The following is a 72,089-nucleotide window of genomic DNA, read 5'->3' on the forward strand; positions in this document are numbered from 1 at the left end:
TTAAAGGGCACCTACCACCACAAATCTACCTATAAAGGTAGATTGGGTGGTAGGTGGATCATTGGGACGTGAGGATAGCCCTTTTAAGGGCTAATCCTCACGTCCCTGCACTTTTTTGAGAACTTTAATTTGATATTTATTCAAATGTACTTATGTGGCTACCGGGGCGTGGAGTAGCCGCTTATGAGATTACACGAGGCGGCTACTCCACGCCCCGGTAGCCACTTTACTCCTCCTACTCACCCATCTTCGGCGCGCAGCTCCGCGTAGCTGCGCGCCCTCGTCCGGCGAGCCTGCCGTCTGCGCATGCGCAGAAGAGCAGGCCCGCGCCTGTTTCGGAGTTGTGACCGCGCAGGCGCGGGCCTGCTCTTCTGCGCATGCGCAGACGGCAGGCTCGCCGGACGAGGGCGCGCAGCTACGCGGAGCTGCGCGCCGAAGATGGGTGAGTAGGAGGAGTAAAGTGGCTACCGGGGCGTGGAGTAGCCGCCTCGTGTAATCTCATAAGCGGCTACTCCACGCCCCGGTAGCCACATAAGTACATTTGAATAAATATCAAATTAAAGTTCTCAAAAAAGTGCAGGGACGTGAGGATTAGCCCTTAAAAGGGCTATCCTCACGTCCCAATGATCCACCTACCACCCAATCTACCTTTATAGGTAGATTTGTGGTGGTAGGTTCCCTTTAACACCACCAAAGTTTTTTTTTTTAATTAAATGGCAAGTAACTGAATCTAGTAAATTTAATAAATTAAGTAGCTCTCTTGTTATGTTAATTTGTTTTGGCTTAACTGAGGAGGAAGAATTCACACACAATGGCCGACATTTATCAAAAACAGTCCAAACTGAACTATGTGCAGGGTGCGCCAGATTCATGAATTATGACTAGAGATGCGCAAATCAATTCTAAGTGGAATTCGTTTAGAATTTCAGGAAAACTTCGGTTTGAAATGAATCTGAAGTATACGGTGATTCATGGGAACAATTTTTTTTTCCCCTTTATTAGCAAAATGGGCGCAAGCACAACATGTTACATGGGGCAGAGAACTCTGGAAAGAAGAAAGGAACACCCTCAGTCACATGTGCAGACATGTAAGGCAATCGAGGGTGACAGGCTTATGTGATGTCACATCCCTATAAAAACAGACAACCATTTGCAATCCCGTCATCTGACACTGCATGTGCTGTCTCTAGCGTCTAGCTGCTTGTTCTCAGTAGATGATGGAGTGATCTTTGTCCAGGGTGTCCGTTTTGGTGGATCTATATTCCCCAAATCTGTGTCAAATCCACATAGTTGCTGGAGCAATTTTTCTCAAAGTCTTGGGTGTCAGTTTTTGGTGTTCTGTATCCCCCAAATTTCAATTATTTTTGTTGCTAAAATTGATTTAAAGAAATCTGTGTAAAATCAACATAGTTGATTAACCAATATGTCAGACAGAGAGTTGGCAGGTGGAGCAGGCACAGGTCGCAGCACAGGAAGGGGACGTCGCAGCAGGGGTGACTCTGTGAGGCCAGAACTGCCGGTGTCATCTAGCTCCAGTGTGTTGGAGTTTGCAGTAGAGAAGCTGTCCTGCCCGGCCAGTAGTGTGGCATCATAGCGGGTGTTCAGTGCGGTGGGGGCCATCGTTACCCCAAAGAGAACCCGCTCCTCCACCCGTAATGTGGAGAGACTGACCTTTGTCAAGATAAATCAGGTGTGGATCGGCCAGGATTTCAACACACCAATGCCTTACGCATCAGATTAGATCAGCCATGACGCCTCCCCCAAACGTTGAGAAATGAGTCTGGATTCTAACTACCTGCCTCAGCCACTATTCTGATGCTGCCACCTGCCTGATGCAACACATCTGCTGCCAGTTGCTCCATCTGCCTCCCACCATCTTTACCAGGGACTGGAATTGTCACCCACCTCACACTCTGTCATTGTGCCACTTTCTGACCTCCTGCTGCTGCTGCATCTGCTGCTGCCGGCACCTTCATACTCATTGTGCCGCACTGTGGCCTATCATGTTACTACCACCACCAGAATTTGTCATTGTGCCACTCTCTGGCCACATGATGCTGCTACTGCTGCCGCCCACCTACACACACTGTGATTGTGTCATTCTCTGACCTCCTTCTGCTGCTGCTGCCACCTCCACACTTTGTCATTGTGCCACACTGTGGCCTACCATGTTGCTACCATAAATTTATTTTGCAGAGTTAATTTTCCCTTTCAAATCTGCTCATGCAAATGACTTTTATATTCTTAAATTTAAATACTTATACTTTGCATTTTACAAGATAAATACATTTTGATTGCTCTGTTAAAGTCATTTGACAAATAAAGAAAGCAGTAAATAAAGATAAATAAATAAATTACGCTCATACCAAGTTAAGAATGTCCAAGACTATATTTGTGGTGGGTGATCACATGCTAAAGAGAGCAACATATGACTTCAGGTGTCACATGCTTGCTACGGGAACATAGCTTAGTTTAATCTGAGTTGTCAGATGCCATAACATTACGTCACTGGCTGGAACAATGCTACTGCTGTAAATCAACATGCCACTTTTATGGCATAGAAGCACTAAAATAATCACAATTTCTTACACCCTGCACTGACTTGCGATTCTTTTTGCACCTCCATGTCGTGTGGTCGAGCGGATGGGGTGTGGAGGGCGAGCGAGCTGGGCAGGAATGGGCATTCTAAAAGCTTGAGAATCTTTGATCGCAGGTTTTTACACAAAACTACGCCAGGTCGAATCTGGCATCATTCTGCTCAGCGGTGCAGCCACCTGAAGAATACATTAAAAAGCCTTTGTCTCTTGATGTATCCGCCAGGACAGGGGGATTGTGGCCTATATCATACGCTGGTGCATAAACTGCGACATAGGATAAATTCCCCCCAATACATGGCTTTTTTTGGACAATCTATTTTTAGTAGAAAGGATTATTGATGCAGATCACACAATGTTATAGTTCTAGGTCCTTCAGAAATAGCCATGATTTGCGGCAGAACAAGCAGGAAGGGTGGGCATACACATTAGATGAATGTCAACAAAACCTGAAGATGACCGTCTCATGTGTATAGTGATATATATACGGGTATATGAATATACACCTTGGTAAAGAAGACCTGGGAATGTTGGGTGTCAAATGCCCAATCCTTTGTTCGCATATGAGTTAAGCTGTTGTCAGAACTTAACCTGTTAAGAACATGTGTATGTATATGAGGGAGGTCATAGAAATAGATGGCATCTGTCCAACATCAATTCAATATTTATGGCCTGCTTAAGTACAGTGTAACCACAGGAAAAATTAAATATTACACATTTAATTCAAGTCAAAGAGTGCACATACATGCTGGATCGTTCTAAGCAGCTTTTTTCCACTTTGAATGACCCCAGCTCCACCTATCTGTTAGTTCATAAGTATATAATATTCTCTAGTATTAAAAGTGAGCTTCTAAATGAGAAAACTCCTTGTCTGGTACTTTATAGTAGCTAAGAGACGACTCAAGCTGATTATCCATTAACACACATAACTTTAGATTAACTTTAAGACTGATGTTGGATTGATTGAATTGAATGCTAATCACAGGTAAAGAGATAGACATTTTACCTTCTGTAAATTACACAGAAGACTAAAAAAACCAACAGGTTTAACTTTATATATAAACAATAGTTACTGAGATTAGGTAAGTCTTTGGAAAGATAACATATGCCATTAAACAATGTTTTATCTCTTTAACATTCTGTCTACCAGATTGAAAAGATTGGATGTAATAATCTAAGATGAAGAGACTACTCTACACACAACACAATATTCCATAAGTAAACAGATATTTTGCCTAATTCCACAAAAACTTCAACAATTGGATTTGACATAATAGTGATCAGGGGGATAAAGAAGTGGTTATCACTTATAATTTATCGGATAAAAGACTGAACTGGTTGAAATTCCACTTACCCAATTGTAATCTCAATTTAACTGAGATTCTCAAGTATACCATGGCTGGTCTTACTAAGGCCGGTTTCACACAAACGTATTGAAGCACAGGCCATAGCCGCATGCTAAAGACAGGAGGGATGAGCACTGCTCACCCCTTCCCTCTCCATGAGGAGAAGTGCAGCACAGCGGTACTTACGGGGAGAGATAGCTCTATCTATCTGCAAGGTTGCATCAAAATGCTTGTATGTATTGCCCATTGCAATGCATGGGGCTGTATGCTACTGGTATCTCAACTGTACGGTACAGATAGCAAAATTGCCATTTTCACCAAATTCATGTGAAAGCAGCATAAAACTGACAGTTTAGCGTGCTTTAACACTTAGCCATAATTTATTCAATGTGTAGCTGAAGCTTCAGTTCCCGCTTTGTCTGAAAAAGTTCAGAAAATGTTGAAACAGGAAGCATTAACCATTCAGTCACATGTTTTACGGACTTTTGTGGAAGAAGTTACTATAGAAAAAACAAGTACCTTTACACTGCCTGGTAATGAAAAGTATGATACTAACATAGAGATATTAATGCAAAACTTTTCAGCAGTCTGTGTAGAAGACCCCCCCCCAAATATACCCACATTTAAGTGCCCACACCCTAATTATTCCACAGCAGAAGGTTCCAGTTTTATTTCTTCTACCAAACGTCACACCTGTGTTTAGAGTTTAACTCTCCATTTTAGGAGAGTATAATGGAAACAAAAAATGCAAGGTGCATGGAAGGTCTTCCGTTCACCTTCCATACCCAATAGAAATGAGTGAAGGAAAGGATGGAAGATTACCTTCTGTGACACTTATTATTTATCGCATAAAGACATGATGCTGCACTATTTTTTCTGCTATAAATAATGAATGGAAATTGATGATTGCAGGTACTAACTTAACTGTACCCATAAAGATGTATAATTTTTTTCATTAAAAACAGTGGTGGTGAACCTATGGCATGGGTGCCAGAGATGTCACCCTAGCACAGAGTTTGTCAGAAAGTACTCAAGGCATCCTCCTGCAGTCCAGGGAAACTCAGGACATGCCGTGCTCAGTTCTATTTTCAAACACACATCTAGGACTTCCTGAGACTACTGGAGAAGTGACAGAGCTGGATTACCTTGGGAGCTTTGGCTCCAGACCCAACAATTTGTCCTGACCCTAGAGAGAAGCGACAACGAAATACCAAGTTCCTCCACTTTCTTTTTACTGTATTGGTGTCATCAGGATGCTGATATGACTGAGAAGGGATCAATAAGTTAGTTGTTAAATTGACATGTTGGCACATTGCAATAAATAAGTAGGTTTTGTCATTAGGACACTCAGTCTCTAAAAGTTTCGCCATCATTGATTTAGAAGTTTTCATCATTTTTCCCATTATAATGAAGAACCTCTTTAATTGATCATTGAAAAAAATATAATATATCATTTTCTTTGTTTTACCCCTTTGAGACTAAGCCATTTTAGGGTATTAGGACCAAGCCCGATTTTTTAAATGTGCCCATTATATCATTATAAAAGGTTATAATGCTTTAACATATCGGGGGTAATTGGAGATTGTTTTCTCGTCACACATTGTACTTCAAAGTACATTTTTTTTTGGTGATTTTTACTTTTTTATGTTGTATTTCAATTTTATATGGGATGGTGCATCAGGGTACTTTTATTATTTTTTAATCACTTTTTTATTTGCACTTTATTTTTTTAAACATTTTTGACGTGATTCCAGCTGTTACTGCGGGAACCTGTCTTTCACATACTGCAGAGTTCCAGTGGTGATCTGAGCCCAGGCGATCATCATGACTTAACTGTACGTCATGGTGATGTAACTACCAGCACCTTCTGATGTATAGTTATGTCAGGGTGCGGGAAGCAGGAAGGGCGGATTTAAACTGCCATGGGCCGTGGGCTGTATGAATATTATAGCCCCGTACAACTCAGAATTCACTCCCTACATATGGTACTAGAATAAAGCTCCTTGGGAAATGGAGGATGTGTCCCTTCTGCCTGCTTTCAGGCCTCTAATGGATCTCGAGTACATTTTATTGGATTTTATGGTTGAAAGTTCTTCTGAGTATAAAATTTGGTAGGTGATTTGGGTGGCCGTGGGCCACGCCTATATTATAATCCTCTACTGGTGGAAATCTCAGCTTTAACTATTTTGACTTATGCGCCAATTTTTTATATAACACTTTGTTAAAAATTGTTATATCCACCAAAAAAGCTATTTGACCCGCCCTTTAAAAGGAACCTGTCACCAGGGACCTAATTTTCACTAAAGACAGATTGTAAAAGCCCATGACACCTACAGTGCAAAAATGCCTCTCTGCAATTTCTAAGAATTTGCAATAGCATATAATTGTGTATTATAACTTACTCTTGCACCCTGACAAAATCCTGGGGTAGTCACAGGGGCTGGGCTTTGGTTTGGATGCATTTCAAAAAACAACATGTGACTTGTCTGAGCTACAGACTGCCTCCACCTTTGTGCTCCTGTACAGCTTGTCCCTCCCGCACTGATGTCAGGCTCACAAGGCTGTGACCTCTGAGAAGGAGCAGGAGGTGGAGCTGCACAGGAGCACAAAGATAGGGGGCTAAGATCTGAGGAGTGAGTAACACAGACAAGGCACATGTTGAAATGCATCCAAATCCAGAGTCCAGCCCCTGTGACTACCCCAGGGTGCAAGAGTAAGTTATAACACACAATTATATTGTAATGCAAATGCTTTAAAAAGGCAGAAAGGCATATTTGCACTGCATCTGTAATTGGCTTCTGCAACCTGTCTTTAGTGAAAATGAGGTTCCTGGTGACAGGTTTCCTTCAACGCCTTGAGGCCAATTTTGTCCTTTAGGTCAGCACAATTTTTTCTTCTGTTTTTGCATTCCAGCTGTCATCATTTTTTATTTTCTGTTTAACATAGTTCAAAAACGCAGGTGCAATTTTGTAGATATACAATAGTATTTTGTTTTCATTATGTATTGTTTTAGCAGAAATATCTGCTTCTTTATGCATTGTTTACAATAAATGTTGCTATATATTTATTGAACAGTTGAAATTATACCAAATATGTGTATATTTCCTATTTTTTGTGTATGTTTTCCATTTTAAGATAACCCAAGTGTAGAAAGCATTTGGGGGCAAATTGAATGTAAAAATAAATTAACCCTTGTAGATAGTGTCCCAGTAACCCTGTCCCCAGCTCTTCTGCTCCCCATAGCCCATTTGTGATGATGTCACATCCACATTCCTGACAGGAGCCGGGAATACTTAGGTGTATTTTTAATTAAACTTCTTTCAAAATTATGCAGGTTCTGAAGTTTTATGCAAAATCAAAAAAAAATTAAGAAATAAAGAAAAGTGTGTTTTTTTGTTTTGATTAAAGGAAACCTACCACTTGGAATCATGCTTCTAAGCCGCAAATACCGTGCACCAGCTCAGGGTGAGCTGGTGCCGGCATTTATCTTCCTTACGTTCTGAAACAGATGTAAAGCGTTTAAACGCTTTATTAATCTTTATATAGGAAGTAGCTTTACCGCACCGTGGTACGCGCTCGGCGCACCATGCGCATGACCATGCGTGCACCTGAATAGGAAGTGGCCACGCGCATGGTGGAGATCAGGGAGTGTGCGGGGGGCAGACAGGGGATCCCCCAGACAGTCCCCTTCTCAATAATGGGAGGAGCGACAGGCTGAGCATCTATTCAATGATATGGCAGAGTTGGAAATTGATAAACAAATCACTTGGCTATCTTCGGCATAACTTGAAAATTCTGTACAACCTGTTTAAGCTATCCAAGATGTATATTTGTTACTCATCATATATTTGTTGCACAAAATTACTAAAATCTGAAGTATGTTTGTTTCTGAATGTACTTACATTTTTACAAATACTGATCTGGCAAGCTCTGTGCAGCGCTACATTATCTGTGTGTCCTATATAAATAAAGGAATTATTATTATTATTATTATTATTATTATTAATTATCATCCTAATCTACTAAACTATTGCAGAAATTCATCAGCCATTTATAAAATAAATACCCCAATGGTTAGTATTACAGGGAATGTATTATGTTTTTATTGATTTTCAGTATTCAAGAAAAAAGGAAACATTTTATAATTCAATAATATGATATTTTTATATTGAATACATTATTATACATGTATACATGCTTTGCTTTCAAGGGACTCCTCTCTTTCTGGATCCTTGAATAGTCATTCTTCACAAGAAGTTGTTTGGTTTTAAGAAAAAAATCTGGTCTGTAGCCATCTGATAAGAGATGGAAGACACTGTCCCCAAACAGAGCACACGAGTCTGCAGCCACCTGAGGGTAGGGCTGAACAATCCTATGCGCTGGAAGCTAAAATGGGGGAGGGAAAGATTAAAGAACTGACGGATGGAACTGGATGTACAGTAAGCCCCATATACTAGAAGCAACAAATTCTGTCACTGTATAGTCTGGAGTGATAATATTAGCATAAATATTAATTGGTTTACTGTAATTAGTTGTTTATTCAGTCTTTGTATGCTCTCAGCATGCCCTTCAGAAGCCTCTGCATGTCATGCTGCCTGGTGGTTTTACAGTTTGATCTCAGTTACTACTTAACTTTTTCAAATAACCGCATAACTCTATTTGCCTTGCTGTTGTGTTACAGCTCCCGGTCTGGGTCTCTATAGCCTGCTGGTGGAGATGCTGGGAGTGCTGGTTTCATGGCTGAAGTTAGGTAAAAGCTTTCTAGAGTAACTCCTAACCTGTCAGGTTGTCCTAGATAAGGTTTGGTTCTCCCAGCGCACATGCTATATGCATACAGCATGTATGTCACTGTTCCATAGTGCCAGGGAAATAGTGCCACTATAGTGCCACTCACACGATTTGCTCTAGCATTGTTGTGGACATTGCATCCTGGGAGCTGTTGTTCCACAGCCATAGGGGATGTAATGCTGTATGAACTCTAAGGAAAGCTAAATTATTATTCCTAAGTGTAAAAACATCCCTCCAATCATGTCCCGTGGAGCCCTATGTCAGTTATTGTTTCACACCAGCAGGGAATGGTTACTTTGGAAAGCTGAGAGGTTATTCCATAGAACTGGGACTCCCATGACACTACCACAGCAGCTTACATCATATCCTATTCCAGAGGCTGTTATAAGGCATGGAGGAGGCTGTTATTCTTCAGCAGCACAAGTTACTCAGCAAAGATGGGTGGTGGCTCCCAAAAAACTAAGATGAACATCTAAAAGCAGGGGCATGCTGGGTGGGAGCTGTAGTTCCACAGTACCAGGGATATGTATGGAAAGAATTGTTACAAACGAATCACATGGTTGGATGTAAATGTATGGTTAAGGATACATTTAGTAAATAATCTGGATATTAGGGAATACATGTATCAGAAATAGTTACTGGCACATTCTCCTACTAATCTGCAGTAAAACCTGGATTGGAAATTATATGACACATCTGATCTTAGCCAAATGCTTTTGTATCCTGTGGAGATTTCTGGAGAGGATCTGCATCTTTGTGACATAAAAGTCACAAGTTTAACACTAGTTTCTATGCTTTCCCTACACGACGAAGGGACTGGAGTCAATTTAAGCCTAAATGTGTAACTTATTGAAAAGTCACACTTCATAAATTTGCCACGTGATAAATGTGGAGTTAGTTGTCCGAAGTGAAAAACGCAGTGTGTAGCCAAAAAGTCACATATTTGGCAAAACTCACAATGTGGAGGGATTTTGAAGGCAGAAAACTGCCTTTAATAATTCATTCACACTTTTATAAGAGGGAACTGAGCTAGGTCAAAGGTATGGATAAGGTATTAAATAGCTGATATAAGGTAAGAGAGGTATTAAATTACTGCTATATAAATAGTTTCTAGTCATCCCTTTGCTGGCACATTATTCTCTTTCATCATGAGGTGACCACACATGGACTCTGACGTAAAAGTGACTTTTGTTACTAGTTGCCCTGAGCACATTCACTGAGCTCCATGTAAGGACAATGCTTGTCCATGAACTACAAGGGTCACATGCCGGCTACAAGAGACATGAAGTGGCCCTGGCAGCGCACAACAAACACAGCAGTAGCAGTAGCAGCAGCACATAATGCAGCCATGACCCGGGCGCCCTGAGCAGAGGGAAGGCGGGAGCTGTCGGAGAGGGAGGGGCCAGCACTGTTGATACACAAAGAAGTGCATGATGTTGTGTGTATATATACGTGATATGACGCAGAGCCGCCCCACCCCTGCCTCCTCCTCAGTAACATTCCATAATAAGTGAGAGTATCCCGGGTGATCCTCAGTCACAGAGCTGCTGCCGCCCGGAGAGGACTGTCTCCATTACTGCTGCTTCATCAGCATCTGCAACCTTTCCTATACTATTATTATATTATTTATAGTGTTATTTATTTCTCTGGACTGTTGCTGTGTAGCACCCTGTGAGGAGCCCAGTGGTAAGTGGCAGAGATATGAGCGGCTGTATGTCTTGTCTGTGTGTGTGGGTGACATCTCTCAAGGCTGGAGATGAGGCAGCTGCTACATTGTATTATATGGAGGGAAGGCAGATTCTATAGCACAGATGATAATAATAATGTGTCAATATTTACTAATCATAAAGGAGTAGCACGAAATTCAGACACATCTAATCACCATTATAGGGGAAGGGCATTGATTAGGAGCCTTAGATTATAACATCTATATTACAATACAGTATCATTTGTGGAGGTGCAAGGAGATCACGGTATATAATATGGGCTATTCCAGTCTTCGAAATGAGGATTTGTAGTGGTTGTGTGTTATAGAGACAATTAGATGGGTTCACATTGGGATCTGCTTTAATCGCATGTGGCTGTTGCATCAGATTCTGCCTTCCTCTAGAGCAGAGGTTATGATGAGGAAGGAGGCGTTGGTGGAAGGAGTGGCAATGTACCTTTCCTGTGCCTATTCACTGCCTCACTGGCTGCGTTCAGATTGTCATTTTTTTTTTCTTCTTACTGGTAACTCAGCCCCTGCAAAGAATTTTCTAGACACCGGCGTTTTCTCTCAGAAAATCCTGTCTGATTTTTTCTGCTTTGGATGCATTACTAGCTAGTAGGTGGCCATTTTATTAGAACCCTAAGCTAAGGCTCAGGATAAAAAGACCCCTTTTATAACATAATCCAGCATCTAAATGTAAGGGTCAATTTTATTATTAGATGATGACTAGAATTTTATCTGAAATCCCTTTGTTTCCCAATTGCGTGATGGATTGATGATTTTCTCCTCACCCTGAGCTACATTATTCCAGTTGTCTGTTCCGTTTGAGCTGTAATTTAGGTTTTGCCATAAGGTATATGTGATCTTGAGATGTTGCTTGCTCAATGTGGTATGATTGTGTAATTATAATTTATACTGCACCCATTAGTGTTTCTTTTCCTGAATATTAAGATAAAATAATACAAAGACCCTTTTTTAATGTAAGTACATAGAATATATAATATTATTACATTTATTTAATTGGAAATCCTGAAAACAAATAATTTGTGGGATAAAATATCTGCTCATGGCCTTGGAATGTATTTGATTGACAAGTGAGGGTGGAGAGGGAGAAGGGGGGGGATGAGGCGGTGCTTGGAATTTGCAGTGTGCTGGATGAGAATAGCTAGTACTTTTCCACTCTCTCCTCTTCTTCCTCCCCCCTCCCTCCTATTCTAGCTAACCCATGATCATGATGCATCACGTGGTTCGGGTGCACACTGCAGTATTGACGTTTACCATCCTTGCAGGCAAAGAGCCAAGCGCAGCAGCAGGATCAGCCACACCATCTACATCAGCGAAACTCGTGGACACGCTATTTGAACAACTGGTTTAATTCCTTTTTATTGAATCAAATAGCCAACATGAGCAAACAAGAAATGGGAAGATTAAACATTTCTCCGGATGAAGACAGTATGAGCTCCAATAGCAATGACGATTTCAATTATCCAGAATATCCAGCAAAAAAGCTCTCCATTAAAAGGTTAGCTTATTTCTTTGTATTTTTCTATGTGTTTATTGTTATACTCCTGAATATAATACCTTTCTTAATGAGAATCTCCACATAATGATTTATATGCCGTAATTTTAACCTTGTGATCGGAACCCAACAAGGGACTTAGTCATCGCAGAGGAGGAACGCCTTTGCAATTCAATTAGGGATTTTAGCATTATAATGATTAAGGCATTGATGATGTGCTATTTTTATTGCAGTCGTTATGATATGGATACAGAAAACCAGAATTTTTTGCTTGAACCTACAATGGCAAAGAAGAAATGTGAGACCGAATATGTAAGTTGAATAACAAATTTAGCACATTTGTACTAAGCTGATGTGACTTATCTTATGCTATGGAACCTGTTTAATGTATGATGTACTTTTAGCTCCCAGGTACAACATCATTTGGCATGTCAGTATTTAACCTCAGTAATGCCATTGTTGGAAGTGGAATCCTAGGTCTTTCATATGCCATGGCTAACACTGGAATTGCTCTTTTTATGTAAGTATCATATTGTATTATGATAGTAGTATTTTAGTAAAAAAAATTAGTTCTAAGATATTTCCTGTGGTTGTGGTATCAAATCACACATAAGATAACTCATACGTTCAACATTTCCGGAGTGGAAAATTACCCATAGGTTCTGCATGTCTACATTGACATACAGTATATGTCATTAAGTGACATTAGACTATGCATTTGAGCTGTGCCCCGTATTCTTGTATAATCAGAAGAGTTCTATGCTCTAACCTGACACTTGTGATAAATGACAGCAATTAAATCATGTCCATTATTTATTGTTCCTGTACAAAGTTACAGCATGACATTGCAGAACTTCACTAAAAGTCAAAGCCATATGAAAGGTGGATGCATCTTATTTTACAACTATATCTTTCCTTTTAATTCACAGGATCCTATTGTCATTTGTGTCCATTTTCTCTCTATATTCCATTCACTTATTACTGAAGACCGCGAATGAAGGAGGTAATTATGGATTATGTTTACCAAAAAAAAAAAAAGAAAAACTATTTACAGATTTATATGTGTTACATTTTGTTGATGAATTCTCTTATACAGGTTCTTTATTATATGAGCAATTGGGATTTAAAGCATTTGGCATTTGTGGAAAGCTTGCAGCTTCTGGATCTATCACCATGCAGAATATTGGCGGTAAGTTCGTCTTTACAATTTACTGCAATGAATTTGTAATACAATTTTTTATCAGAGATCTGTTCTTACGTTATTTTTTTAAATTTTTGCAGCTATGTCAAGCTACCTCTACATAGTGAAATATGAACTGCCTATTGTAATCAAAGAACTAATTGGCCCGACTGCTGATTCTAGGTGTGTATATTAGTTAATATATATTCTCTATGTCTGTCTAGTTTAGTTTTTTGTTGCTTTATGATAACCCAATGCCACCTTATGTGAATGCTGTATTTTGTGCCAGTGCCAACTATACAAAATACGTAATTTTTTTGTGAGGCAGTAATACATGTTTAGCCACTCCCTTTTTACATTGATCGATTTGTTAGTGCAGACTATAGTCTGTTTTTAGGAACAAAAAGACAAATAATACTGATTACACAAAATACAAATTTTTCACACCATACATGATGGGAGTTCTCTCTCTGCTCTCTCCTACCATGTTCACAATGACTGACAGTCTGCCATCAATCACTTCTGAGAGGGGAATGGTGGGGGGAGAGGCCCTTACTAAATACATTGGCCCTTAACCTTGGATCTAATGCTCTTACATAGGGCAGCATAATGCAATGACACATACATATAAAAAATAATAATCTGCAAGTGCACCAGTTTTAAAAGTACCTCCTGCTGGCTTATAAGTAAATATTTCAAGTTTAGAAAGGGTTTCTTTATGTGTAAATTGTGTTGACTCCATTTATAAATACGCTGTTGTCATATTGTGACCTTGGTGAAGGGTTTTACTTGCGTCATTCATGTTCGTCTGCTCTAGGTGAGATTTGTTCTATCTGCAGACATTTATTCCTGTAACAGTTCCACCTCTGTAGAATATGTTCTGAAATAAACTGTAGGCCATGTCGTCTCAGAACATTTCATAACGATTCTTGATGGTAAAAGCATGTTTGTTTGGTGACTTCATGCCCTGCAAATCCTGCCAAAAGCATTCCACAGCTATGCCTGCGGGGGAGTACAGTGCTCTTTTCAGTAGGACATTACGGAATCTTTCTATAGCGTTAACCCAATGTTATATAAATGTAAGAAATACATTGAATCATAATTCATTGAAACTGTCTTTTTTTTTTTCTAGTGCATGGTACCTAAATGGAGATTATCTGGTTGTGATGGTCTCTGTGTTCCTCATTCTTCCTTTGTCACTATTAAGAAACTTAGGTAAGTTACTGTAGTATTTTATTGTCTTAATAAATTATGTTGACATTAATATACTCACACCTTTTCAGATAGAGGAAGTACCTATCAGATCCCGTGACCATATTTATAGTATTTTATATTCACACATACCTTAGGTTCACATTATTGAGATCTATGGCCCTTCCTTAGTCCATTGGGACCCAGTGCTCAATTCAGAGACCACGCATGACTACACATCACAACTATAATCAATGCAAGGGCATCCATATCTATTTTTGATCATCTTGTCTATTTGTTTCAGGATACCTGGGCTACACCAGCGGCTTTTCCTTGATGTGTATGGTCTTTTTCTTAATTGTTGTAAGTTTACTGAACTTCTCTAACGAATTTTTTATAGACACTGTGCACATATTCTGGAAATTATATGTATTAAATTTTTGTTAGAATCAAATTAACGGTTATGTTTTTCATTTTAGGTGATCTACAAAAAGTTCCAAATTACTTGTGGTTCCTGGATTGAAAATTATGTGATGAATGGGACTTTAAACAGCACAGTTTCCCATCTGAGCACACATGACCACATGCATAGTGGAGAGCTCAACCAGACACATGATGACGACCTATGCACTCCAAAATACTTTGTATTTAACTCTCAGGTAACTGCACTTCTGCCCCTCAGCCAGAAACTGCTACTTTCAATCGGTTCATTGTTTAAGCAAATGTTGACAAGTGTTGCCAGTAATATAAAGATGCATTTTTTTTTTATCTCTAGACGGTGTATGCTGTTCCCATCCTGACTTTCTCATTTGTCTGTCATCCAGCTGTCCTTCCCATCTACCAAGAGCTTAAAGGGTATGTTCTTTTCTATTTTAAGCCAGGAAAATAACCTGACTCCTGCCAGTGAATGTGTGCTAAACGCTGTTCTTTTTTTTTTCACAGACGCAGTCGCAGAAGGATGATGAATGTTTCAAATGTATCATTCTTTGCCATGTTTCTCATGTATCTGTTGGCAGCTCTCTTTGGATACTTGACTTTTTATGGTAGGTACTGGCCTAGTATTCTACAATTTTTTTTATCCCCTCAATTGTAAATAAATGCATAAAACAAACTATTTCAACAAACATGAGCTTAGACCCTCTTCACAATACCACTATTATTTCAGTTATGTTCTTCTGCAACTAATATGCAAGATGAACAGAAGGTCTTCCAAACACATTCCATTCACCCTAGGGGTATATGTACGTAATGAACCCTTCCATAATGGGACCTGATCATAGCACAGTAGAGAGTGCGCCTACAAGGCTGGAAAAGAAATAGTGGGTTCATTCAGTACATTCACTAAAATGTATGATAGAATCATAAATAAAAATTTACCAAAAAGCTCATTCATTTTCAATACTGCTTTTTTTATGGTTTTACCATGTAACAGTATTCATATGGCTAATTATAGTTTGTGTATGTGTTCCATCTTTTTAATATGCTTTATTGGTTTTCTTTAGGAAATGTTGAACCTGAGCTGCTCCACACATACTCAAAAATTGCAGGAGGAGTCATTTTCGTAGTTGTGCGTCTAGCAGTTCTTATGGCTGTCACCTTGACTGTCCCCATTGTTATTTTCCCAGTAAGTGTTAAAATAATATTTGTATATAACTTTGCTTTCACATGTTTAAGTGGCTGTTCCAGATGGGTTACAAATGTCAACAGTTAAAAGTGTCTCAAGAGTTTCAAAAATAAAACGTATTACTCCTTAGCAAAGTCTTCATCATTTTTTTTGGCTTTGCAATTCAAGGACATTGTTTGTCCTTTGCATATATAAGATAAATTGTCTATAATGAAGAGTGACATATTTCAATTTATTAGTACATGCTGGTTAGGCAAATTATGTTATTGTTATCACATTTACATTCAGTGTGCATTGTCTTTTCCCATGTCATCATTATTTGTGTTTCTTGTTTCCTTTCAGATCCGCAGCTCTATCACACAGCTGTTGTTTGCAGGAAAGGATTTTGCATGGTGGCGGCACATTCTGATCACACTTTTAATTCTAACATTCACCAACATTCTTGTCATTTTTGTTCCCACCATAAGAGACATCTTTGGATTCATTGGTAAGATAATTTATTAATTTTTTTTTTTTCATAAGTCTGGCTTCACACAACTACAGTTTAATATCCATATTATGACAACAATACTACCTGTGGTTCTAACAGGGTTTAAATGCTGTTATATCATTTACGTATGAAACAAGTCTCTATGAAAAAATTTCATCATATACTATTATTGTTTGTAATACAGGTGCTTCTGCTGCTGCTATGCTGGTTTTTATCCTGCCGTCTGCTTTTTACATTAAGCTTGTAAAGAAGGAACCAATGAATTCAGTTCAAAAAATTGGGGTAAGTGTTTTTTTTACTTCATTATATATACAGCTAATACTAAACCAAAGAGGTATATGCCATGGATATGGAGTTCTTTCACATATGCCAATATGTAGTTGTATGATGTGCTTGACCATAGACATTTTTAAAGGACTTGCAGCAATGAATTCATAGGCTTTAGGTCTGATGAAGCTGATTAGGTCAATAGCAATGGTCTTCTGTTATGTACACTAGTAGCCTGTTCATTGTGCTTCCATGGCCCTCATAGGTCCTGAAAATGTAACTTTGGAATTCTTGTACTATACTTTATTATAAAATAACTGTTGATTTACTTTGTTTTTTAGGCAATCCTGTTTCTTATCAGTGGATTTATAGTGATGATTGGCAGCATGACGCTCATTATCATTGACTGGGTTCACAGTAAATCTTCTGATGGGCACTAAAGGACTTGGTGAGGAATCTAGATTAAAGTGGAACTATTCACTCCCAAGCTTTCTACTGAGAACGAAAACCATTTCCTTGCAGTTTCACTTTCTTCAAGATAATATTATTTGTAGAACTACAGAACTGTTAAGAGACTAGTTCTACACCTCAAAAAGGACAATACCATCTTTAATCCTAAGGGTCAAACACAAGGAAGTAATTTTATTCCATTCTGGAGAATGGTCAAATTATCTAGACTTTACTGAAGCCACATGGATGGCTGTTGTCATTTACTGTTACTGTTACTTGTACTTGTTTGTTAATACTTGAATGTGCCTACAGGAACCATATGATGTGAGTAAATGTTACACTGCTATGGTGTCAACGCGGTTAACGGACGTAACCCCCTTTTTATGTACCAAAAATGCTCAACAAAGTCAAGCACTTCTAAGGGGAAGGTTGCAAAAACTGTATTTATGTTAAGAAATCCTTGTTGGTTCCCTTCTATATATTTCAACATCATCAGTATTTTACTAAATATTTATTTTGTCAGATGGCACAAAATGGTAATACGCAAAGCGTGACTGAAGAAAACTACTACGTTTTGTACTAGGCAGTCACTTGCAAGCTTTTTTTTGAAACTGCAGGTTACTGACAATTCCCTATTAGATTTTGCGATCAAGTATAAAATACTACATTAAGCACTGACAAAAAAGCCTTGTATAAGAACTATTAAGTTAGGCAAAATGGGAATTATAGTAATTGATATCATAATCCAACTCATAAGCTCAGTCTCCTCCAAGGCTGTATTAAAATACTGCGGGTATAGTCCTAGCATGGTACAAAAGTGACATATTTAAATGGCTAAGTTATTGAAGCCCGTGACTGTTTACATCATATATATTATGTCAAGTATTTAAATCTTTATTTATAAAATACTGAATTACTTGAGGAACAGTTTTCTCATTTTTTTAATTACAGACCACAAGGCCTACCTTCATTTACTTACAAATGTTTACCATGTACATTTTACAAAGTCTTTGTTAAGTTTCAGTAGATTACCCTAATTTCTACTGCCAGGTTATCAGAAAACCTATAGTTATTTACAGCCAATTCAATATTAAAGCCTATGTGAGGAATGTGGTAGTATTACCATCAAAAGTGTTCCTATTAAATGTCAATATTGCGAACACATATTTTAAAGCAATGCTAAGATTACAAAATCTACTTTAAATCTTAATGCAACTACTACTTTGCGAATGAAAATGCTGAATATAAAGCCTGTCTTGAAAATAACTATTTAGGCAGTGGGTTTGCAAAGAGGGCATACACTAATGGTAGTGTTTATCTATGCCATGTCACCCTACCTGGCAGGTTACATGGCAGACTTTGACCGCTACATCAGTTATACTGCTTATGAAGACAAAGATTCATCTATTTGCTGGAATCAGTGGGTGGTCTTCCCACTGCAGTCACTACAACACTGGCAAGCCACCACTGTACTCCAAGGGTTTGCTTCAAAGTATGCCATGTATCCTTATCAAAAATGTTACAAAACACTGAGATAGTTAGGTCACCTAGGTCACTATTACGGTATACAGGTCATCAATTTATTTGAATACATACCTCTTACATGCATTTCATGCTTTGTACAATTTTAAATGGATAAAGAAGTTCACTACATCTTTAATATTGTTTATTTACTACAAGTATATGACCTCATTGTGTAAAAAAAAAAAACAATCCCCAAAGCAGGCATTTCACATTTTATTTTAACCTCATTGTCTTCCATAGATCAATATAAACTCATATGTCCTATTTATACAACATGAACTCATCAAAAGGCAACCTATTTTTCAATATGTATGATGTTTGTATAGTGGAAAAAAATGTACATATATAAATATTCTGTAAAATATCTTTGTAGATATTTGTAGACCCTTTTTATTTGTCATGTATGTTTGTATTATAATTATTGTCTCTGCAAGACACTCTCAAGAGTATTCAAGGGAAATCTAACCCTAAAATAGGTAGCAGGCTCTTATAACATCAATAGAGCTACTAACACCAATAAAGCTACAGGCTGCTATATTCTTTTTACAATGGGTTGATTTATTTTTATCAGATATCGGTGTTCCTTGTCTTCCAAAACATATTTCATAGGCAATGCTCCCATTTTATAATCTCACAGACAAGGTAAATATTGTAGAATTGTATCCCTTTAATGCAGGATATTAAAGTTCTTCGTAGTTCAACCAAAGTCAAGTTATATTAGCCATAGACATTAGTTAGATATTGGCTGAGCCCAGTTGTCCATTAGATGTATTATTGGATTTCCTGACTCCCCTGATAAGGGCCAGACGATGGGGTTTCAGTTTTAAAATCAATCTGTTCTATTCCCATTCAGAACACATATACAATCAGCCAAACTAAGTATCTATGTCTATATAGGAAACAAAAGCCCAAAAGAGTATTTATGTGGCTAGTCTTAAATCTTAACTTCCATAAAATTACATGTATTCCCCATAGTGTGTAATAATTTGTCAATTCATAAAACCTGATATAATAAAATCTTCAAAGAATTTACATTTCGCCAGATATCTTTCAAAAATAACACCCATGTACACCAACTTTTTCTGTGGTTTCCAACTAAACATTTTCTTTCTTAGACACTGAAAGGGTGATTAATGGATGTAAAATGTTATACCACCTCCATGTTACTGTATATAAAATATTCTATCGAGCTTCATATTAAACTTGGGGAAGTATAATTTACAATAAGTACTACTTTCTAGTTATGTCATTAATATTTTGATGAAATTATGCCCTTAAACTTACAAAGCAAAATACAAATCGATAGATAAATTATTCACACTGTAATTGCCTGTTTGCTGTACAGGCAGGTCAAATGGCAAACAATAGACTGTGAAAGGGTCCATTGATGTAAATAAAGTAATGATATCATTTGCATTAACCTTTTTTATTTCAGGAAGTTAGAGAAAATGTCTGCTTTTGTTTATCTTGTTGTGCTGTATAACATAGGGATCCATGCAATATATATTTTAGCATAATCTGTATAAATGTAAAATATTACTATTGTTAAAGCCAACAATTCGGGTAGAGCTGTTGGTGAGGCCTGAGTTTCAATGAAGCATTGTATGCTTTTAATTTACCTTTAATAAATCAATAATACAAACTGCCTTGTCTTTATCATTCTAACTGTTCTTAGAAGAAATAGGTATGTGTGTTAGTAATGGGGAGCGGGCATTGTAATCCCTCAAATATTCAAGCAGTTTAGTTTCCAAATATATGCCTTCTATGGGCTTCCATAGAGAATGTAACCAACAGTGCTCGCTTTCAACTCCTGCATACACATGCATGACTTGCTTACCCCAAAGTGTAAGTATAATGATATGAGAAAGGCACTGCCACACCTAATGAGGATAAAAGGTTTGGGCAGTAAAGTTCCAGTTTGCTTGGAGGATGAGTCAGGAGTTGATATAGCCCTGATATCCCTATATCCAGTGCTTTCCACAACAGGATGGAATAGCATAGAAATCCAAAGAAAATAGAGAGCTGCAAAGCTATCAATAAAAGTATACTTTATTTGCCAATGCACAACATATATACAAATATGTATCAGAAAAAAATAATCAATAGAAAGGGGGAAGAAACAAGTGGCCCTGCATGGAATTAGGCCCCCACACACACACACTAAATCCTCCAGAAAGCCCAAAGGATCCAGTTATACCCAGTAGGAGTAAAAAGTACAATCTAGACTATAGTATAATACCGACTGGAGGTACCATCCGGTGTCAGAATATATGGAATAACATAGAAGGCTGTACTATTTATCCTAATGTAACAAAATTGATCAATTTATTGGAGGCCATAGTGGTCCATGAAAGACAGGAGTCAGTGTATTGAATTGGATTGTTTGCTCATTAATGTAACTATCTATACATAGACAGATAAGTCAGAAGGGAAACACCCTGAATATCGGCAGCAGCAAACGACTCCCTATTACCGATGTCCGCTTCTCCTGCTGACAGAAGGGAGGGACTGAACTAAAAGACCAATCCCTATGTATAAGATTAATCAGTGGGATACTTGCAACCTTTGTAAGTAAAATCAGAAATTCTCCCAACTTATACTTAAAACTTCTTTATAAATGAGATGTGAACCCAGCCTTAAGGAAGTTGGCCACTCTGTGTCATAAGTTGCCTATGTCTGTTTATTCAGGGGCCCAACAACAGCAGTAGCAGCCATAGCAGCTACCAACCTGACACTGAAGAATGGAGGATGTGAACAGTGCACATCTTCCTCAGTATAAAGCTACTAGGGCAGATCTGTGTAAGTATGTAAATGTACATATCAGTGCATAAATATGTGTGCATAAGTCTATAAATGTGTGAGTATACAAATAAGGGGTTAGGAGGTCCCATTCAGAGGTTATGAATGCTATGGGGCCCTACCTCTCCTAGTTACGCCCTGCCTTAATATTAATTCCTGAATGTTCATCAAGTGATTTAGAAGTCCTGCTACTTACTTTTTGTGCTGTGAGCAGATTATCCTTGCTTCTTTGATTAAATGTCTGAGTTCAGTTGAATCGGAAGAGCCGTAGAGGGAGATTTATGACTCATCTGGTCTCTGTCAGTGAGGATGGACAATGAAAAAAGAGACACTTTGGGTGACACCACGAGCACGGCCTAGAGCATAGAGCAGTAAGAGCGATGAAGATGTGTATGTATGCAGGGGGCAGCATGTTGAGAACAGAGAACAGCAGAAACTACCAAGTAAGGTAATGACATATACTGTACATGCAAAGACATGTCCATTGGAAGAGATTTATTGAAACGTGGTCAACCCATTTAATGCTATTCTCTATATGTGGTTTGAGAACCTCTATACCAATCTGTTTACATCTGTAGAATCAAATCAGCCTATAATACAATACATCTTGTTTCTGGATATGTATCAATTGACTCCCCCTAACTTATAGTTGCAAATCATAGAATAAATTCTCCATTTCACTAAATCTTTTCTTACAAATCTACAAATCATTCTATTCAGCTCCTCCTGCTTTAACATAATGTCTGCCTGGGAATAAATGTGATGATTGTATGACTGTATCTGAAAAAATTGGAACAAATATAAAACATGAATTGTCCAAACCAAATGAGGATAGTTTCAGCTGCTCTTCCACAGACCAAGAGTCAAAATTCTGACACTGGTTCTTTTTTATGCTTTACTTACCCAATAGTGGCTCTGTAGTTGCATTAACTAAAATTCACAAGCAAGCGAAAAATAATTACGAATGTTTAAACCATGAAAAAAAGGAATTGCATAAAGCAAACAATTATGAAAACCTGAGGCCAGTACTAAAGTTTATAGAGCAAAGCCAGAAACTGAGCAATAGGTCAAGGGACTTTTATTAGTTGCAGAACATTTTCAATTGACCAATCCCGGGATGCCCTGCCAGTTCTTTCCTCCAGGCATTAAACTTAGAAAGGAAGAAAGGTCTCTCATGACTCAATGATGCCAGAAGGAAATGTTAAGCTAAGGCTCTACATATCTGCCAGGAAGGATTCACAGATTCTCAATTTAGAGCTATGGACCTGTCAATCACAATGTGTTCATTTTGAGGGAAAAATATGATGTAAAATTTACATACTTTCAAGTTTTTTTCTTTTCTTTCAAAAACATGACATTTATAAAGCAGGCGCCACCTTTATTCACATTCTCAGAGCCCCTGAACTCTAGTTTGCTTCAACCCACCGAATTGTATGTATTTTGTGGGCTTCTCACAAAGGGTGTTAGTAGAAGAAATAAATTACATGGGGTGGCATTTATAAATTTGTGCTATTATTTTAAGTTTGGGGCGCGAGGGATTAGTGATTTGGCACACAAACCAAAAGATTGAGAAATGTCTCCACATTCATGAAGGGGAAATAGAAATCCCTAGATTTGATTTTAGCTGCTCTATTTTTGCGCCACAAATTGCGCCACAAAGCTTGTCGAAAAATAGAAGTGCTAAAAAAGTGTCGGATTCACAATTTTGTGGCCAAAAACAGAACAAGACGTGAGCGTCGGAAAAGCTGCAATTAAAAATTTCATAAATATTTCCACCGGTTTTCAATTGAAAGTCTATAATAAATGCCCCCCATGGTCTCAAATAAAAGTCAATATGTCCTGGGGCTTAGTCCTTCAAAAATAACTTACTTTGTCCCCAAGAGGGAAATGATCAGGAGTATGAGTGACCACTGGTAGTAAATCATCTCAGAGGCAATCTAGAAAATAATCCTTGGCACCTAATAAAGGCATGCAGGTGAATCTTCCGCAGACAGAAGCTGCTTCTGACACTAGCTTGCAAAGATAATGAATATTTTACATGGCTGCTTCAAGTTTCTAAAGCAGGCGGCGATAACAAAAGCTCAGATGTATGGCTTAAATTACACAACACCGGAAATTCATAGTATAAATAGCTGTTTCCAGAACATGTGGTTATGTGGCATATGTAGACATTTACTGGAATGCTAGTTATTCTACAGTGTACTAGTGTGTTATAAGGAACGCCTGAAAGTGAGAAGTGATTGTTCTGCATTATATGTATTCTTAAAATGAAAGTTATTATTTTTAGTTTCCCAGTTCTTGTTGACATTTTACTTTCTACATATTATTCTCCCAGATAAGAAACAAAAGCTATGCTCAGATCTGAAAAAGTCCAAACAGGATAGACAATAGATAGATAAATATATGTTATACATGTTAGTGTTTGCAGTTTTTTAGTATAAGATAAAGATATATCATTGATGCAGTATGGTATTAGGCAGGGATGCTAAACTACAGTTAGAAGCGAGCCTGACAAGAGAAGAAATGTATTCATATTGATCTATTCATCCTTTTTAAGGGAAATGTGTGTGGGCCACAGTGGAGACTGACAAATGCTTTTATTATTTTCTATTTGTCACAGTCACGTCGATGCATATTTGTGCTGATACTTAAAAGGACGTTCTATAACGTTAATTATAGGTTAATTCATTGACCTCAACTATTCTATACTTCACACTACCTACCACTCTTCCTTTCCTGCTCCAGCAATGATATTGTGACACAGCAGCTTGTCATTGATGCAGTCAGTTACCGACTATGACAATGACCCACTGCAGTCATTAATTGGCTGCAAAGAGCCCATGAGGGACTGTTTCAATGCATGCACTAGTATAAAGCTGTGATCCTACTGAAGAATATGGTGCCTCAATGTGGCACCATTACAGCAGGTCTATCAAAACATAACTGCTTACTTCTACAAACAGCACAACCCCGTTCATTGGATTACGTGTGGCGTAGCTTAGCTCCATTATGGTGAAAGTAGCGGAAATGAAATTCCTTCCACTATGTGTGGACAGGTTTGTCACTGTTACTGGAAGAAAAAGAAAATTGATCTCTTAACTTCAATTTAAATCTATAGAGAGTGACCAGTATTTCATAGACTATACATTACAAAAAATATTTTTATATAGAGCAAATCATAACATTTTCACAAATGCATTAAATATCTCTTTTTTTATTCATTTAATCAAGGATGAACCACATATTTCATTTTACTAAGTTAATGTTACAAATATTCCCAGACAAAAGCACTTGTGTTTATTTGCATGCAGTAATTACGTATGCCTGCTTTCGCAAATATTGAATTTTTCCAGGCTACATGTACAGTACCTGGTTCTGCACACATCTGTGACGTCTGAAGAGTGTCAGAAGTCCACGCCTTGTGTTTACATTTTCCATGGAAATAGGAAGTCACTGGAGCTTCTCAATGAATAACAAAGACTTTTAACATCAACTAACAAAAAAAGGTTATGTGCAAAGTTGAGCTCTAAGTGTACATAACATTATGTATTCTGCACACTTTGCTGGTTATTAATTAGAGAGGGTTTGAACTGCTAAAACCCACTGCCTCTAGCGTAATACCTAAGTGTTAACAGTTATGGAATAAATTCTTAGTACCTTATGTTTGATATGTGTGGATTAAATTCATAAATAGTAGACAATTAAACGAAGTGGGGGTAACTATGATGTCACATACAGATCCCATACTCTGTAACCCAAAACATGGACATGCTTATGGATAATGGGGGGAATTTATTAATGCACTTGTGCCAGAATTCAGGTGGTTCTGCATCAAAAACACCACATTTATCAAGGCTTTAAGATTATTAAGGGGTTGGTGCCTCACCAGAAAGGGGTATGTCTATCAAAAAAATATCTTTGTGCCTAGAGTGCTGTCGCACAGGTTATAGGAGCTGTCTTATACTGCACCAGAATTCATCAACACATTGATAAACTGGTGCAGTAAAAGACTTGTGTTCTCTAGTAAGAACCTGAACTAATACCAGTATTTTGGGAAGCAGCTTAACACCTTCCATATAGAGTTTCTTTCATGGTTCAGCATGAAGACATTACCCAGGAAACCGAGCTTGAAGTCAGATGTAAATCATTTGTATGAAGTCACAGAGCGGTTGAGAGTTTAGCATTGAAGTCAACCTCTTCCCACCTCTGAACAAGCCCTTTGCTGCAACATTCTGGACTAGGAGGGTCGGTTAGTGATGTCCCTGGATGGAGGACAGCAGAAGGGGCATTGTGAGGCAGGGAGAGCTTGACATCAGTGCTTAACTGATCCTTGACTTTATAGAACTAATTCTTATCTCGCTTTTAAGTTGATGTTCTGAAAGATACCCCCAAATTGGGTTATGAAAACAACATGATCTAAAAGGTGTTAATCGGCTTGACAACATGCTAGTAGTGGTTTATTTAGTCAATTTCTGCTGACAGGTTCCCATTAAGCAGCCAATGGGGTCACTAAAACATAATTGAAGGGGTTTGCCCATGAAATATAGTTCTCAAATTGTAATCCCTTAGTGATGTTTACACAATAAAGATCATTTTAACACCCTAAGTTTACAATTTTACTCAGTTTTATTGCTGTTTTAGCTCTTATAACTCAGTGATGGTCAGTGTAAAATTCCAGAGTGTGGGTGGGGACTCTCTAAGCAGATACCTTATGATTCCTCTATGTCTGTCTTGTAATGCAGAGGTGGAGAGCATTGGAACAGTGCAGACAAGAGAAGCTATTCATGAAAAAAATCAGACCATAGTCAGAATATTTACGGTTGCATCTAGGGGCAACCAAAATTGTATACCTGTCAGGATTTGAATCGGTTAGACAGGTTAGAATTATATTTTTGAAATGCTGTATTTTTGTCAATAATAGTAAATTAGACAATGTTTTATTTTGTTATCCACTAACAACCACTATCTCCGTTATTTTATAGGCTTTTAGAGCCACACTGAGATGGGAACACCCTTTTCACTAGACTCTTTGCCAGTATGTAGCTAAAATCTCTGCCAATTTAGATCTGGTCTAAACAGATCCGACCTGGCAGAGATCCCCTCCAGATCCACTAAGAGGCCGGAGTCTCTTATTATATCCGGCACTCTGTACACCGTGGATGGAATATTGCAGTAAGTCTTAATATATTCAACCTACAGTCTGTATAGTGAATTAGTGCATGTTTCTCTGTAGTATAATGTCAAGTAGACATAGTTAACCCTGAAAACCCACATCAATATGATAGGATTTAAAGGCAGAGGTTTATACTTTATAGTGGCAGTTCTGGGGTTCTGCAGCTCTGCTCCCATGCATGTGGCTGCAGAGGTGCTTGCCAGACATATTGAGGGCCATTTCTATTTAATCAGACAGCTGTAAGTGTCGCCTTTAGTTTTTTCTGGGTTTTACTTGGTACTTGTTTCATTTATCTTAGAGGGTGATAAATGTGTGCATGTGTGCCTTTTGTTTTTGCACCCTTTTTGCAACCCCCTCTTAAACTTTTGCCTAAGTCTGCTCAGGACTGGAGTTTATTTGCACCAAAATTGCACCATCAATTTGCACATAAATTTGTAATCTAGTATTATGCAAGAGTTAATGAGATAAATTTTGGATGAAAATTTTTTAACAGGTTAAAAAACGGATGTGAAATACAGTTCCACAATCCTAGGAGCAATTATCAATTTATGAAATAATGCAAAACAAGTCTTTTAAACCTAAATATGAAACAAGTAAACTCAGTGCTCTTAGTTTATTTGTAAGCTTTTCTTTTATCCCAGTCGGCCCATTTGTTCTTAAAAGCTTGTTTCCACTTTAGATAAACACTGACGTCATGTTGTAAAATTGGATATGCCTTTGTAATTAGCACACAATGAAGGCATTATATTTTGTATGTTCCTGGTAATGAGACTGTCTCTCACAGACCTCAGCTGTGGTAATTCAGTGACAGGGAACAACTTGAAACAGTTTTTAACATCACTAAAGTACTATGCCATTAACAGGCATTATTTCATAAAATGAAACTATTTTGGATTGTACACTCAAACCCGTGTGCCACAGTGTATTTATCAACTGTTCCAAATCAAAAAATGATATATGCATACATGGAAAGAATCACACAGACACCCATGGTCCCAAGTAAGATGTTCTAATTTATAATTGAACTACAAAACTATTTATCTTGCTCAGGGAGGAGTACCCCCTACCCCTAGGTACTACACATAGATTTAATGACTTATCTTAATTTGGTCATATTTTCAAAGCCTCGCAGTGGCAATATATATTACAGTATAGGCATAAAATAACATGTGACATGAGATACATACACATCTACTTTTCATGGTGTGCAGTCAAAAAAGTACAAGATGTGCTTCTTTAAGGTCATGGAAGACGTGTCGATTCCACATGGTCGTTTAAAGATTAACTCTTGAATAGCTTCACTAGAAAATCAAGTCATATTGTCATAGGTGCTCCTTGCCCCAGGTCGCAGATGCACCCGTGCCCCTTTCCTTTTCCCAGGACCTCCGCTAGCTCACTCACCTTCTCGCGATCCACCAACGAACTCCTCATTCCGGCTTGCGCCCCGACCTCCTAGAGCGCGTACGCGCCGAGGGTCTGAAATTAAAAGGACCAGCGTGCCCATAATTGGCGCTGGCCATCTGCCCTTCCTGGCCCTTGGATTAGCTCTAGTAATGTGTTAGTCTGTCCTTTAATTTTCTATATGTGCAGCCGTCATATTGTAGTTTACAAGACTTTTGATGTATTTTTTTCTGGATTAAGATATAATTTTTATTTATCAATCATGGATTCAAGTAAAACAATGATTGCCACATCTGATGCCTTTCTAAATGATTCATCACGTGTAAATAAGGTGTTGTCTAGTTTCTCACAACCAGAAACTATGGCTATTTTGGATAATTCCACCAAAAAAGTGACCAAAGATCTGGAAAAAGCTATGACAAATTGATCAAGGTTATGGTGGGATTCCACAACATTACAAAACTACATGGACAAAAAAATGATTCCTCCTGGATTGAGAATTCGTAAATTTCCCAACACCCCTTACAATCAGGACTTCATGTTAAAATGGAATTAAGCTGTCACGGATTGTTCCTTCAAGCTGATGGCATTGATCATACAGCAAGAACAAAATATATTGATTGAAACACAAACAAATATTGATAATGATGTAATCAGCTTAAGGAAGAAACTACTTTTCTTCCTTTCTTGCTTTGAAGAAACTTTGAAAAAAAATTTAAGTTAATTTAAACAACCAGGAAACACAAATCACCAACACAAAAAAAAATCTAAATTTAATATTGACAGTCTGGATTACGCCCAAGATCGAGTTTACACAAAAGAATGCAGGAGACCTTGATCAATCCTGCGTAATAGATCTAATAAAGCATGGTCTTCCAGCAAAGAAACCTTTTTCTCTACAGACCATGATTCGGACTCTAATGCTGAAATGACCAATTTACATTAATCTCCTAACATCTTTGCTAATACTAACAGCAATTTTCTCATGACAAAGATAGTTACTGCTTTGGTGGCACCTGATGCAACGTCAACTTCTTTCACTTCTATTGATAATCACAAGAACTTTAAAATATATAGAAACATGAATTGTGAAACCACTTTTGTGGTTTACCTTGCAGAATGCTTTTCTTGTTCAATATGTCGGCTGCACATATAGAGAATAAAGAACACACATTACTAGAGCTAATCCAAACACTATCTCCAGCACACGCAATTTAACAGGTCTGTCCAAATTTGCAGCAACTACCATTGATTAAGCTTCTATAAATAAATGTGGTGGTGATAGGGTTAAAACACTACATGTGGAGAAGCTAAATGGATTTGACGTGTAATCAGGGGCATAAGGATACATTCACACAGCGGTATGCCCGCCGTGCGGGCATCCCGCCGTGTGCTGGAGAGGAGGAGAAGGCGGCCCCTCCTCCCTCCATAGAGAATAGCGGTGCACGGCTACACACACGCCAAAAGATAGAGCATGCTCTATCTTTTTGCGGTGTGCGGCCCGGATCGGTGCCACATATGTGTGGCACCGTATCTGCGCCGCACCGCTATTGCCCTCTATGGGGACGTACATGCGGCCGCAAATTTGCGGCCACATGTACGTCCCCGCAGACAGCCATGTGAATGTGCCCTAACTCCGTGACTGTTCTGCATCTGGTCTGAACAATGGATCAGGGGGACCCTCGACTGTCACTATTCAAAAGCAGAACTCCTGACTGTCTTCACCATGCTGGCCGACACAGGCGCGTGTAATGACACATCCGCGTGCTCCGAGTCTGTCTATGACACTTCTGCCTGCGCCGGGTCTCTCTATGACCTGGCTCCTGTATGGCCAGTACATCATCTGCTACTCCATATGTGTCCTCCCTAGGCGGGTGCTGATGCAGAGCAACCAAGCCGACCTACGTGCCTCGTTTGCAGCCCAATCGGGTGCCGCATCCGGCCACCCCCGCTGCCGCCACAACCAACTACCTGCCTACCCTAGTATATGCAAGTAAGTCTCTATTTTTGAAAGTATAGTTAATGTATGTATGCTGTATGTGTGTATATGCTGTACAGTATATGCTGTATGTATGTGTGTATATGCTGTACAGTATATGCTATTTGTATGTGTGTATTTGCTGTATGTGTGTGTATATGCTGTACAGTATATACTGTATGTATATGTCTATATGCTGTGTATGTGTATATTTGCTGTATGTGTGTGCATATGCTGTATATACCATATGTATGTGTGTGTATATGCTACATGTATATGCTGTATTAATGGGAACCTCAATGTGTAGTTAGTGCCGGAGACGCTTAGGCTTTATTTTTGCTGTTTTGTTTATTTTGTTTTACTGCCAAATAAAACTTGCTGCCGTCAGTTATACCCAAGTCGCACAGTGTGGACTATGAATTTACTTGTGTGCTGGTGAATTGTGCCCGTCTACCGTGCCCGTTTATGTATATGCTGTATATACTGTATGTACTGTGTGTATGTACTGTATGTATATGTATATGCATTATGTGTGTCTATACTGTATATATGTATGTGTATATGCTGTAAATAGATTCAGTATGTGGGTATATGGTGTTTTTATACTGCATGTGTATACACAGTGGATGCATACCATATGAGCAGCCTTACAACCTGAGCTGCCTCCTTACAACCTTCTGCACACATGTCAGCTATATGAACAAAATTGAATTGTAAATGGAAGACATTTTTTACATTTGTGAGATTTTCAGGAAAACTAGACAATTTCAAGCTTTAGCTAAAGTAATGAAATAAATTTTCACACACTAGGGGGAACATTAACTGAAGCCCCTGCACCAGTTTTCTGGTTGACTTTGCACATTCTTTTATGTACAAACTACTTGCACAAGTATTTAAGAAGCGTCAGTGCACATATGTATTACATGCACCTCTTGTGTCACAGCTGCACTATTCCCAATGCAACACAAATTTCTGCACATAAAGGGGCATGCAGATTCATGAAGAAAGGGGCATTCCAGTCAGAACATGCATAATATTTAACATGAGGAGTCAGAATTGCGTCACACACCTTATGTTAAAGGAGCTCCAAAAAAAATTTGGTGTACTCTGTCGGAGCAGTGCAGGGAGCACCAGTTTCATGCAGAACAGGTACCACAATTCCTGAATCTAGCAAACCCTGCACACTTCACAGGAAAGCTGCAGATGTTGCATGTTGCATGTTTTTTGATAAATGTGCCTCCTTTCTGTAGGATCCAGTAGAACACACAGCAAAGACATATCTGTGGTTTCGATTCAGCTGAATTGTGTATATATAAAAAGAGGAAGTAATAAAGTAGTAGTAACTGTCTATCTGGTATTTTTCCACTCACTTCTATTTTAGTGCTTCTATTTTGTTGAACTGATCAAAAACATTAGTGTGCATTCATCAGTTTCTGGCATAGAAGCACTACGAGAGACACGGCTCCATTGCAGACTTCTAAACGGAACCCCCTTCCCGCTTAAAAAATTCACCTTCTTCTTCCTGGTGCATGTAAGTGCATTGTCTTGCAACACAATTTGAAAGTTAAATCCCGTCCGGGATGATGTCGCGTCATGAACACATCATGAATCTGTCGCGTCCCCGCACTGGCCCGACAGAGTTCACCATCTTTTTTGTGGTGCACCTTTAACATAAGGCATGCGTCAATATTTGGAAGTTAAATACAGCGCTCGGTCCGAATCAGTCGGACTGTCCGACAGCATGTCTCCTAATTTGTGTGGCATGGAAGCCAGCGCATCTGTGCCACAACAGGATTGTATGTGACGCTATAGCGGTGGAGACGCTTCTTAAATACCTGTGCACACGATATTAGTAAATCACCGCACGCAGCATTATACACAGAAATAGCACTTTTAGTGCAGTTTCTGACTTTCTAAATAAATGTGCCCATGAGTGTCCCTACCACATCTGTCTGCTCTGCCCCTCATATCCCTATTAAAGTCTATTTCACAATTCCCTTCTTCTGCTTTCAGGGTCAGAGACCTGAAGGAATTGCTAGCCCTTTCCAGTGATTTCTCCTGCCTTGACTGCCTGTTCATGAGATACACCGTACATACCCTGCACACCCCGTACACACCCTGAACACACCCCGTAAACACCCCATACACACATGGTACACACCCTGGACACACACTGTACACACACTGTACAAACACAGTACATACTCAATACATACAGGTACAAACCTGTATATAAAACTGATTATAACAGCTCAGTGAGGGGTTAAAAATGATCTTCATTGATTGGGGATTCAATTTTGAGAACTTTCTTTCATGGGCAAACCCCTTTATCGACCAGGCCCTTTTTCGTTTTAGCTTTTCCATTTTTCACTCCCCACATTCAAGAATCTGTAACTTTTTAATTTTAATACATTTTTTTTATTGTGAAGAGCTGTCTGTGGACTTGTGCGCAACAAATTGCATGTCGTAATGACAGTATTTATTATTCCATTCTATGTACTGGGAAGTGGGGAAAAAAATTACAAATGCAGTGGAAAAAAAGCGTTCGCACAATTCTTGTGGGCTTGGTTTTTACGACTTTCACTGTGTGCCCCAAATAACAAGTTTCCTAACAGCCATCAATGTTTGCAGTTACCAAATCCTATATAAAGAGGATTGTCATGGTGTGGCACACATACCTCTCATTCCTGACAAAGAAAGGTCCGGGGAGAAGTGTTCCTTTGAAACACCCGTAGATTGAGTCACGTCAGTCCAACGGAACTGTTTAGAGGGGCTGCTCCACATTATTGCTGACTTATTCAAAGTGCACCACTTGTAGAACCTCATCTATATACCAATTTCTTGGATGCAGAAACCTCTTTGGACCATTCAGGTGAATAACAGGAATTCGGACTGGATACAATAACCATTTGAAAGTTTTCATGCTCCATCACAGGTACCACATTAGCTAGCATTTATATTACTAGGACAGCGCAGGTGTATTCTATATTTTTAATCACCTTTACTTATTTGAAGGAATGGTGTGGGCTACCCCTTCCTCCACCACCAAAGTCCAACCACACTCTAAATTGTCTACTCTGGTTTTTTTTTGCGCCATTTGAAATTGTATTGATAAGTTTCCTAACACATCTACTAATTTTATATAGGTTTTAGTGTGTTTTAATACATTTAAAAATGTAAACCTTCTGTACAAAAAGTTAATTCTTTGTTTCGCCGTTTCTGACGCTTATAACTTTTTCATACTTCAGTGTAAGGAGCTGTGTGAAGTATCAATTACTGCAAGATGAGATGAAGTTTTCTTTGCTACCATTTTTGAGACTGTACAACCTCTTGATCATTTTTAAAAACATTTTTTATATGTTGCAAAATGGGTGCAATTTTCCGTTACCGGGTTCAACGTAGGGAATAACCTTTACTATATTTTAATAGATCAGACATTTTGGGATAAGAGGATACCTTTTTTACTATTTTTCAGACCCTCTAGGGTAAATTAAACCTAGACTGTCTGTTTGATCTTACTTTATACTGCCATACTAAAGTAGCTATCAGCTAACATGTTTCTCAAAATTGTGTTTGAAAAATAATGGTCACAACTACCTGAACATCAAAATAAAAACACAACAAAAAATTAATGGTTCAGCAATGCTAAATAGTAGTACCAAATACATTAGACCAAAAACTCTTCAAGGAATATCCTGGACTTGACATGTGATTTATACTTGTGGCATAATGAAATCTGCCTTGTGGAGCAGTATCTTCTGTTCCACTGCTCAACAGCATCTGAAATGATCCTGAACCAATTCTTATTTTTAAAGGAAACCACCACTACCTATTAAGGTAGATCGAGTGGTAGTTGCCTCTATTGTACATGAGGATAGCCCTTTTAAAGGATAATCCTCACGTCCCCTGTATGTTTTTAGAACTTTTATTTCCCTAATATGCTAAATTTCTAAAGAGGCTACTGGGGCATGGAGTAGCTGGAGCTGAGGCTACTCTGGGGCTACTACACGCCCCAGTAACCTCTTTGATCCTCCTTCCCCCCATATCTCCCGGTAGCTGCGTGCGTACACGAAGCTGGAGTTCTGCATAGCTGCACGCCAAAGATATGGGGGCAGGAGGATCAAAGAGGCTACTGGGGCGTGGAGTAGCCACGCCGTGTAGCCTCAGCTCTGGCTACTCCACGCCCCAGTAGCCTCTTTAGAAAATTAGCATAATAGGGAGATATGGGGGGAAGGAGGATCAAAGAAGTTATAAAAAGATACAGGGGATGAGAGGATTATCCCTTTAAAGGGCTATCCTCACGTACAATAGAGGTACCTACCACCCGATCTACCTTAATAGGTAGATCTGTGGTGGTAGGTTTCCTTTAAAGCTTTACCCTTGGACTTCAATTTGCTGTGTCTTAAAGGGGTTAAAAGCTTGGCTCCAATTCCAAAATTATTATCCAGGCCTATTGTACAATACACTGCTCTCTGGTAATAGGAACCTACTGAGAATAAAATGCCATATAATTATAGAGCAGTACAATACATTTATAATTTTATGCTTAACTTTCAACAGTCTGTAGATTTCCGTCTGTGTCTGCATGTTTTTCAGAAATCGGTACAGTCATTAAAATCATGCCTTTGCTAATACAGTAACTGAGGCGGTTCACATTATAGTCTGTGGTTGAGATTCCTATTAGGAGAGGGTGAAGGGAGCTTGGACCAGGCACCAGGAATAATCCACCCACTAAGCGCATTGTAAGAAAGAACATTCATAGTTATGAAAATTATGCAGATATAAGGTAGAAACAACACATCTCTGGACTATATCACATATTATGAAAGATTATCAATGCTGAAGAAGCGATTGTGTCTTTTTATATACCTTCATGTATATAAAAATCACAATTGTATGAAGGAAACTTCTCATCTTTGTTTTCACTGCATCTATTCTTTACTCACTCTTTAACTTATAATTTATGGTTAAAAGAAAATCTAGCACTCGCGTGGAAGTAATTTCAACTAAATATACTTTTCCTTCATGTAGATTCCGGCAAATATCTTCATTGGGCTTGACACACCGGGATTCCTGCAAAAAAAAAAAAAAGTTAACACTATGTTAACCCATAATATTCTTAATAATTATGTACTTCTTCAGTAGTGATAGTTACCTCCTACCACTTCAGAAGAGCCTGGTGACGTCACACAGGAGGTGTGCATCACTATTACTTGACAGCACCTGTTTGTCGTACACAAAGCACCCAGGGCTAATTAACTTTTTTAAGGTTTTTTTTTTTTTTGCTGGAATCCCGGTTTGTCAAGCCTAATGAAGTTATGTGCCTGGATCTACATAAAAATGCAGTCAGGTAAGTATATTTAGTTTAAATGACTACCATGCAAGTGCTACATTTACTTTAAGTATGAATCTACACATGTGACAGTACAGTGGTACCACCTAATGGTAAGGAAGAAAAAATAACTTTACAATGACACATTGCAAAACACAGGAAGCACATCATTTCCCTTGTTACAGTGTTAAAAAACAGATAACAAAGAATGTTGTGATGACCGACACTGAACACTTTGTCCTATAATCACCATTGCCTCTCATTTCCCATCAAAAATGTAATACTGTTAAGTGTATTGAGTAAAACATATCTAAAACATGGAATCATTTACGTTTAAAAAAGAGAAGAGGGTTTATTTTTAATGAATTTATATAAATTCTTTACTGGACAGGGGGAGGTTAAATATTAGAACTTCTGCAGGTTCTAGGTCACCAGTTTGAGTTTTCCTATTTGAGTACCACACCTAAGTGTATTCTCTGCAAAGGTCTTGGCTTGTGTATCTCTAATTCCTTAATACCTACTGTTTTTGCTGTGATTCTGGCTTTTGTACCTGTGATGGTTCTTTGCCTAAGATTTTCTACCTCGGTGCCATCTTGGTTTTTGACATGGGTTTCCGTTTCTTCGCTTGTTATTTCTCTAGTCTTTCTTGTCTTGTATGTCTTACTGTTCTGTGCAGGTATCCAACGTTAGGGACCACCATCCAGTTGTCGACAGCGGCTTAGCACAGGAACTGCAAGTAGGCAGGGATAAAGGTTGTGGAAAGTGCAGGGCTCACACTTCTTCCCTATCTTGACATTAAAGCAAAAAAAAAAAGTCTGCTTACCCTGCTCCAACTACTAACACCGGAAGTATGGAGAGTCATGAGACCTGCTTTGCAAATCAGTGGCCTTAAACGGCCCCAACACTTCCAGATAAGCCAGCAAAATCCAAAGCCTACTATAACACTTGAAAACGGCAAGTTGGCTTTTTTTGTTTCACCTATATCTGCCCCCTTGGGGTTCACCAAGTTTCCTGGAAAACCCTTTAAAGCAACTATTGTAGCTATGAACCAATTACTTAGCAACTCAGGAAGGAAGAAAATTATATTTTTAAAAAAGATATATGCGAACAATATAATATATTTGTAAATATTTGTTCCAATTTTTTTTATTTTTCATGCTTTCACACTTATGCCAAGGCCATAGAAGTGGACATGCATATAAAAATGATCACATATCCCTATTGTCCACCATTATAGGTATACTTATCCCACTAGCTCCTGAGGTCTGCCTACTAAAAGTCTTGGTGAGGAATCGTGGGAGCTCCATACACACATGTTCCTCAGGGAAGCCCTCTTTCTAGCTTGGAAAGCTATAGCCCTTTAGGTAAATGGTTCTGCATCCACCTACCCTATTGATGTGGATGAAATTAGTTAATTCCATTCTCCCTTTCCATAATTTGATTTACAGGGGTGCCCAAACAAATTTAAAAAATGTAGGGAGTTTGGAACGACTCATTTTATATTAGACCAATCCTTTATTGTATAACTCCACACTTTACAGGGTTAACTTCTGCAACAACTATGATTGCAAAGTGAGCAGTGGACAAGGAGAAATTGTATAGGGGTTACCTTGTTAACATGTATTTTGGCCCAGATTTATCAAAATTGGTGCAATCTGCATTAAGTGCACTTTGCTTCAGGAATGTGCAGGGTGCGCCAATTACCCAGCGTACCCTGCCCTACTCGGGAAATGTGCACCATTGATTTTTAGGTGCGCCTTTAACCTATAGCTTGCAATACAATTCTGTTCAGTTGCTGTATTTAATGTGTACCAAACTACTAAGCACTAACACAGTGCAGCCAACAGTGCAGACCGGAGAGAGAGAGGAGTGATAATGTGCTGAGATGATGAGGTGGGACCTTTCAGCATTACACTATTTTATAGTAGCAAAAATTATAATACCAAAAGTTTGCTTGTTATTGAATAAACCTTCACATTTTCACTTATTTTATGTACTTGATTCAGCCTGTAGGTTTTTACAGAGCTGAAAAATATGGTTGCAATGGACAAAAAATGAACTAAATATTGGTAATATAAAGAAACAAACAAAATACAATTTCAACCCCACATAAACAAATAAGAAGATGGAAAAGGAACAAAAGTCTTGATGAAATAGCGGTGTGGGTGGGGTGTACTTGGTTGGCACAGTAGGTATATAAATAACAATAGAGTCGTGTGGACACTTTGTCAATTGGCTAGACAAGCTATTGCTGAGTCCCCTAGCTTATGGATTGGTGTGAGAGTAACCTCCCGACAAGCTTGTTATGTGGGCTGTCCATACCTTGTATAAAGGTATACATTATATAATGTATAAATCTGCGTCACTTTCTCAGACCACACAGAAATCAGCTGTTACACTTTGCATCCAGAACAAGGGTACTAGTGCTTTTTCTACCACTCTCAAGTGTGTGGCTAGGTTGGAGGCTTCCAAGCACTAGGGTAATGATAAAGAAATTCCAGCTGCAAACGGTGTCCACGTGCGAATAAAACACTGTTTTCTTTATTCAAAACATATTAAAAGCAGAAACATGATGAGGGCAAACAGCCTATATACATGGCAAAAACTGATACAGGGTAGTGTGGAGACGGATAGCAGCCTACGTGTTTCAGAGAAACATCTCCTTAGTCATGGCTAACCTGTCAGAGCTAGCCGGGAGCTTATATGGGTACTGGTATCACATGATACCAAAAGTGGGCGGTGTCGTAGGTCACGTGAAGCTCTACGGCGAGGTAGACAGGCTGATTTTTTAACACAGGTATGCATAATAACATTAAGAATACTGACGTATACAAAATAAAAGAAGGAAAGTATGTTAGTTATGAGAGGAACATGTTGACACAAAACATAGCAACAGAATGCTATCAATATTGATATATTATGTCCTGTTTTTTATTAAGACCTTCCGGAACACGAGTTTGTAACGAGAAGATCCAGAAGGTTTCTCTATTGAGAAGTTTCCTTCTGTGATCCCCCCCTCTGGAAGGGCGCTTAACTTTTTCAATTGCTATAACTGTGAGTCCTGTACAATCTCCCTGGTGAACGTTTTGGAAATGTTTGGAAACCATAGAGGCATTGATTGTTTCTGATTTGCTAGCATCTGATATGTGACGACGGATTCTTGTCTTTAGAGAACAGGTGGTACAGCCCACATATTGTATGTTACATCTGGTGCATGTAATGAGATAAATTACATATGTTGTATTGCAGTTGATAAAGCTGCATATTTTGTTTGTTTGTTGAGTGCGTGCAGAGGTAAAATATTTGTTGGGAGCAGCAAAATTACAACAGATACACCTTTTGTGGCCGCATTTAAAAAAAACCTTGTAAGTCTAACCAAGTGTTGGACACATGATTATTAGATGTAAATAGGCTGGGAGATAGTTGCATGCCTAGTGTGGGAGCTCTTCTAGCCACACATTTAATTTTATCTGGAAGAATGGGAGCCAAGTCATTGTCTGTGTAAAGTATGGGAAGATGTTTGTTGACAATATGAGTAATCTGTTCATATTGTAAACTAAAGGTGGTGGAGAATGTAACCTGTTGTTTATGTTGTTTCTGTTTGATGTTTTCTGTTAGTAACTTATTTCTAGGAATCTTCTCCACTATATTTTGTGCCCTATTTAACATCCATCTCGGATATTCCCTGTGTGACAAATCTTCCTTCTTTTTGTGAATTTTTTGGGTTAAGGTTGCAATGTCTGTACAGTTGCGTTTGGTACGTATCATCTCCCCAACAGGAATATTCTTAATGACATGTTTGGAGTGACATGAACCAGCATTAAGTGTAGAATTAAGAGCTGTTGGTTTGGAGTAGGGTTCAATGCTGACATGTGGGGTACCCATGAGTGTGATATCCAAGTAATGTATTAAGTCCTTGGATAATTCATGTGTGAACCGGAGATGCATGTCATTGGAGTTTATGTACTGTAAGAACTCTACAACCTCGGGTTCCGTCCCCTCCCACACCAGGAGGAGGTCGTCAATGTAGCGACCATACCACCTGATGCGGGAGAGGAAGGGATTGTCCAAGGTGAAGAGGAACCGTTCTTCCCATGCGGCCATGTATATGTTGGCTAGTGATGGGGAGCATTTGCCCCCCATTGCTGCTCCACATCTCTGCACAAAAAATTCCTTATCAAATGCAAAATAATTATTTTCCAACAGGAATTGTACCGCTAAGATCGTAAATTCTTGCATGACATTAGGGTAATCACTAAACCTTCTCAAGAAGGAGTGGAGACTTGTGACGGCAATTTCATGGTTAAGTGATGGATATAGCCCAATGACATCACAAGTGAGCCAATAATAATGGTTTTTCCACTCAAAACCGTCAAATAATGCAACTACATGTTTAGAGTCCCTAATGTATCCTGGCAGGGATGTAACCAAGGGTTGAAGGAGGTGATCCACCCATTCACTGAGTTTCTCCCCGAGTGAGCCAATGCCGGCCACGATCGGTCTGAGTGGAGGGGAGAATACCTGTTTATGTATTTTGGGAAAAGAGTGGAATATCGGTGTAACGGGGTATTCTACATAGAGATACTCAGCAATTTTTTGCGTTTCAGAGAAACATCTCCTTAGTCATGGCTAACCTGTCAGAGCTAGCCGGGAGCTTATATGGGTACGACTGGTATCACATGATACCAAAAGTGGGCGGTGTCGTAGGTCACGTGAAGCTCTACGGCGAGGTAGACAGGCTGATTTTTTAACACAGGTATGCATAATAACATTAAGAATACTGACGTATACAAAATAAAAGAAGGAAAGTATGTTAGTTATGAGAGGAACATGTTGACACGGAACATAGCAACAGAATGCTATCAATATTGATATATTATGTCCTGTTTTTTATTAAGACCTTCTGGAACACGAGTTTGTAACGAGAAGATCCAGAAGGTTTCTCTATTGAGAAGTTTCCTTCTGTGATCCCCCCCTCTGGAAGGACACTTAACTTTTTCAATTGCTATAACTGTGAGTCCTGTACAATCTCCCTGGTGAACGTTTTGGAAATGTTTGGAAACCATAGAGGCATTGATTGTTTCTGATTTGCTAGCATCTGATATGTGACGACGGATTCTTGTCTTTAGAGAACAGGTGGTACAGCCCACATATTGTATGTTACATCTGGTGCATGTAATGAGATAAATTACATATGTTGTATTGCAGTTGACAATCTAAGTCCGAAACAGAGAAAAGCCGTACGCGAGTTGAAGGAAAATAAGGATTTACTAGTACGCCAAGCGGACAAGGGTGGAGCCATTATCCTCATTAATGCGGGACTTTACAAAAAATTAAATGAAAAAATTATTTCTGAAACAAAAGTTTACAAAAAGTTAACATCTGACCCCACTGTCAATATACAACATTGTTTGAAGAAATCGTTGGAATGTGGTGTCAACATGGGGGCTATAACGCAAAAAAAATTGCTGAGTATCTCTATGTAGAATACCCCGTTACACCGATATTCCACTCTTCTCCCAAAATACATAAACAGGTATTCTCCCCTCCACTCAGACCGATCGTGGCCGGCATTGGCTCACTCGGGGAGAAACTTAGTGAATGGGTGGATCACCTCCTTCAACCCTTGGTTACATCCCTGCCAGGATACATTAGGGACTCTAAACATGTAGTTGGATTATTTGACGGTTTTGAGTGGAAAAACCATTATTATTGGCTCACTTGTGATGTCATTGGGCTATACCCATCACTTAACCATGAAATTGCCGTCACAAGTCTCCACTCCTTCTTGAGAAGGTTTAGTGATTACCCTAATGTCATGCAAGAATTTACGATCTTAGCGGTACAATTCCTGTTGGAAAATAATTATTTTGCATTTGATAAGGAATTTTTTGTGCAGAGATGTGGAGCAGCAATGGGGGGCAAATGCTCCCCATCACTAGCCAACATATACATGGCCGCATGGGAAGAACGGTTCCTCTTCACCTTGGACAATCCCTTCCTCTCCCGCATCAGGTGGTATGGTCGCTACATTGACGACCTCCTCCTGGTGTGGGAGGGGACGGAACCCGAGGTTGTAGAGTTCTTACAGTACATAAACTCCAATGACATGCATCTCCGGTTCACACATGAATTATCCAAGGACTTAATACATTACTTGGATATCACACTCATGGGTACCCCACATGTCAGCATTGAACCCTACTCCAAACCAACAGCTCTTAATTCTACACTTAATGCTGGTTCATGTCACTCCAAACATGTCATTAAAAATATTCCTGTTGGGGAGATGATACGTACCAAACGCAACTGTACAGACATTGCAACCTTAACCCAAAAAATTCACAAAAAGAAGGAAGATTTGTCACACAGGGAATATCCGAGATGGATGTTAAATAGGGCACAAAATATAGTGGAGAAGATTCCTAGAAATAAGTTACTAACAGAAAATATCAAACAGAAACAACATAAACAACAGGTTACATTCTCCACCACCTTTAGTTTACAATATGAACAGATTACTCATATTGTCAACAAACATCTTCCCATACTTTACACAGACAATGACTTGGCTCCCATTCTTCCAGATAAAATTAAATGTGTGGCTAGAAGAGCTCCCACACTAGGCATGCAACTATCTCCCAGCCTATTTACATCTAATAATCATGTGTCCAACACTTGGTTAGACTTACAAGGTTTTTTTAAATGCGGCCACAAAAGGTGTATCTGTTGTAATTTTGCTGCTCCCAACAAATATTTTACCTCTGCACGCACTCAACAAACAAACAAAATATGCAGCTTTATCAACTGCAATACAACATATGTAATTTATCTCATTACATGCACCAGATGTAACATACAATATGTGGGCTGTACCACCTGTTCTCTAAAGACAAGAATCCGTCGTCACAGATGCTAGCAAATCAGAAACAATCAATGCCTCTATGGTTTCCAAACATTTCCAAAACGTTCACCAGGGAGATTGTACAGGACTCACAGTTATAGCAATTGAAAAAGTTAAGCGCCCTTCTAGAGGGGGGGAATCACAGAAGGAAACTTCTCAATAGAGAAACCTTCTGGATCTTCTCGTTACAAACTCATGTTCCGGAAGGTCTTAATAAAAAACAGGACATAATATATCAATATTGATAGCATTCTGTTTCTATGTTCCGTGTCAACATGTTCCTCTCATAACTAACATACTTTCCTTCTTTTATTTTGTATACGTCAGTATTCTTAATGTTATTATGCATACCTGTGTTAAAAAATCAGCCTGTCTACCTCGCCGTAGAGCTTCACGTGAGCTACGACACCGCCCACTTTTGGTATCATGTGATACCAGTCGTACCCATATAAGCTCCCGGCTAGCTCTGACAGGTTAGCCATGACTAAGGAGATGTTTCTCTGAAACGCGTAGGCTGCTATCCGTCTCCACAATACCCTGTATCAGTTTTTGCCATGTATATAGGCTGTTTGCCCTCATCATGTTTCTGCTTTTAATATGTTTTGAATAAAGAAAACAGTGTTTTATTCGCACGTGGACACCGTTTGCAGCTGGAATTTCTTTACCATTACCCTTCTTGTACTTGGAGCCACAGTATCCGTGCTCACGGGACGTCACGTCTGCATATGCCTTATCCATCCAGGTGAGCTGACTTATCTTTTGTTTGCCGCTTCCAAGCACTGACCTCTTGGGGACATGCATTGGCCTCTCCTACCATAACGACAATATTAAAAAGGTTTGCATTTCGACATGCTCCAAATGTCTTCACATATGCACGAGATGTAGATTGTAATTGTAATGTGATGAACTGTAACTGGCCACAACCTTGCAAATTAGTAATTGGTGTTGGATCCAATGGGTTTCAGATTTTCTTCAGGAGTTTGCTAATTGTCATATCCTCTAGTGCCACCCGCCAGAGTGGCTCGAATGGCAAATAATTGGCCAGCCAGGGGGAAGGGTATGGAGATAGCTTAGCCATCTAGAGACTTGTCCCAGGGAGGGGGAATCCAATCACCACTTCTGATTAAGTTGCCCCACGGCTCTGCTTCCTTGACTAATAGAGAATTTGTACTGCCTACAGTTCTCAATGACATCTAAAGTATCGAAAAAACTATTTTCACAGTTCTGTAAAGAATTTGTGGGGATGTAAATAGAGAAATTACCAATGGTTACAGGACTTTGGAGTGGACATAGGCTTTAAAGGCATTCTTTCTGCCCATCCATGATATGTTTAGCGGGTCTTATGAGTCCAGCAATTGCTTAATTCCTGTTATGTGAATGTCTCAATAGGAGGAGGAGCTGAGTTATTTTTCAAAGAAGTATTGAGCCCCTTTATAACTTTAGGTGGTTACAGGAATATCAGCCAACTTGCATAATACTAGACCATCTAGAACTGTGAAATATAAAGTCACCAGCAAGTTGGGTGGTGTAGGGATAAGGGTTGGATCCAGTGGCGTTACTAGGAGAGGCTGGGCCCCATAGCAGATTTCTGCAAGGGGCCCCCCTTCTCCTTAAAAAATATACATAAACGTGTGCCCGCCCGGCTATAGCCTGGCAGGCACACATCGGCGCGCTAGAGTGGAGGAGAGGTGATCGTGGCTCACCCCTCCCCTCTCCATAGAGAATAGAGCCGCATGGTCATTCTTATGGCCATAGATAGAGCACGCTCTATCTCTGTTGCGGCCACAGCTCGAAACAGTGAGTACTCATTGTGCTCACCGTACCGAGCCGCGGCGCTATAGACGCCTATGAGGGATGTATATCGGTCAGCAAATTTGCAGCCAGATATACATCCCCCATATGTTCTTGTGAGTGTACCCCTACAAGGACATATTTCTACAAGTACACAAATTCATACACCGATACATACATACCTTTATATACTTATATATACATAAAGTTCTACACGTATATAGTTGCATCCATATACATACAAGTATACACTTATACACACACATTTATGCACTCATATACATTTATACACTAATACAGAGTGTATACAAACTCACACAGTATATACACTCACCATAATATATACACATACATACAGTATAAAAAGACCAAATACACACATACTGCATATACATACAGAATATACACAAATACAGCAAATACACACACATTCAGTATATAAACACACATACAGGGAATACACACACACATTCAGTATATAGAGCATATATATACATACGGTACTATATGCACAGCATATACAAAAACACACATACATAATATATATATATATATATATATATATATATATATATATATATTGTGAGACACTGAAGGGGTTAACTGTGGATGGGCGGTATGTTTCCCCTAGGTTTTGCTATTATGCAAGGCCTTAGTGCTGAGGTTGGGTGTCCAGCACCTTGGACACAGGTGATGGGAGCAGCCCAATCAGTCTTTTATTAAAACCGCTCAGCAGAGCTGGAAGTGTTGTCTCTCTGTAAGGAGGCTGGAGAGCACGCAGCCCTGACCTCTGTGCCTGGAGCAGTCAAGTGATTTTGTTAGTGGTGAGTTAGAGAATCACTGTATAGTTAGCACCCTGACGGGTAGGATATTATTTGTTTTGATGCCCGAATGTGAAGGCTGTTTTATTTTGTTCCTACTGCAATAAACGCAGGCGAGACCTGTTTTGGACTGTACCTTGGTGTCACTGTCTTGAACTGCATCACAGCAACCCGCTACCACGGTCTCTACTGGGCCAAATCTCCCACAATATATACACAATAAATACAGCATTTGCATCTATGCATATATACACAGTATATTCATATATACACACATACACAGTATATTCATATATACACAGTATATGCATATATACGCAATATACACAGAATATACATATATGTATATACACAGTTTACACACTATATACGCTGTTTACACACTATATACGCTGTTTACACACTATATACGCTGTTTACACAGTATAAATTGTATGGTAATTTAGTATAGTAATTTGTATCACTGTCTGGGCTACATTCAGTGGGGGTTCCACCAGATTTTACACCCAGGGGCCTCCACCTACCTTAATTATGCCCTGCTCAGCCATCTTGCTGGTGATTTATTCTGAAGCTTCCCAATTTATTCAGATCCATCTAATCTCCAAATAAAGGTAACTGAATTTAGTCTTAGGTGCAGCACCGTGGCTCAATGGTTACGCCTTCAGCCTTGCAGCGGTGAAGTCCCATCCAGGTCAACATCTGCAAAGAGATTGTATGTTTTCTCCATATTTGTGTGGGTTTCCTCCTACACTCCAAAACATACTGGTAGGTTGATTAAATTGTAAGCCCCATTGGGGACAGGGATTGATTTGGCAAGCTCTGTGCAGCGCTGCAGAATCAAGGAATTATTATTATATATCTGCATATTCATGTGGGGCACAAATTTTTCGTTTTGCGCTGAATTGCCCAGGATTTTTTGCGCACGTGATCGGATTGTGGTGCATCGGCACCGACTTACATGCGACACAAATCAGGGGGCGTGGCCGGCGGACAACCCGACTGATTCAGACAAACACCAGAATTTAAAAATCAAATTGTGTTGCAAGATCAGCACTCACATAAACCGGGAAGAAGAAAGTGAACTCCAGCAGACCTGAGCGGGGAAGCGGCACATGCAGGAAATTGGATGCACGATCTTAGTGAATCGCGGAAGCTCCGAATCCTCGTCGGACATTCCGGATTGACGGCGTCAACGGGACGGGTAATTAAATGTGCCCCTATGTGTTATTTCCTGTGTATTATAAATATATGTATATAGTTCAAAAGCGATCCAAAGTACTGTATGTTTGCTTGTTCATATGTGTGCAATATGTGTTTTTAATATTGTATGCATTTATATACATGTGCATGTGAGTAAAAAGTATATTGTGTGTGTATGACATGTATCTCATTTGCACACTGTGTATGTAAGTGTAAGTTAACTGTAACATTTCATATGTGTCACATTCTCCATAAATAATCCTAATCTAAACCACCAGTTTTGGCACAATATATATATATCTGTATATATCTATCTGTAATGGGCACAGTATATATCTGTAAATATCAGTAACAGGCACAGTCTGTATCTGTGTATATGTAAGGGGTACAGAATATATCTGTATATGTCTGTAATGGGCACAGTATATATTTGTATATGTCTGTAAAGGGCACAATATATATCTGTAAGGAGCACGGTATATCTATATATGTGTGAGGGGCACAGTATATATCTGTATATGTATGTAATTGGCACAGTATATATCTATTGAGGATGCTTTTTGGAGATTCGGCTGTAGAAAAAATTACCAAGAAACTGCGCTGTTTAGGATAAACAGTGAATTAGATGTCCTCGTAAAAATACATGTGAACATTCACATCTCTTGGTTAATATATAAGAATATTATACTGTAGTTGTGCCATGTACTATAATAACAAAAAACAATATGTATATATATATTTTATGGCATTAAAAAGCGAATTAGATGTTCTCATAAAATACACGTGAACATTCTCTTCTCTTGGTTAAACCTGTTTTCTATTATTATATATATATTATATAAGAATATTATACTGCAGGTTTACCATGTACTATGATAACAAAAAATATATATATGTGTATATATATCTGGGGGGGACGCTTTTTGCTGATTTGCCTGTAGAGTAAATTACCTAGAAACTGCCCTGTTTAGGATAATTTATGTTATTAAAAAGTGAATTATATGTCCTCATAAAAATACACGTGAACATTCTCGTCACTTGGTTAAACCAGTTTTCATTTATTATATATCTATTATATAAGAAAATTATACTGTAGGTGTGCCATGTATGATGAAAATAAATGCCAAAACATGGACAAGGACAATTATATTAAAAACAGATGTTCTGCCAAAGCACACTTTCATAAATAACCAATCAAAATATTTACTTTTACTTATGTACTTACAAATACAGGTTATTCCTTAGTGTTGCTCAATATTAATTCAAAATTGTCAGGGGTGCTCCTGAGACCCCAATCTTGTGTTGCGGGCTCTCCCGTGCCCCTCTGTACACGCCAGCACTGTGCTTGCACTGCTTACCTCTCCCAAGAATTCTATATAACCCTGCCTCTCCCTGTACACCCTGCCGAATCTTCGTGCCTTGTACCTTAGAGAAAGCTTTGTTCCTATGTCCTGGGCTGTTTTTGTGATTTCCTGTTGTGACCCCGGTTCCATTCCTGACTACACTCCTCTGCTGCCTGCCTTGACCTATTACTACGTTCCCAGCTCTGATCCCGTGTTGCCCATCCTGACCTCCAGTCTGTCCCGGACTTCGATTCTGCTTAACATCTCTGTACTTTGCCTTGGCCTCCACACCAAACAAAGTCTCACCTGTGGAACGACCTGGTGGTACCATGCAGCAGTGAGTCCAAGCCACTTTGCGACAGGCTTTGGTGATAACTGGGTACCACTTAGATTTTGGTCCCAGGTGTCAGCTTACATCGTCCACAGTGGTCAAGTTGGTCCACTACCCCTGGAGCCTGACAATAATAACCTATGAACAGCAATACTGTTTGTTATTATTCAAACATTGCATGATCTCAGAGATCAGATATCAATCTATTTGCAGGGCTGGGCATCCTTGGGCCCACCAGTCAAAATTATCCTATGGACTGCACTCCTTAAGCCCTTAAGAAATGGCCCCGTTTAGAATTTAAATGGGAATGTATGCTGCTGGAACTCTGCGTACCAGTACAGGCAGTCCCCGGGTTACAAGATAGGGTCTGTAGGTTTGTTCTTAAGTTGAATTTGTATGTAAGTCGGAACTGTATATTTTATCATTGTAATCCCAACCAGAACTTTTTTGGTCTCTGTGACAATTGGATTTTAAAATTGTTGGGTTGTCATAAGAATCAATATTAACACTAAAGCTTAATTACAGACACCTGTGATAACTGTTATAGCTGATTATTGTAGCCTAGGACTAAAGTACAATAAGTGTTCTTAAGTAGGGGACCGCCTGTATTGTGTTTAAGCACAACTAAACTTTCAACAAAAGTATATAAATTAATAATGCAGATGATAATAGTCAACTTTGTAATATAATTAATTAAAGAAATATGTCCATGTGCCCTACTTTTCCCCATGCCTGTCTACTTATTTAAACAGCTTGTGTAAATCATATTTCTCTCACCAAACACCACTGACAACTGAGATACTGGAGCCTGCTAAATTGTGCATTGTCACAGTAGATAAAGGGGTGCAGGCAATGAGCTCACCCACAACACGCTACTTACCTAACAAGCCTCTTCTGGCCTACAATCCCTACACTGCATGAGTGCGTAGAAAAGACAAAGAGGGAGAAACAATAGACAAGTGAAGTCAGGCATAACCAGGTCAAAAGCTAGATGATGGCAAAGTTCAAATTCAAGAGGCAAGTGATGGTTGTGTAAACGTAGCAGGAGTACAAATAATTCATATGTACATAGAATAGCAATAGCAAAGATCATGGACAACAAGTGTCAGGAGACTGAAAGAACTGGTTAAGAGATGAAGGGAGCAGAAATGACATGCGCGGCTGTTTGTTCTTTATGTAAATGAAGTGGAAAGGCTGTGGGAGACAAGGAGAACCTCCAGACTCTCCTCCCTGCTCCCTCTGCACTCTCCCTCTGCCTGACTTAATCTTGCTACTGCCTGTGCTTTCTGTGTTAGATTAAAGCAGGCAGAGGGAGGAGTAGAATTCTGAGGGAACAGTAAAATAGGGTTTATGGACTGAGCCCTCTCCATATGCGGCATGTTTTAGCTGTATACCTGGTTGTAACGACTGTTGACAGCAGCACCTAACAGTGCTTTACCTGGGCAATACCATCTTTAAATGCTAGTTGCTGCCAGCTGTCATTGGAGGGCACTGCTCGGGCACTGATTGCTGGGAGCCTGCAATAACAGTTGTATTGCAGTAAATTGTATGAGGGTGCTGAAATAATAGTTAAAAAAAACTTGAAACCACCTATAATAATAAATACACAAATCCTAAACATACGTAGGGAAAGTCCAAAACAGCACATCAAAGAAATAGCAGTGGTGGGTGCAGGCACTCAGAACCAGGCTTTAGGTCCTCCAGAGGTAGGTAATTGAATATAGGCAGCACTCCAAGGTATTCAGTGAAAAAGTGGTGTTCTTTATTCCATGTTAGAGTACATTAAAGTACATAAGCAGCGACGTTTCGGCTCCAGGGAGCCTTTTTCAAGCCGCTTGAAAAAGGCTCCCTGGAGCCGAAACGTCGCTGCTTATGTACTTTAATGTACTCTAACATGGAATAAAGAACACCACTTTTTCACTGAATACCTTGGAGTGCTGCCTATTTTCAATTACCCAAATCCTAAACATGTTAGATATTCCTGTGTCTGGTCTTTTAAAATATAAAGATGATTATTCCTGGCGGTGAATGGAAAATAGCACCCAAATGTCTGAATTGACCTTTTTTTGCCATTTCGCAACACGTAAAATGTAAATAAAATGTGATCAAAAGGTTGTGTAATCTTACAACTGTATTTATGAAATTGTCAGCTTGTCCTGCAAAATATGACACAGCTCTGCACACTAAACTATGAGAAAGTTATTGGTTTCAGAATATGGCAAAGCTAAGATTTTTTTTTTTTGGTGCAAAAGATTAAACATTTTTTTTAGAATTAAAAAATAATAAAACCTTTATGAATTTTGTATCTCTGTTATTTGATAGTACCAACCGAATGAATAAAGGGGAGGTGTTATTTGGACCATACCGAAAAAGATTTTAAAACAAAGTGCGTAGGAATATGCAACACCCTCGCCGATGCAATGGCGAGGGAGTGTTTGCGAATATGTCCCACCTGCATGTACCCACATCACACTACATGGTCCTGATAGGACATAGGGGATATTGCAGTGGTGAATCCTGCCTGGCAAGGCAGAGGTTAAGTATTTTGTATGATGCAAGATGCTATTGTCCAATGATTTGTGTCCTTTGTAAGCTGAGATGTGATTGGAGGAGCAGCCACCACCTGACAAAAGGGAGGTAATAAAACCCCCTGGCCAGGAATGTTCTGGGTCTCAGAACACTCAGAGAGATTCCAGTGTAGGAGAATCCTAGAGATCAGTGAGTGAGTGAGTATCTCTGTCTAGCCCATACCAGAGCAGGAAGAGCCTAGCCCCTGCCTCTGAAGAGTGGAGTCTAAGACTAGAGTTAGTGTAGTGAGGAAAAGGGGTATCATCTTACCTTTAAAGGTGATACCTGAAGCCCTACAGGACAAGCTGAAGCTTCCTACCAGGACAGAGCTGCCTTCCCAGCCTGCCCTCTACATCCAGGCTGGTGAACTATCTCCTGAGGCTCCCTCCAACTTGCATCTCAGCACTCCATCTACCTGTTAAAGGCACGTTTGCTGTGGTTCCTGCCGGTTCAAATAAAGAACTGTAAGTTGTTTTCTTCAACTTCTGTCTCCGTCTGGTCCCTGCTAATACGGCTGCCTTCATCACCGGCACCCTGTCCATCACCCAGAGACTCACACTCGGGACATTAAGGGGTTGCCCCAGGGAGATCCGCTATAGCAGCCTCTCCCTCATCATTTCTTGCCAACACCACCCTGCTGGAGACCTGCCAGGCTGTAGGACAGCCCTCCGGTTCCCCCGTACCAAGCACCGTGACAATAGCGTGCTTAGGCCGCAACCGCCAGCCACTCCGGTACCGCGGGCCCCGGCTGTCACCAGGCCTCACCTCAAAGGGCTAGGCCCCGGTGGGGGATGTTGCAAGTGGCGTCACGAACAGGATTGATACTTCTGTGCCTTATCACGGCATTAAAGACTTTCCTTTATTAAAAAGACTGTGCTGCTTAACCCTGCTGCCATCCGGGTTTAGGCCCAAGCATTTGTGTGCTTCTGGATTGAACTGTGTTAATGCTGCCACGTGCTGTCGAGCATCGCTCCAGCACTCAAGAGGTTAATCCCTGCAAGAACTGTACCAGCTCTGCTACATCCGGCGCTGCCGCGCCTGAAGAATTTACCTCAGAAACTGTGGCGCAGCAAATAATTCAAGCCCGCCAAAATCTTCAGTGGCGGGAAACCCAGATGACTCACCAAACTCCGCCCACGCGCGAATGGCGTGAACCCCGCCTCCTGTGGCGCAGGAAAAATTAGAGCCCGCCACAGCTCTTGGCGGGAAGGACTTGGACTCCTCCCACTGGCTCGAGGCGGACTTCCTGCCCCGCCTCAGAGAAGCGCCAGAACTCGAGTGGAGGACAGCATCATGTGGGGTCCCCCGCCCTTCCCTCCTGTGGAGCGTCCTGAGTTCTTTGAAGTGTTGGAGACCATGGTGGTGGTCTCTGCGCAGCCGGTCCGGAGGCCCTTTGCTGGGCACCGGCTGCATCGAGGACTGACCCGAGCATTCGTCACCCGGAGGTATGTCCAGACGGTGACGGAGTATCAAGTACCACCCGGGCGGTTCCTCGTGCCTATCCCGGTTACCATACCGGTACCGCAGGCCCACGTGGAGGCGCCACGTGGGGAGGCCCCGACTCCTGTTGAGCCAGCGCCTGGGCCTACTGCTGCCGTGCCACCTGCTCCGAGGCCGACTGTCCCTGCTGTGACGGTTCCTGATCCTCCGGCTGCTCCCGCTCCTGTTCCGGCACCTGCCCGACCATCACGGAGATCCGAGCCTGCACCGGAGCCACGAGCCCCAGCACTGGCACCTCCGCAGCCTCGAGGCCGAGGTGAGGCCGCCCGCCAGAGACTCCGAGACGCTGTCTCGGAGCAGCGACGCCGCGAGAAGGAGGCCCAACGCTACATGGCCGGCCGGTCTACAGCTGGAGCCTGGGTGGAAAAGAACCGCACCACCGGCATGGTCCGGTTCTTCGACAAGCAGCGTGGCTATGGCTTCGCCACTCAAGACTACACCGGACGGGAGGTATTTATTCCCCGCCGGTCTGTCAAGAGGCCTGATCTGCCGGAGAGCCAGCACAACCTGAAGCCAGGCGAGTGCATTGAATTCTCCCTGCAGGAGGGGCCCCGAGGACCTTGGGCGGCTGGTGTGATCCGGATCCCCGACTCCGATGAGGACCGCTACCCACCGTATGATGACTGGTATGAGGACGACGAGTGGCCGGAATCCCCGAACACCTCTTCTTCCTCGGCTGCGAGTCCCCGGGCGGTGACCCACGTGAATGCTCCATCCACGGTGATTGTGAGTACGGGTCCCATTGCCATCCATGGGCCGGGCATGATCCAGGGCGCCACCCCCACCGTCTCCCCTGCCGGGAGTATTGCCAGATCCCGCAGCTCTTCTGTGGGAGAAGACATCCCGGCTAGCGAACCTTGTCCAGAGGTTCCAACGAGGCCTACTTCTCCACTTGCCGATTACCAGTGGGGTGATGTCCCGGCCCCAGAAGAACCGGAGCTGGAAGGAGCTGCCGCGCTGCCGCAGGTCCCTGTTTATTTCTTCCTGGACCCCTCCGTGGTCCCGGGCGACAGTGCTCCTCCCCCTGAAGGTCCGGAGGATGTTGCTACACCTGCAGTACCCGCTACTGCCACCGGGTGTCCCCAGCCGGCACCTACTCCCGCTGAGGATGCACAGGATTCCCTACTGACTTTGGATCCTGTCCCTGCTGAACCCAGCGAAGGTGCATCCGACTAACCCCTGAAGGGCTGTAGCCCTCTCCAGGTACTATGTCCATTGTACATATTGTATATTTCTGTCCTTTCCCTAAAGAGCCAGAAACTGTCCTGAGACTCTTACCCTTATTTATCTCAGTCAAGAGATTATATATTGTCCTGTGCTATGATAGCACCCCTTCCTCTGCCACAGCAGAGATTCTTTCTTCAAAGGACTCTGTCCCTCTACACAAAGAGGAGACCCTTTGTTTCTTTAGTGCACTTTTCCCCACATCAAGGGCTGTACCCAGAAGATGGACTTTGCCATTAAAGACCTTCTGTGAGACTTTTGCCAGATGCTCCAAGGAAAAGTTGCCATTGCTATTTATTATCATTTTGCACTTAATGCCTTCCTTTTTAGGTATGGACATTCTGCTTGCACTCTTTATGCCTTTTCTTTGCAGGAAAAGAGACATTTGCTATCTTGCTACCCTGAGTAGCCTACCTATCTGTAACGTTGTAACGTTTTAAGATGTGTACCCATTGGGCTCCTAAGCCAATGCGATTTTACCAAATGTTTGCACACTGTCATATATGCCAGTAGTCTGCATTAACCCTTTCATAGGCTTTTCAGGTTGTAGTGTGGCTGTGTCGGACCGTCTTTTTTGTAAAACACTGACCGCTACCTGATCCCTCAAACTGAGGTTTGCACATGGGGGTAGTCCGTAAACTGCGGGTCTTTAGGGGACCGGGGGTGTTACACAGATAGCACCTGGATGCCACCCATACATGGGTAAGGATGCCAGTCAGGAGGTACTCGTGTCGCATATGCTAACGCAATGCAGATATACACACTATATAATTGCCGCCAGGGAAGAAGCGTTGATATAACAAATATACAGGCCTTGGTGCAAGGAGTGGATTACAGGACATGACACCACACCTTTCCTACTGTACAGTTCGGTTTAATGGCGTCAGCGACCAACTGTCATACAGCTACATGTTTTGTCTTAGTCCGACACCAACCCAGGTGCCTGTCTCCAGGACCATGGGCGGTTTGTCCCTACACCTCACATAGCCTGCACTTCCCAGAAGTGCCCTTAGCCCCCTCTGTGCCCCAAAACATCTATAGTCGAGCCGAGGGCGGCTCTTTCAATTGCCCCCGGGGTATGCAACACCCTCGCCGATGCAATGGCGAGGGAGTGTTTGCGAATACGTCCCACCTGCATGTACCCACATCACACTACATGGTCCTGATAGGACATAGGGGATATTGCAGTGGTGAATCCTGCCTGGCAAGGCAGAGGTTAAGTATTTTGTATGATGCAAGATGCTATTGTCCAATGATTTGTGTTACATCCTGTCCTTTGTAAGCTGAGATGTGATTGGAGGAGCAGCCACCACCTGACAAAAGGGAGGTAATAAAACCCCCTGGCCAGGAATGTTCTGGGTCTCAGAACACTCAGAGAGATTCCAGTGTAGGAGAATCCTAGAGATCAGTGAGTGAGTGAGTATCTCTGTCTAGCCCATACCAGAGCAGGAAGAGCCTAGCCCCTGCCTCTGAAGAGTGGAGTCTAAGACTAGAGTTAGTGTAGTGAGGAAAAGGGGTATCATCTTACCTTTAAAGGTGATACCTGAAGCCCTACAGGACAAGCTGAAGCTTCCTACCAGGACAGAGCTGCCTTCCCAGCCTACCCTCTACATCCAGGCTGGTGAACTATCTCCTGAGGCTCCCTCCAACTTGCATCTCAGCACTCCATCTACCTGTTAAAGGCACGTTTGCTGTGGTTCCTGCCGGTTCAAATAAAGAACTGTAAGTTGTTTTCTTCAACTTCTGTCTCCGTCTGGTCCCTGCTAATACGGCTGCCTTCATCACCGGCACCCTGTCCATCACCCAGAGACTCACACTCGGGACATTAAGGGGTTGCCCCAGGGAGATCCGCTATAGCAGCCTCTCCCTCATCATTTCTTGCCAACACCACCCTGCTGGAGACCTGCCAGGCTGTAGGACAGCCCTCCGGTTCCCCCGTACCAAGCACCGTGACAATAGCGTGCCAGCCACTCCGGTACCGCGGGCCCCGGCTGTCACCAGGCCTCACCTCAAAGGGCTAGGCCCCGGTGGGGGATGTTGCAAATATGGTCCAAGTGTATTTTTGTAGTATATACCGTATTTTTTGCCCTATAGGGCGCACCGGACTATAAGGCGCATTAGTCCGATGCGCCTTATATATGTAATAATTACATACATAAGGCGCATCGGACTATAAGGCGCGGGGTCCGGGGGCGTGGCGGAGGTCCGGGGGCGTGGCGGAGACGCGGCGGGACGCGACGGGACGCGGCGACGGGACGCGACGCCGAGACGCGATGGGGAACGCGAGGAAGGTGAGCGGGGAAGGTGAGGGGGAGGTGGAGGAGGGCAGCGGACCATACTTACATAGGTCCCCGCTACCGGAGACAGCAGATCTCCAGCGGGAACTGCAGACCACGCGGCAGAAGTTGTTCGTGCCGCGTGGTCTGCAGTTCCCGCTGGAGATCTGCTGTCTCCGGTCTCCGGTAGCGGGGACCTATGTAAGTATGGTCCGCTGCCCAGCGCCATACATAGGGCGCACCGGACTATAAGGCGCACTTTGGATTTCCACGGAAATCCAATGCTTTTAAGTGCGCCTTATAGTCCGGAAAATACGGTAGTTGTATTCACGTGCTGGGTGATATAAATACTAGCTATAAACCAGTGGTAGATTTCCTTTAAAGGGAGCATGTCACCGGAGGGCTCTTTTTCACTGGTGACAGGTTCCAATAGAGACTCATCAGTACATAGCATACATGTGTTTATTTTGTACAGTACTTAGTTTTAATATTCTGCATTTTTAAACTTTACCTGGATCCCTGGCAGCTCACACTCACAAAAGATCACAAAAGCTTCCAGATTATTTGTTATTGTAGCTATGCTCACATAACAAGTAAAAGAGGCCCAGTTTGAAACGTAAAATATGCCAACTGTATAATTGGCCCATTGATGCTGCAAAATATGCCAGACGCAAGGTATAGTAAGAGGAAACTAAAATGTACCAATATTATCAGTCCATCTTTGGTACTGTATTACATTAACATCAATTAATAACATTTCTATCATCTCATAAATTAAGTGTTTTAGGACTCTTTTGAGAACTCTCCAACTTGTGTTATATTTAATACTGTTTGCTGTCTGAAATTATCTTAAAAATGAAGATAGATGTGGTGGAACCTGCAATAGCGTGCACTGCCGCTCAGAGGCAGAGAGCCAGGGGGACAGAAGAAAAGCTCAAATTAAAGGGGTATTCCCACAAAGACACGTTTCTTAAATGTACTCTGGATAACAAAATAACACATTTTCTAATTCACTGTTATTAAGAAGGCATCTCCCAGGTTGCCCCTGGGTTTCCACCATGTATTTTCTGACTTTAGGGTTGGCAACCATCTTGCCTAATGCTGTGGAGAGCTGTTTGCTGTTCTCGGCCTCCTGCAGCGCCCCCCCCCCATGGCTTTCAGGACTGAGCTAACACTGACACACACTGACTTCCTGCTGGCAAACAGCAGCGAGAGGAGAGCTACAAGCTGCAGGCAGATAAGTTCTTTATCTGGGGGTAGGGGGAGGGAGGCACAGCAGAGATGTAGCAGAGCTGAGCATGTAATATACATCTCATGGATCTCATCATCTGTGATCTGTCTCATCTCTCTTTATATGTGTCAGATACTAGTACAATGTTCAGAATTTAAATGAAAGTGTATATAAACCTGGACCCTGATAATCTAGCCACATTGACAGCACACAGAACTACAGGGATCATAATGTGTCAGCTTAGCCAGTCCCTACCCACACCCCAGAATCTTACATTGACCATCACTGAGCGATAGGAGCTAAAACAGCAATAAAACTGTATTATTTCTTTCAGGGGCAAACCCCTTTAAGGTGAAGGATTAAAAATGACAAGGATAGGCAAGTGAGATACTGATTGGAGGTTCACCTGTACTCACATGGAGTTTATGGAGAAGCACTATCTGCATCTAGTGGTAAGAAGTAGATGCAAGTAAAGGAAAAACTCCAGGAAAATGTTCCCAGTGTTTTCCTTTCAATGCACCTATACTATATTAACTGTCTGCGATTTCTATTTAGCAACACTAGATGGCAGCCATATTCTAATTAGTAGGTTTTTATCTAGACTTCTGAGTTTACCTTTGGTGAACCTTACTGATTCTCTACCTCAGATCTATCTTAACAAATGCCTTTTAGATCAGAAGTCATATCTCCAAGCACTGGCATTCTGCTGAGATTGTACTGAATTGTTTATACATAGAAGCGAATCTGAGGTTAGAAATCTACAGAGGTTAGAGTAATCAGGAACTTAAACCAATAATGAGGTGCATTTCTCTATCTCTATCTTCCTGATCCACCAATGAAAGGTCCTAGTCCATCTTTACAATTACCAATCATTTTTATGGCAATTCCATATTCATACGTATGTCTGCATCATCTAGAATCTACTTACTGCAAATCCACCAAAAATTCCCTTTGATATATTTGTACGAGTACTTATCTCAGAAGCTTTTGGATGCAATCTTGTGTTTGCGTGTTTTGTTTTTACAGATTTTATTATTGGTTTTATATTTCAGGGGAATTATATCACCACATAAAAATACAAAGGTAAAAAAAAGAAATAACAATTCTTAATCCAAGATTTTTTTGTCCAATGTACAAGATTTTTTTGCTAACATTTTAATAGCTGTGGCTGCCTCATACCCAAGAAAACCCACCTGTAATGGTAAACAGAACAAAATTGAGTAGACTAAGAAATTAATTATATATTCACATAAAGAATAAAATGTCAAATAAGAGATTTTGCTCTGGAGTTTATTTATAAATCAACAAGATGTTACTAACCCATATTTTATTAGTAAGAGAGTATGCAGGATACCTAGTGTACCTGTCAGTACCTGTCCAGCAACCGCGCAACCACAACCAGGCTTGGCCCTAGCTATCAGACTAGGTATGTGGTGGCGAACTCACCCTGTGACGTCCCTGCGGGCTAAGGCCCTGCCTAAAGCAAATAAACCGCGAACCCACTATCAGGAACCTAACTGACGGTCCCTGAGTGACCCTACAAGATGACGGGAAAAACTTACTTCGTCTGGCAGCTGCTAGTTGGTGGACCAGACAGGTAACCAGAATACAGATATAGGTCAGTGTTCACACTGGTAACAGAAACCAACACAAGACAGATAGGAAGGTGGGGTCACACTAGGAGATAAACGATACTGAGGGACAAACAACAGATACCGACAGACAAGCGAAGTCAAACAAACCGGGTCAAAACCAAGATGGCGGCAAAGGTACAGAATCGTATAGCAATAGAATGGTCAGTAGGCAAAGCAGAAGTCAATACACAGAATAGCAAGAAACGCAATGGCAAGAGCACTAGATACACAGACCGCAATAACCAGCACCCAATGAAAGGCTGGGGAGAATATAAGGCAATAATGGACACTACCTCCAGCACTGACTGGCTCATCAGTCCATCACTGAAACCGCAGCTGCAGGCAAAACAATACAGAGACACACCCAGCTTTCCCAGGATCAGAAATGGAGCTGTCAATCACAGACAGCTCTGGGTCTGGTTTTCCAGCAAGAAGCCTGAAACCTGATCCCATCACAACAATTTGCGAGTTTTGACAGTACCAATGTAAAACAGCAAGGAAACAATGTCGCTACTACAGTACCACCCTAAAAATTTCCTACAAAAAAAAATAATTAAAAAAATGTTCTCACAATTTCCATTCAAACCTACTCACCTCCTCCCTTCCGTTCTAGACTTCATCCCTTGGCAGCAGACCAATAATTTTTGAGACATCTCCAAAGACTCAGACAGGAGAAGCAACCCCTGTGGCCATCAGTGCTACTGACAACTATCATATCTTAAGACTTTAATATGAATGTTGAAAGTAAAAAATATTGAATCCATTTTAATGTTCATTGTTATACTTTTTTTACACGGGCAGATTTGGTATTTCTAGGGGCCCCTAATGCATAGGTCCATTCTTACAGTAAGGAGTAAGGATTGTATGATGGAGATTTGTTAGTGCTTGTACGCTTTCTACTTTTCCTGTATAAGTCGCAAATTCTTACACACAACAGGTGGTGTGAAAGGACGTGGCTACCAGAGGAGTGGGCTGGCACAGGGTGTTCCTGCTCCATTCCTGCCCTCTTTCTAAAAACCTGTGAACATTCACTGGGTAATGTTTACAGCTTTGATATAACCTTACTATAATCTACTAAAATCTATTGGTTTTATCTGCACCACATTGGACCTGACGAAGGTTTCAAATCCCGAACTGGCAAAGATGTTAAAATCTCTCTATAATCGTGTTACATTTTTAATGTTTAATCTATGTTATGGCATAAAAATGTCTATAAAATGTCTTAGAAACACAAATATTCATTAGCAAAATCAAATCTCCATTATTCTTCATCAAAGACTCATGCCCGAAGTCAGTTCTAATACCTTTTCTATGAGATTTTTTTAAAACAAAATCCTAGACAGCAATTAGAGCATAAGAACAATTATTAAAAGTCCAAAGCCCTAGTAGACAACAATTGTAGCCAGTATGAAAACATCTATTATTTATTGCTGGCTTCTTTTCAAAGAACTATCAAACAATGCACATAAAGGCTTATATTACAAAGTAAGCTTTTAGCTCTTATGTACTTTTTATAAAATATCTTATCTATACTATTTAATCTATATTATGTTGAAGTACTATTTTTTTTTCTGTTTGACAATTCAAAGCAGTGGTGTGTGTGTGTCTTCCTTAGCTGTCTGGATCAAAAGCTGCTTAGGGTGCTGGGATATTTTTATATCTGCACATCCAGGCTAATCTTTTGCATGACAGATTAAGTCCCTCAGAGTAATTAATATTTTTCATTTGCCAAGAAAAGAAAAAAAATAATGCACATTATTTGATGGACCAAAATAAAACACTGCTAAAACACATACACTCACCGGCCACTTTATTAGGTACACCTGTCCAACTGCTCGTTAACACTTAATTTTAATCAGCCAATCACATGGCGGCAACTCAGTGCATTTAGGCATGCAGACATGGTCAAGACAATCTCCTGCAGTTCAAACCGAGCATCAGTATGGGGAAGAGAGGTGATTTGAGTGCCTTTGAACGTGGCATGGTTGTTGGTGCCAGAAGGGCTGGTCTGAGTATTTCAGAAACTGCTAATCTACTGGGATTTTCACGCACAACCATCTCTAGGGTTTACAGAGAATGGTCCGAAAAAGAAAAAACATCCAGTGAGCGGCAGTTCTGTGGGCAGGAATTCCTTGTTGATGCCAGAAGTCAGAGGAGAATGGGCAGACTGGTTGCAGCTGATAGAAAGGCAACAGTGACTCAAATCGCCACCCGTTACAACCAAGGTAGGCAGAAGAGCATCTCTGAATGCACAGTACGTTGTACTTTGAGGCAGATGGGCTACAGCAGCAGAAGACCACACCGGGTGCCACTCCTTTCAGCTAAGAACAGGAAACTGACGCTACAATTTGCACAAGCTCATCGAAATTGGACAGTAGAAGATTGGAAAAACGTCGCCTGGTCTGTTGAGTCTCGATTTCTGCTGCGACATTCGGATGGTAGGGTCAGAATTTGGCGTCAACAACATGAAAGCATGGATCCATCCTGCCTTGTATCAACAGTTCAGGCTGGTGGTGGTGGTGTCATGGTGTGGGGAATATTTTCTTGGCACTCTTTGGGCCCCATGGTACCAATTGAGCATCGTTGCAACGCCACAGCCTACCTGAGTATTATTGCTGACCATGTCCATCCCTTTATGACCACAATGTACCCAACATCTGATGGCTACTTTCAGCAGGATAATGCGCCATGTCATAAAGCTGGAATCATCTCAGGCTGGTTTTTTGAACATGACAATGAGTTCACTGTACTCAAATGGCCTCCACAGTCACCAGATCTCAATCCAATAGAGCATCTTTGGGATGTAGTGGAACAGGAGATTCGCATTATGGATGTGCAGCCGACAAATCTGCGGCAACTGTGTGATGCCATCATGTCAATATGGACCAAAATCTCAGAGGAATGCTTCCAGAACCTTGTTGAATCTATGCCACGAAGAGTTGAGGCAGTTCTGAAGGCAAAAGGGGGTCCAACCCGTTACTAGCATGGTGTACCTAATAAAGTGGCCAGTGAGTGTATACTGGCCGCAGTTACACAGTTTATAAGTATGTGTTGGGAAAGGCTTTGAAGGAGAATACCAATAATGTTATATAATTACAAACCTAGATACTTCATCTGTCCCATAGCCAGTTAGTAGAGTGTGGCCAGCTCTGTTGTACTATTCTAGGTGAGGTTGTGTGATGTATTTTATGGTAAACCTATTTATTCCTAAGTATTTGCCACCATCTACTGTTCATTTCTGGTGTTGGAGATGTTCTAACCATCTGCCTGAGGGAAAGGGTTAATGTTAAGTTGAACTCTAGCTCAAAGTACATGTCAGAGCACATAAGAATCATGAGGGCTAAGGATTCAGAGACATGATTGCGGCAAGCCACACAGCTTGCCAAGGTTACAACAGAATTTCTGCAGCACTTTCTAACAATGGCCTTTATAATCCTTAAAAGGAAGAATTTTGAGACAACCACAACTCTTTATGAGAGAAGAGCATTCGTGAGAGTGGTGAAGAAGAACCCCAAGATCACTGTCGCTGAGCTCAAGAGATGCAGTAGGGAGATGGGAGAAAGTCCCAAAAAGTCAGCTATCACTGCAGCCCTTCAATATTCCGGGCTTTATGGCCATCAAAAGGCTCTCCTCAGTGTCAGACATATGAAAGCCAGAATACAGTTTGCAAAAAACATATGAAGGACTCTCAGACTATCAGAAATGTGATTCTCTGGTCTGATGAGACGACAATTTAAATTTTTGGTGTTAATTCTAAGCGGTATGTGTGGAGAACACCAGGTACTCATCATCTGTCAAATACAATCCCAACAGTGAAACATGGTGTACATGAAGACTTGCAATTGTAGGAATGATTAATGCAAGCAAGTACAGAGATATCCTGGATGAAAACCTTATCCAGAGTTGTCTGGACCTCAGACTGGGCCAAAGGTTCATCTTCCAACAAGACAATGAACCTAAGCAAACAGCTAAAATAACAAAGCAGTGACCTCAATACAACTCTGTGACCATTCTTGACTGGACCAGCCAGAGGCCTGACCAAAACCCAATTGCCCACCTCTCTTGAGACTTCAAAATGGCTTCTACAACATTCAGCATCCAACCTGAGGGAACTGGAGAGGATCTGCAAGAAAGAATAGCATATTCATAGCGATTAAAGCAAAATAGAGGTGAAATTTAGAATGGTCTAATTTTGTCAGTATTACATTCATTTAGCTCTGAATTTACAAATTTACAAAAGATAAAGAAGAAAATCAGAGTATGGAGACGCCACACATGTGGATGTTACATGTTGTAAAGGCGCACAGTGAGACACAAAAGGAAAGAAGGACTATGCATCAGCCGTACAGGATGTAATGGTTTTTAGTTGGTTCTTTGGCACACTTTTGTGAGCTAAAACATATTTGTTTTTCTGTTAATGTTGCAATGTGGGTCCTCTGGTTAAAGTACAGTTAATGTCCTGCATTCAGAGAGCTTCACCAGAGGTTAGAGAAGTCCGCCTGTAGCTCAGGTGGTCTTAAGTCCTGGGATTGTCTGTTCTGTAAAATATAAGTCTATAATCTTTCATTGGTATTTTTATCTTTTTACAGATATATGTATTACTATTTTTCTCCAAATTTGCAGAGGTATAATTGTGAATTTCTGATTCATAAAACGCAATGACAAAATGACAGATGGCTTATTCCAAATAGATTCTGTAGTTTCTCTAAATGAATGGTAAATGCCACAACCATTTGTAGCACAGAAACTTTCAGAATTTTCAGCATTTCGTAGGATAAGTTAAAGGCCGGGGTATGACAAATTTCATACATGTACTCAGGATAACAAAATAACACCTTCTCTAATTCACTGTTATTAACAAAAATACAGCATTTCACAGATATAAATCCAACCTGTCTCAATCAGTCCTGGTGTACATAATTTCAGTTGCCCCTAGGCACGACCCTGTAACTTCTGACTTAGGGTGGGGGACGCCCAGGGCCGATTCTAGCTTTTTTGCTGCCTGAGGCGAGAAGTGAAATGCTGCCCCCCCCCCAAAAAAAATCCTAGCCCTGATCTCCTTCTATATTCAGCCCACTGAATTTACATACGCAACTTAACACTAGCGCTGTGTTTACAAACACAGCACTAGTGTACAGGGGCAGGCCTTGGCCCGATCGCATATACGTTTCTATGGAAACGCATGTGATCGATAACCAGAACCCGGTGTCTTGCAATAAAACCATACAAGACACCGGGTCCTGATTGCTTATCGCTGCAAAAATTGTGATGATTTCAGTGCTTCTACCCCAGAAACTGGCATAGAACCAGTGAGAATTGTCGCCCATAAATGAAATAGTATTTACACTAAAAGCACATAAATACGCACATTCTATCCGTATATATATATATATATATATATACATACAACTTACTACATATACATATACATATATACATACATACATCTTACTACATTAACATTACACATTAATACACATTTCAAATCTATACATACATCAGCCATATATATGAAATAAACCACTACTCCTATAATGAACCATGACTTACCATTCTTCTTCAGAGGATCTTGCTGGTACATCAGCGGGTGGTAGATGGAGGGGGCAAAAGAGTAACTGAGAGGGTCAAATGCTGACCAAAATAAGTAAGCAGGAGGAGGAAAATAGCAGCTAAGGGAGGTGTGAGGTGAGAGAAGCTGAAGGAGGGCCAAAGCCCATGGGTGGGCAGTTTGTGGGAAAGTGAAAACCTCAGAGCTGAGCACCTGGAGTGTGGAGAAAGGGTCAGGAGAGCCATTAGTGGGGCTGGACAGCCATGTTCTTCTTCCTGCACCATCTCTGCTTCTCTCTCATCCCCTCCTTTCACTGCCGACAACACAGCAACCCTAGCAGATCAGCGCAGGAGGGGGAGGGGAGCCTGTAGCTCTAGAAGAAAAGCAATTAGCACTGGCAGAGCGGCACCATACATACACAGCATCACACACACACACTGAATATGCATGCAACATATGTATAGCAGGCAGCAGCATACACACAGCATCATATACAGCAGACAGCAGCATACACAGCATCATATACAGCAGGCAGCAGTATACACACAGCATCACACACAGCAACACACACAGCAGGCAACAGTATACACACAGCATCATATAATACAGCATATACATGCTGCATACACACAGCATTATACACAGCATATACATGCAGCATACACACAGCATTATACACAGCATATACATGCAGCATTATACACAGCATATACATGCAGCATTATGCACAGCATATACATGCAGCATACACACAGCATATAAATACAGCATACACACAGCATATAAATACAGCATACACACAGCATATAAATACAGCATACACACACCATATACATGTAGCATACCTGTAGATTACCACAGCAACATGCACAGCAGACAGCAGCATACATAGCTGTTGATGATCTTCAGAAGCTCCGAGCTGGTGGGTGGAGCTTGCTTATCTGAGCTTCTGCAGCAGGAGCAGGGAGCTCAGCTCACCTGAGGATCCTTTCTGGCTGTCTGGGGCTGTGGTGGAGCAGCAGCAAAGTGATCACACTCCAGCTGACTGCTGCTCCATCAGGCAGTGAAGCCTCCGCACAGGCTTCCCGCCCGGCCCTTCAGCCAACAAGGAGAAACCCATCGGGAGCCAGCCTTCCCCAAACAGAACATCAGGCCAGTCTGCCCCTCCCTTTTCCTACCGGGCAGCACTGCTCTATGGCTCTGGAGGAAGCAGGCGGCGTTTGATGATGTCACGCTGCCTGAGTCCTCCAGAGCCATAGAGCAGCGACAGGTCCGTACTACTTGTGGGTGATTCGGGCGAGTGCCCAAATCACCCACAGCTGTTTTACCGCCTGCCTCAGGGCTCCGCATCTGCCGTCTGAGGCGAAATTTTCATCCCGCCTCATGGCAGATGCAGCCCTGGGAACGCCATAATGGATTCCTGTGTGAGACAATGCTGTGGAGTTTCTACTGTCTCTGCACTGTAGCTCCGTCCCCTGCAGTCAGGACAGAGCTCACTCGCTGATGCACACTGAGACACAGAATCTGAGTTCCTGAGGCAGCAGCAGCATGTGGACAACTACAAACTATACACAGATAAGTTGTTTGTCTGGGGAGATGATCTGGAAGGCACAGCAGATCTGGCGTGTTGTGGAATAGCAGAGATGTGCAATTTGTGATTATGTGAAATAGACATCTAATCGATCTCATCATCTCTGATCTGTCTCATCTATCTTATTATGTGTCAGATACTAGTACAATGTTCAGAAGCTAAATGAAAGTGTATATAAACCACATGGTCACGCCGCAGAACTAAATGGATCATGAAGTGTCTGCTCAGAGAGTCCCCACCCACACTCTGGAATCTTACACTGATAGGAGCTAAACCAGCAATAAAACTGAGTAAAATTGCGAAGTAAGGGGTTAAAAATGATCTTATTGTGTTAACATCACTAGGAGATTGCAATTTGAGAATTTTCTTTCATGGGAAAACCCCTTTAAGCAGGTTTAAGCCAAAGCTCACTGGACAATCGCTGAACCTTTCATTTTAGGTTCAATGGCACTTTGCGAATAATAAATAGTTTAAGAGAGTTTTTTTCTCAAAAGATTTGTTGTGGACAAAAGACATTCCATAGGAAAGATTTTTCTTTTGTGTCATTTTCAAACAAAATCACCTTTTCCAAGATTTTTATAGTGTATCATTGATGAGCTAAAATCATTAGTTGTTAAATTGCTCTCAACAAATGTTCGCTTTGGTTGAACCCAACCTATTCATCAACTTTATTCTGAATTGTATGGCCAAGGCCAAAAATGAACCAGTGAAGTGGAACCTGTAATGCTGGTCTTAAGTGTGCTTTGTTGATGTAGATGACCTCTGAATACCACCCTTTCATGCCTGCCCAATCTCATTAGCATGCTCTGATTTCACTAAGCTGGAGTGAGTCATCAAAGACTTTATCTGGAACGGCTACCACTTTACAGACTTAAAAAGTCATTTGTGAGCAATCCCATGTCTTAGGGTGCTGTTAGAACATTGTCTTTGCTAAAGTAAATGTCCATGCTACTACATGCTAAAGGTATAAGAGCAAATCAAAGAGTGGTATTCTTTAGTGTCCTGTTTATTAAAAAAAAGTGATGGTAAACCACATGCATTACAATCCAGGTGTACAGAGCAATATATTGTAATATACAGCATAACAACATGGGGAAATTTACCAAGAGGTGGCGCAACCTCCTCCGGGTTTTTCAGTACCCCCACCGCAACCGCACATGTTAGCCAGTTACCTGGCTCGGGCATAAGGGGAAGGTGGCATAGGGGGTGGAAAAGTGTCAATTCCAGGCTGTGCACCAGAAATTGTGACTTTTTCATGGCTTATACACCAGAAAACGGTTGTATAAGCCATATGTTTCCAAATAAAATTATTAAAGCTGAGTTATCTACTATCAATTTTCTAAAGAATTTCCAAATGCTAATACTGTATTAAAGGGAACCTGTCACCGGGGACCTCATTTTTCACTAAAGACAGATTGTAAAAGCCCATGACACCAACAGTGCAAATCTGCCTTTCTGCCTTTTCTAAGCATTTGTATTACAATATAATTGTGTGTCATAACTTACTCTTGCATCCTGACAAAATCCTGGGGTAGTCACTGGGGCTGCTCTTTGGTTTGGATGCATTTCAAAATACAACATGTGACCTGTTTGAGCTGCAGGCTGTCTCCATGTTTGTGCTCCTGTACAGCTTGTCTCTCCCCCACTGATGTCAGGCTGACCAGGCTGTGACCTCTGAGAAGCAGGAGGAGGATCTAGACAGTAGCACAAAGGTTGGGGCCAAGCTCTGAGGAGGGAGTAACACAGACAAGCCACATGTTGTTTTTTGAAATGCATCCAAACCAAAGTCCAGCCCCTGGTGATAGGTTCCATTTAATCTCACAAAGCATTGCCTAGAGTATATACAATTGTATCCATTTCTCAGCTGAGAGCAGGACTAGTTATTTACAAGTTTACTGTTTTTTGATGAACCATATTCTAATTTACTGAGGCCACATGTGCACTTGAATACTATTTTGATTTAGGGAGGAGGTACAAATGAATTTAGACAGCTTGCATACAGGAACTAGCAACACATGCTTTCCGTTTGAAACAGATGTGTTTAGAAATATATCTGTGTTCAGGAGCAACTCACCCCTTTCAAAAAGCAATTGAAGGAAATCTACCACCTGGATCAAGAATTATAAACCAAGCAGACTAACATTCTGGTGTGTACCCCCTCTGGCATGATCGGCTCTTATTTTAGCTCCTTATGTTCTTGGTGTTACAAAAAAATGCTTTAAAAATTATTCAAATGAGGCTGAAGGGCTCTGGGCTTAATTAGCAATTAGGCATAATTTGCATAATTTTCAAAGTCTTCTTTTGTTAAGACTAGTTTACAGACTTTGAGTAAAACCTATAAATGTCTATAGACTTTGACTAAAACCTTATTTACAGAATTTTAAAAAAAGATTTCATTTCCATTTTCATCTTTTTATTCCATGAATTAAATTATGAAAAAGCTCTGCAATTTTCAAATAAGATGTTTACATGAACAATTTGCATGAACAATTTTATTATAGTGATATGGACATCTTTATAAATATGGTTTCATTTTGGAATATGAGGTGTAAATGTATGGAATGTGTTTGTAACTTGTTCACTAAAAAGTCACATAGAAATCAGAAACAGTTCCTGAGTTTTTCCTGTAGCACTGGGGAGAGGAGTGGACTTGCACTAAAATTTGCTCACTTTTAAAAAGTCACATTTATAAATCTGTCTACCACATTTGGATTTACATAATGGGGGTCATTTACTAAGGGGCCGCATCGGCACGCGTGCACGTGACGGAAATCGGGGGCATGGCCGAACGAAAACCTGACGGATTCTAAGAAACCGCCACATTTTTTTTAAAAAAAAAGGTGTCGCTGGACACGCGCTTACCTTCACCCGGCAATGGTGGATGTCGGAGGAACTGCCTTAGTGAATCGCCGGAAGACCCAAATCCACCACAGAGAACGCGCCGCTGGATCGCGAATGGACCGGGTAAGTAAATCTGCCCCAATATACTGTATCTTAAGTATAATGTCTGACTTGAAAACTGTGAAAATTCTGTGGAAATCAGCAACAATTTTAAGACATTTTAATGACATAAAACTGACATAACTGCAATTATACATTTCTCCTTTGTCTCACTCTCTCACTTTTCAAGAAGTCTCAGCTAAACAGATGAAAATCCAGGTTAATATATTTTATACAATATGACACAGTAACTATCATTGTCCTTGCACTAACAGTGTTTTGAAAAGATAAGGATAGGATATTTGAAACCACAATTGAAACACAAAGGTGATAATAATAACAATAATTCTTTATTTATATAGCGCATACAGATTATGCAGTGCTGCACAGAGCTTGCCAAATCGACCCCTGTTCCCAATGGGGCTCACAATCTAATCAACCTTTATGTATGTTTTGGAGTGTGGGAGGAGCCCGGAAGACCCGGATAAAACCTACACAAACACGGAGAGAACATACAAACTCTTTGCAGATGTTGACCCTTTGACATGAACCCAGGTCCCCAGTGCTGCAAGGGTGTAATGCTAACCAATGCTAACCACTAAACCACTGTGCTGCCCTAAAGGGTATCTTTTATCTTTAGTGAGGACACTTGTGCATGTCATTTTTGGTTATTTCAGGTTTTGGACTTGTTTCATTTATCTTAGAGCTTTATAAAGAGGTTTATTAAAAAGTCTCAAAGAAGACATAAACTCTTCTGCAACCCCTTTTAAACTTTTCCTCTACCTGTTCAGAACTGGAGTTTATTTGCAACTTTTTAACCATGAATACCGATTACTATTACGGCGCGCGTCGGGTGTGGGTACATGGAGAGGGCTGAAAGTACCTAGAGAGTCTGAAAAATAGTAAAAATTTAAATTAAAAAAAAGGGAAAAAAAATATAATAAAAAAAACATAAAAATTCAAATCACCCCCCTTTCCATAAAACTGATATAAATATAAATAAACAGTTTAAATCATAAACACATTAGGTATTTCCGCATCCAAAAATTACAGATCTATCAGAATATAATAACGGTTTTTCACTGCGTTTAACCCCGTAACGAGAAATAGCGCCCAAAATGTCACTTTTTTGCCTTTTTTGTATAATCTTTGAAAAAAAATTCAATAACAAGTGATCAAAAGGTATTTCAGTCCTAAAAATAGAAGCATTGAAAAGGTCATTAAAAGTCGCACTAAATGACACCACACCCCATTAAGGGGTTAAAGATATATCAAGCGCAACACTGAAAAATTGGTAACTGCGGGGGCATTTTTCATTGAGTTTCCACCAGTTTTTTGGCTGCTTTTTGTTTTCTTTAATAGCACCTGTTTTTTATGAAGTAGTGGCGCCTTTTATTTCTTTGGGCGCACAATTTGGCCACGGCTTTGAGATCCCAACACTTTTCCTGTGTATCTAGTTTCCTTAAAACATTTTTTACGCAAATCTTGGCGCACACTTTGAGCTGAAAAAAGCTCAAAGAGCTTTATTTTACCTTCATGAATGTGGACTTATTTTAGACCATTTTCAGTCGTGTGACAATTTATTCATCCCTTGCACCAAAATCTAACATCCCTGTGTTAATTAACGCATGATTAATGCATGTGCAAAACATGCACACAAAAAAACACAGACTCTGGGCCAATATTGATAAATTATCCCAAATGTGGCTGCTTTCAGTGGAACATGTATGCTCTGTAGACTGTATGATACACTCCAGTTTATTCTCTGACTTACAAATGACATCATTTACAATTGGTGTCCCTTTTCTATAGAGCTCAGAACATAATTATGACCTCTTCTAAGCATGTTTGCTAAACTAAATGCACAGATCTTAAACCCTTAATTTATTCCTTCAACGCGGCCCTACCCACTATTGAGATTTACCAATTGTATTCTGAAACAGTAAAATTTGCTTTATAAGCTGGAATTAAGCCCTCTTTATTACCAACACAGTGATATTGCTCCTGTGAGGGTCCAATCCAAATAAAGTGGCCCTCATTTAATATGATTATCTGGTTTGTACCACCACACAGTGTTATTGGATATTTTTAGTAATGTCTCCTACAAAGTAATAATGAATCCCATGAGCACTTTTATAAATATAATACAATTAATACTATATATTAATTTTTTTTGTAAAAAAAAAGGTCCTAAGAAGCGAAAACAATGAGCAGGTCCTGATAGAAGGGCCCCCCCAGAGCATGTAAGTGTGCTTGGTTTACAATCCTTCATCCTGGTGGTAGATGTCCTTAAAATTGAATATCATACGTAGGAAAAAAAACCTGTATTTTTTGCCCCTATATACAATAAAATTATATGGCATGTTCACTTTATGAATAAAAATACATATAATTCTCCCTAATTAATATGGAGGATAGAAAGGGCAATGTAAGGAAAGTAGGTGCTAGTTGTATTTTGTGTAGAAGTAGTGGACAATAAAGGCTGTGCACAACGTAGTATCAAATGCAGTTAGGATTTATTGTAAGTACAGTAGTGTACAGTGACATTTCGGCCCCCTGGGCCTTTGTCAGACACTATAAAGAGATATATACGAAACAAAATATAAGTTTATGCAGGAGACTATATGCATATCTACATATATACATTTGGAACGTATAGATGGGTAACCAATCATATAGAAATGTAACAATGCATTACATAGATACCAATAGAGGCAACAGGAAGGGTCGGTATCCAGAATAAGTGTGGTTGTATACATATACAATAGTGTATAGTAAATAGATTGCCAACATCGTGTGTATACACGAGTACAGCTATAAATACAATTATATCATAGGTGGTACACAATGGCAAGCAGTGCGATCAGAGGACAAATGCATCCAGGATAAAAGGAACATGCCTGCAAAGAAGAAAAGCACATTGGAAAACAAATAGAGCATATGACATGACTCACCACTTAAAGTGTAAGGGAAGATGCGATCTGAATGGTGCACCTGCATGCTGTGAATGCATAGGGAGCATGTGTGCTAGCAGGAGTATAAGAACCAACCCCTGGGATGGGCTGAGTGATGTGGAACCAATCAGGAAGCTGCTGGGCGATGACACAGCTCATGCAAGCGCTGTGGGGAGTAAGCGCTTGATTGTAGCGCATTATGTGGCGCACGGAGTAGTATCTAATGTGACGCACGGGAGTATAGTGCGTGTGCGCAAAACCGGATATTAGGAGAGGACATTGGTAGTCTAGGGCTAGACTGGAAATGATGAGTGAGGTGCTGTAAGAAATGTATGCCTGACTTCCGGTTCCGGCGCTGGTATGTGAGGACGTGCGCAGCTCCGCTCCTCGCAGCCTGGGACGCATACTGACAAGAGAACCAGACAATAAGCCCCCCGTAACCCCAGGGGAAACGAAAAAGACACCCGATAACGGTGGAGCGGCATGTGGAAAGATACCTCCTACGAAGCGGCACGAAAATCTCCACAGGAGTCGGCAAACCACGAGGCTCACACGTTCCCAAGATGGCGCCGCCAGGCAACACACAAGCTGAGCCAGCCCCACAGGCCCTGTCACTGACACCGATGGAGGAACTTACAGACCAGGCAGCTCACTCACCAGGTACTGAAACACACCAGGTGGACTACACCAAGCTAGCCACGGAAGTGGCCAAATATATTGTACCCGAACTCACTGCGACATTGCAAACCGCAGTGCAAAGCACCCTGCAGGCCCTGCAAGATCAAGTTAGCAGGCATGGAGGTAGACTGAACGAAGTGGAAACACGAGTGTCGGCACTAGAAGATCAATATGCAGAATCACATGATAAA

At 40.6% G+C, this 72,089-nt stretch overlaps 1 protein-coding gene across 2 annotated transcripts; it reads left to right on the forward strand.

The window, feature by feature from the left end:
* The first annotated feature begins 10,237 nt into the window (after window positions 1–10,237).
* SLC38A2 (solute carrier family 38 member 2) lies at window positions 10,238–20,323 on the forward strand. Of its 2 annotated transcripts, none has more exons than XM_072146838.1 (16): window positions 10,238–10,414; window positions 11,726–11,958; window positions 12,189–12,267; window positions 12,360–12,475; window positions 12,885–12,958; window positions 13,052–13,144; window positions 13,237–13,318; window positions 14,268–14,350; window positions 14,631–14,689; window positions 14,806–14,985; window positions 15,102–15,181; window positions 15,269–15,369; window positions 15,829–15,950; window positions 16,293–16,437; window positions 16,625–16,722; window positions 17,049–20,323. In XM_072146838.1, exons 2-16 carry the CDS (start codon window positions 11,840–11,842, stop codon window positions 17,145–17,147), a joined length of 1,530 nt encoding a protein of 509 aa, XP_072002939.1. In that variant the 5' UTR covers window positions 10,238–10,414; window positions 11,726–11,839; the 3' UTR covers window positions 17,148–20,323. The 2 variants fall into 2 exon arrangements, with proteins under 2 accessions (XP_072002939.1, XP_072002940.1); XM_072146839.1 differs by lacking the exon at window positions 10,238–10,414 and adding an exon at window positions 10,938–11,051.
* Window positions 20,324–72,089: the final 51,766 nt, after the last annotated feature.

This window comes from Engystomops pustulosus, chromosome 4 (genome assembly GCF_040894005.1).
Source record: "Engystomops pustulosus chromosome 4, aEngPut4.maternal, whole genome shotgun sequence".
Classification (NCBI taxonomy): domain Eukaryota; kingdom Metazoa; phylum Chordata; class Amphibia; order Anura; family Leptodactylidae; genus Engystomops; species Engystomops pustulosus.

Bases quoted from the DNA above. Each gene is read 5' to 3' on its own strand.
- SLC38A2 (XM_072146838.1), top strand. From the start codon at position 11,840: ATGAGCAAACAAGAAATGGGAAGATTAAACATTTCTCCGGATGAAGAC. The intron at 12,476-12,884 runs GTAAGTATCATA...TTTAATTCACAG, and splicing joins ACTGGAATTGCTCTTTTTAT to GATCCTATTGTCATTTGTGT. The intron at 15,370-15,828 runs GTAGGTACTGGC...GGTTTTCTTTAG, and splicing joins TGGATACTTGACTTTTTATG to GAAATGTTGAACCTGAGCTG.